Raw genomic sequence first — 72,089 nt, 5'->3', positions numbered from 1 at the left:
CTCTCTCTCTCTCTCTCTCTCTCTCTCTCTCTCTCTCTACAGCTGACCAATGAGAACTCATGCTGCACATTGACTTTCTTCCGCTATCCACGTCGCAAGGGAAAGGCAACACACACAAAAGTAAACCAGCGGCATCCCCTATCCTCAATCGTCATTCCATAGCAACTTCAAGGTTCTCCACTAAAATTCAAGGGAAAGACTAAAATTCAAGGTTCTCCAATAATTCTCCCTTGGAAGTTGCAAAGGAAAAGCAGATTTTTATGGACCATTGTAGTGTGAAAACCTCGTTTGAAACATTTGGCCATGCTTGTCCTTTCCTCTTTTATTGGTTCAATTTAGGGAATTGAGGATAAAACTGCCATGCCAACACTTTAATCAAAAGGGCACCATCAATCCCGACCCTTTTGCAATTAATATAAAAAGTTTGACTTCCACACAGTTCAAATGCAAGAGCCTCGATCGGTGGGGATTTAAGATTTGAAGGCTCTAGCTTGAAATTTTCAAGATCTAGAAGAAAGCCATTCTCTTCCATGCATGACCTCGCCACACAGTCACATCGCAATACCATTCACAGCTCCAAACTTATACAACTTGCTACCAACTTTTTGTACACACTTTGTGAAAGTAACAACAAGCCTTTTAGGTCTTGCCCATAATGCACTTTGGGTAGCTTTTTACTCGGCCTTGTGCTCACAATGAAGTCAGATCATCGTAAGTTGAGAACATATTGCTATATACTTAAATGTGAAAATGAAACTATACAATGACATTTTATGACAAATGTTAAACACAAAAGCATTACCGAGATGAATTCTAAGCTATTTATCAAACTGTTCATAAACGATGCCTACAACTCCTTTTAACACTAGTCTTGTATATGCACCCCAAAAGTAGCTTGTACCACTAAAAGCGGCTCATGCTAGGTTTTGCTGATTTCGACTATAACGTGCATCTCCTTAAATAAATTTGGAGTGTTGAACTTGCCTCCTTTTACCACAATCATTGACTTCTTGGCTCCAAAATCATATCTAGTTTACTGCCTTTTATGAATGCATGAAACTCACTTTATCAGTTCTGTAGTGCCTGGCTTAGCTTTATGTGGAATCGTACGATTGCTCCATTCTACGACGATGAAATATAGACATGGGCATACGGCGAGTACAAGCTCTTGCAGCTTGGAGAACAAGGTTCAATTGTTTTTAATACATTAAGATGATCAGCCTTGTAGTTAACAAATATATTATTAATCAATCTTGGAAGCATTGGAAATGCATGAAATAAGTATTCCAATCAGAACAACCATGTGTGTCTATGAGCTCTCCCTCGGTCTCTCTCTCTCTCTCTCTCTCTCTCTCTCTCTCTCTCTCTCTCTCTCTCTCTCTCTCTGGGATGTATTGTATCCAAAGATGGCGTTCCTACTGATCCAAGTAACATTGAAGTTGTTGTACCTTGGCCTACACCTAGATTTGTCAAAGAAGTACATGGATTTCTTGGGTTAATGGGATGGTACCGTACCTTTATTTAAGACTATGCTTAGAAAGCTTCTACATTGACTAACACCCTAAAGAAGACTAAAGTATATGCTTGGAATGAACGTGCTCATGCTAGCTTTGAAAAACTCAAGGTAGCTTTGGTGAATGCTCCAATACTGTTACAGCTCCCAAACTTCTCAAAAAAATTTACTGTACTCAGTGATGTAAATGGACAAGCAATCAGTGGCGTTCTCTCTCAAGAAGGAAGACCGGTAGCTTATGAATCTCGTAAGTTATACACTCATGAGTTAAATTATCCTACGCATGATTTGGAATTGTTGGTCGTTGTACATGCTCTTAAAGTATGGCAACATTATTGGAACTCATTGACCAATTATTGGGTAATTCTCACAATTTTCAACACTATAATCTTTCTCTGAAAATTATCTCATCCTTTAATAAACTAAATTTATAATTTTCCCATTAAGATTATGCAAAAAAATATTAAATTTTTATCTAATTAAATAGTAAAATTAATTAGAATTTTTTGACATAATTTCCACAGATTCCTAACATTATTTACAAGCTCTAAAGATTGTTTTGTAATTAATTAAGCTTAATTGATATATTTCCCCTTAATTAAGACTAAAATTAATCACTTTCAGTCCTAATATAGATCAATAGTTAGTTAGATTACTAAATCATAATCAAGATTAAGTAATTAAAAATATAATAACATATAAGGGAGTGCTCAATAGTAGAGCAATGTTTAATCTTCCATAATTAATAAGATAATAAGGAATATTAGACATAGATTAATATGTCTATTACTAATTAACTAGGATTAGTATTAATGATCTTGCTTAACCACTAGACTTTTGCTCTCTTAGTGATTTTTGAGAAGGATCTCTCTATACGAATGAGATATGTTTGGCCGAGGTCTTCGAGTACGAGTCGAAATGCGAGCCATCTTGGTCTTTTTATAGCTTCTGACAACCAAGCATCTGCGCAAACAGCTTCCCCCATCAGCCCCACTCTTCAAGCAGGCACCCCTAGCTGCTATTTCAACCTCCTGGATGGTCAAGATACCTTCCCAAGCACTTGTCTAGGCTAATTTTCAAGTCTGCTAATTTTATTTGTCTTTGCTACTTAATGGAAAAAATCTGGCTCCAATATCTACGAGGCCATGTGATATCTTAGCCTATCTCCTCTCAATATCTACCAAAATTCCATTTAATTTTTTGTAAAAAGTAATCGTGAAACTTCCAGTTAAGATTCGAGGGTCGACTTTTGTCCGAGTCTGGCTCATACTTTTTTTGGCTGAAGTAATAAGGTGCTTAAGATTCAAAAAGTACCAACCTTTGCTACATTTGGACAATTTCTCATTGATTTTTCAAAATCAAGCCTCTTTAAATGGGCTTTGTACATTATTTCTTAATTGCAAAAAAATGGAAATCTTACAACGCGGCTCATGCTAGGTTTTTGGTGATTTTGACTATAACGTGCATCTCCTTAAATAAACTTGGAGTGCTGAACTTGCCTCCTTTCACCACAATCATTGACTTCTTGGCTCCAAAATCGAGTCTAGTTTACTAATTTTTATGGCTTCCCGAAACTCACATTATTGGTTCTCTAGTGTCTAGCTTAGCTTTATGTGGAATCGTAGGATTGTTCCAACCTATGACGATGAAATATAGACATGGGCATACAACTAGCACAAGCTCTTGCATTGTTCCAATCTATAACAATGAAATATAGACATGGGAATACGGCCAGTACAAGCTCTTACAAGGTCAATTGTTTTTTAATACATTAAGATGAACAGCCTTGTAATTAACAAATATATTATTAATCAATCCTGGATGCATTGGAAATGCACAAAATAATAAGTATTCCAATAAGAACTACTATGTGTGTCTATGAGTTCTCCCTCTCTCTCTCTCTCTCTCTCTCTCTCTCTCTCTCTCTCTCTTTGGGATTCATTGTATCCAAGGATGGCATTTCTACTAATCCAAGTAACATTGAAGCTAACTTGGACTAAACCTAAATCTATCAAAGAAGTACGTGAATTTCTTTGGTGAACGGGATGGTACCGTCCCTTTATTGAAGGCTATGCTAAGAAAGCTTCTCCATTGACTAACACCTTAAAGAAGACTAAAGTATTTGCTTGGAATGAATGTTCTCAAGATAGCTTTGAGAAACTCAAGGAAGCTTTGGTGAATACTCTAATACTACACTTCACAGATTTATTTTGTCATGGTTGTAGGTATTGTTAGTTGCTTTAGCTTACAATATTTGGTGTTGATTGCATGATACAGTTAGTGATTTTTGAACGCTAAGTTGCTTTTTCTTCAATATTTTTGTTCTTTGCTTACTTTTGTTGATTAGCGTTGTGTCGAGATTCATGTTAAACACATAAATAAGCCAACATTTTTATTTATTTATTTTTGAACTAGTTAGAGTACATATGTTGTTAGCAATACATAAAAATTATTGCTATAATATTGATCGATTATAACAAGCTAGTCTTATATATTTATCTATTTATTTGTTCAAGGTATCATTGCATTTATCAGCATGACCCCTTTGATCACGAGTCTCGGGCAAATGTTTCTAGAGAGAAATCGAAAAGCTTTGACAGAATAGAACACACAACAGATTGGGTCAAAGTACGAGGAAGAGCGAATTACCATTGTAGCGCCTAAGAACAAGGGAGAAGGGTGACTTTGAGATGACTAAATAAATAAATAGATGACGATTTAAATAAAATCCATGGGAAAACTAGGTTCTACATATTTCATTCTACTGCATGAGCAGACAATTAGATGTAAGTGGACAAGCAATTAGTGGTGTTCTCTCTCAAGAAGGGAGACCGTTAGCTTATGAGTCTCGTAAGTTATGCACTCATGAGTCAAATTATCCTACATATGATTTGGAATTGCTGGTCGTTGTATACACTCTTAAAGTATGGCGACATTATCTTCTTGGAAGGCGATTTGAACTAGATACAGATCATAAGAGCCTCAAGTGGATCTTCACTCAACCTGATCTTAATATGTGGCAACAAAGATGGATGGAGTTATAATGCAAATATTAATTTGGGATTGAATATAAAGCAAAATAAGAAAAGCTAGTTGATGATGCTTTAAAAGAAGAGTTGCAAAACCGTGGGTTCTCCAAGGGCTTTGTGGTTCTAGAAGCAAAGGCAAGCCCCCATGGCCTAGGTGTCCCTAACATCCTGGACTAGCAACAACTATAGAAAGCCTAATTTAGGGAGTCATCACAGGAGGCTCAATTATAAGTAAGTTGGGTGGATAACTGAGCCTTCTAAGTGAAGCAACTCAATTCTACTATGCCAAGGCTCTTTTAAGTATGCCAAAATTGGCATAGTTGCAAAGGCCTATCACCTGTACCTTTTTTTGTGCTTTTTTAAAGCTTGCGCATGTTGACAATGTCGTTTGCACCTCTTTGAGAGTGAGAGAGAGCCAATTACATGGCCATGGAAGCTATAGCACATGCAGAGCATACGTTTTGTTGTGAGGTGCATCCAAGGCCAACTAACGGCTCGTGGTTGGAGCTCAACCACCAGGTGACAGCAACACAAGTTCAATTTGGGCTCAATCTTTTTGTGTGACCATGGAGTAGGCTCAATAATCATTGAATTTCTCAAAATAAAGCATAGTAGGAATAATTATCAATTATTGATAACTGTGCCTCCCATGACCACCACCTTAAAGGTGTGTCTTGCTCTATGTAATGTTGCTTATGTAGTGTGTACAATGAGGTTGGGCCAGCCAAGGAGTGTTTTGTATGTTGACCACATTTTGTGTGTGTGTGTGTGTGTGTGTGTGTGTGTGTGTGAGAGAGAGAGAGAGAGAGAGAGAGAGAGAGAGAGAGAGAGAGAGAGAGAGAGAGAGAGAGAGAGAGAGAGAGAGAGAGAGAGAGAGAGAGAGAGAGAGAACTTTTTGATGCGTGGAAGGCTTCAGTGATCGAGGATTTCTCAAGCTCAAAAAAGAAGTAGTACAGATATCAAAGTAATAAATTTGAGGGCTGGAGTTTCTTTATGGCCTTCAAAAGAAAAAGTAGAGTAGCCCTTTAAGTGACACATGGATGCCTCTAGGGCTCTCTCTCTCTCTCTCTCTCTCTCTCTCTCTCTCTCTCTCTCTCTCTCTCTCTCTCTCTCTCTCTCTCTCTCTCTCTCTCTCTCTCTTTCGAAAGAACCCTAGCTCAGCATTTCTTTGTGTAGCACCACCATCCTCTCCAATTGTTCCTACCCTTTTTCCTTCCCCTTTAATGGACCCTCAGTCCCTAATTAATATGTATCTCAGGCCTCCACCCCACAATAATGGATGTAATGTTTTGTTTTGGTCCCATAGGTCATATTTGACCTTCGTGGACGATAATTAAATCTCTCTCTCTCTCTCTCTCTCTCTCTCTCTCTCTCTCTAACACACACACACTAGTGCCCCATGCAAGGGTGTAGCAGATTTTCAATAGGTGTGCTCGGGGTGGAGAGAGCGATCGTGGATATATTGGGTATTAAACTTTTCTATGTCTATCATGCTTTTCTATTTTGAGGCTATTTGAAATTCTCAATGGTTGCAATAAGCCAAAATTAGTGTATTCTGGCCACTAGAATTGCAAATTTTTGCCTAGATTTCAAGCTTGCCAATGAAGAAAATTGACAAAATTTTGCAAGCTTTAGTGTCAATACTATAAATTCTTTAAATTTCAACCTAAAATTCAAAAGCCTGGTTTATTGTGCTCGACGTTCTTTACGGCGTTCAAAATGCAAAGTAGAACCATCCTTTACAAAAACAAAAGTAATCACCCTTCAAAATTGAAGGTTAGAGTGAAACTACATGGCCTTGCTAAAGAGTCTAAATAATATAAATATAGATATAGTAGTAAGTATTGTGACTTTTTGACAGAACTAAGAAGTCAAAACTAAGTCTTTTCATTTTCTACCATCACAATGCTTGCTACTTACTGTGGGACGCATGTCTAACCTCACCATCCTATCTTATTGCAGTATTAGCAAGAACCACGATTAAATTGTCAATCCATGGGATGAAGCTGACTCGACTAGTACATAGAGGCTAGAAGAGGTTGTCAATCTCTTGGAAAACAACTAACAACTCGCATCTAGCTCAAGCTACACTCAAGTGATTGAAATCACCAAAAGCCAATTGCTCATCGGGAAACATAACTCAAGCTACACTCAAGTGACTGAAATCACCAAAAGCCAATCGCTCATCGGCAAACAAATCACATCCGTTATAGCATCAGATGACATCCAAACATAACGAAACTTCTAGGACATGTTTATAAGACCTAAGCACACATGCTTATGGTCTCAAACCCCACTTTAGATCAAATTCCAAAATCACGATTATTAACAGCAATGGATTTTTGACCTAGTCGTTTTCGACCTAGAATGCATCTAAATGCTTAGCAACGATGCCCCCATACCCCGCCTATGCTTAGTTTTTGATTTGAAAGTGTAAATTCCTAGTTATGACGAAATTTGGCCATGGGTCAGCGACGTCAAAAGCTACAAAATATGTTTACGTCAATGCGTAGAGCTCTTACCTGCGGTTGCAATGAAACACACGCGACTGCAATGTGACAACCGGGAAGGGAGTAGAAGCGCAAGAAAGAGAGGAGTGAGCGCCGCTAGCCCACGCTGTGTATTTCATTATCCAAAACTTTATAATAACTTACAAAAATTGGCTTTTATACCTTAGCCAAGGTTTTTGGTTGTCAAAACTAATAATCGGGGAGTTCTACCAAAGAAGGGTAATGACAGGTTGATACAATCTGGAAGCTTGTAGCCCCGGCTCATTAATTCCAGAGTTTATCCGAGAAAATAGCACTTACAATATTCCTGACTTATCAAAAAAGTGTTTTACAATGAGAACTCTGAAAAATGGTATCCGTGTTAGCTTGCTGCTAACATTTTCCCCCTCCTCGCCTGTGTCGTCCCTTGACATAGTTTTATGGAATGAAGTAGTCTTAGGCTGGCAACTGGCGAGGCCATCTTTAAGCGCACTTAGTGACTTTTTGTATCTGATCTTCCTTTCTTTATCTGGAACTTGCAAAGGCAGCATAGTTACTCTGTTTTTCAGCTCCACCATTGAGTAGCCTACAAACCTTGATGTGAGGTTGCTGATCAGTGGTGCAAATATCTTCGTTTGCCAAGTGAAGTATCCCGTGTGGAACGCTTCCTCAAACGCCAATATATTGTGTGAAGATAGAAACATGCATCTGGCGTAGAAGCCATCGAGGACTTCTTGGAAGGTTGGCCACTGAGATCATAGCACAAACCTTTGTTACCCTCGAGGAATGACATCCCAGGGGTGCCTGCTTGATCTGGCTCATTGAACACTTTGATGTATGTGAGCAGCATTCGGCAGATCTTATATACCATAGCACATGACAAATCTGGTAGACTTTTAAAGAATGACATGGTGCCCTTTAGGGTTTTCACCATGTATTCTTCAATTGTTGGCCCCTTTTCTGGAGTAGGCAATCTAGGGTAGTTTAGCAAAGTTGGCCGCTTCTTGAGTAGTGCCTCATGTGCTATCCAGTTCCTTAATGTTGGTACAAGACAGAAAGTCGGATCTTTTTGCAAGGCCGCAGGTGCTCTCGTGAACAAAATCAGGTATCTTGGGTTTTTATTCAGCCAACTCAACCTCCACTTTGGGTGGTCTTTATCTGCGCCCTCAACTTGCATGTCTATTTAAAGTCTTTCTTTTACCTGTAGTAACTCAACTTTTATCAGAGGGTAGGGCAGGGGTTGTTGGTGCCATTGTGCATTTATTTGATTGGGAGTGAGTTGTGTGACATTGATAGAATGAAGTACTCTCAGCCCCCAATCCATTGCTGCCTTCCACTGCGCATCTACCTCTTGTGTAACTTTTTCTTTTAGTGCATCTTCTTCAGTCTTTGAGAGCTGGACCGTGGGGACTATGTCTTCTTTTGTAATGGGTACCTGAAAATCTTCCTCGCCACTCAGCTCTACTGTGGACTGTGTCTCCATTTCAGCAAATAATACTGAGGGTATTTCTATCTAAGGTTGCTCCGAAGTGCTTGCCTCTTCTTGCGTTTCTGGCCTTCCCTCTCTTAGTAGCTGGTTCACTCTTTTGAGTTCAACTATCTCCTTCAGTAGTTCGTCTTCTCTTTGGACCCGCATCAAGGCCAGGACTCTGCGTTGAGATTGCTCTAACTTCAGCTCCAGCTCGAGGTCTTTATTTTTATTTACTAATTCCTTGTAGACCTCGTCTATACCTTTGATCGAGGTGACAATTGGATTTTCTCGTATTTGCCACAAGAATCTCGCATGATCATTGATTCTTTGTTCTGAGTACTGTAGAGAAGCATTGGCTACATCTAACTGTACCTGGATTTTTTGACCTAATAGGGTGGTAGTGAGAAGTTCATTTGTAACTTCCATCAGCTGATCATCCTTGGCTTTGCACGCATTTGACGGTTTGGTAAGCAGCTCACCCAACTCTTCTATTTCTTTTTGTTGCTTATCTCTAGCGAGCTGATGTTGTTCAGCTTCTGCTCTCAGCTCCTGCATTTGCCTTTGTAGATCGGTGATGACATTAAGTATGTCGTCCAACTCCCCTTGGAGTGCGTCGATCACCATCTCTAACTCTTTGGCCCGTGTGCTACGGCCAAGTGCTGCTGAGTGAAGCCTTTTTGTCATCTCCTGCATTTGCTTAGCATATTTGTTAAACTAGAGGATGACTTCGTCATTGGATTTCTAGTCTTCATTGCGTGCCAACTAAGTTGATGTTTTTGCAGCCTCTTCTGTGTCTTTTAGCTGTGTTAGGATGGTTGGTTTCTGTTGTTCTTGTAGCCGGGGCTGTTCTTTTTCTGTGGAGGTAGAGGGTGATTCCTCTACCTCTTGTTCCTTTGACTGCTCAAGCTTTGTGGTGTCCTCTTCTCTTGCAGGACTTGCTGCCTTTTCTGTCTCTAGCTCTTTCCCTATTGGCTGCTCTTGAGTAGATCCAACTGCTTGTTGTGTAGATTCATCTGCCTTTTGCTGTTTAGGTTCTTGTGCATGTTCAAATGATTTCTCTTGTTCATGCTTTGCTTCTTTTGTTGGCTCATTTGTTGTGTCTTTAACTTCCGGTGATGGTGGTGGGCTCGGCATTGGTTGATCTTGGTGTTCAGAGACAGGAGAAGAGATGAGGGGAGACACATCACCTGTGGCATGTCGTGCTTCTCCTCGTTGAGCTTATATGTGAAGCTACGCAATATATGGCTTCTCTATATATGGCACCCAGGTCCCCTCTATATATACATCATCTCATGTGTGTATTCTACACACTTTGGGGTTCTATTTCTGTGCTCTCTTCTTCTCTCTCAACATGGTATCAGAGCAGTACGTTTTTGTTTTCGATTTTTCTCATGGTCAAACAATTTTGCAGAAACTACCCGTGCAAAGCACCGCAATTGATGTGGTCTACAACTCTGCAAAAGGAATTTTTTTCAAATTCTGCACCGATTTTGAGTTATCGTTCGCGGACTGCGTACATACGTGAAAAGCAACTTCCGCTTTTTGTTTTTGATTTTTCTTGTAATCAGAAACGATTTTGGAGAAACTACCTGCGTGAGGCATCGGAATTGATGTGGTCTACAACTTTGCAGAAGGAAGTTTTTTCAAATTCTGCACTGATTTTGAGTTATCATTCGCGGACTGCGTACATACCTGAAAAGTAACTTCCGCTTTTTGTTTTTGATTTTTCTGCTAATTAAAAACTATTTTGCAGAAACTACCCGCTAAAAGCACCGAAATAGATGTGGTCTAAAACTTTGCAGAAGGAAGTTTTTTCAAATTCTGCATCGATTTTGAGTTATCGTTCGCGGACTGCGTACATACCTCAAAAGAAACTTTCGTTTTATGTTTTTGATTTTTCTCTTAATTGAAAACGATTTTGCAGAAACTACCCCTCAAAGACACTGGAATCGATGTGATCTACAACTTTGCAGAAGGAAGTTTTTCCAAATTCTTCACTGATTTTGAGTTAGCATTGGCGGACTGCGTAGATGCCTGAAAAGCAACTTTTGTTTTTGTTTTTTGATTTTTCTCCTAGTTGAGAATGATTTTGCAGTAACAGCTGGAGGAGGCATTGGAATCGATATGGTCTACAACTTTGCATAAGGAAGTTTTTTCAAATTCTGCATTGATTTTTAATTATCGTTTACGGACTGCGTACATGCATAAAAAGCAACTTTTGTTTTTAGGTTTTTTTAATAATTTTTTTGCTAATTGCAAATGATTTTGCAAAAACTATGCAGAAAAATGATGTGGTGTATAACTTTGCAGAAGAAAGTTTCTCTAAATTTTGCACCGATTTTGGGTTATCGTTCTCGTACTGCGAATATGTTGGAAAAGCAAATTTTACTTTTTGCTTTTGATTTTTCTCATAATTGAAAACTTCTCAATTATATTTTTTCTTCATCAATCATATATTTGTTACTGACGTAACTTTGCTTTAGAAGCCAGTTACATATCGTTCCGATTTAGTCGAGCCGTTGATGATCGTCCAAATTCTATCGAGCTATTGTTGGTACATGATCTTTTGTTATATGATATACTCATTCATTGATTCTCGTATAATTATTCTTCTACAGATATAGTTTACGTCGTTTTATTGATAATTTCTCGTTGATACCATAGTGATTTTGATGGTACCATGATGATGTTTTGTTAGTACATAGGTCATGGTGATTTTCGTTGATACCATGATGATATTTCATTGATACCATGGCTATTCTCGGTGATGCCATGATGATATTTTGTTGATACTATGGTTATTCTCAGTGATGCCATGATGATATTTTGTTGATTTCATGGTGATTTTCGTTGATACCATGATGATGTTTCGTTGATACCATGGTTATTCTCGGTGATACTATGATGTTGTTTCGTTGATACCATGGTTATTCTCGGTGATGCCATGATGTTGTTTCGTTGATACAATGATTATTCTTGGTGATGTCATGATGTTGTTTCATTGATACCATGGTTATTCTCGGTGATACCATGATATTGTTTCGTTGATACAAGGATTATTCTATGATGCCATGATGATTTATTCATTTTTATTGATACAATGATGATACAATGATGATTTATTCATTCATATCACTACCTTGATAAATGTAGTTTTATGTAGTATACACACATGTCATTTGCATCACGTATCATGCATCTTGTACTTTTTATGTTCATACTTTATGTCCACATATATTGTGGTGCGTTTATATGTCGTCAAAAGAGTGGCATCGCGAACCATCTCTTATGGCATTGTGAACGTAATTATTTCACTAACGATGCTAATAATTTTCATGACTATGTTTTTGAGTCTATGATCTATGTAGGATTGATCAAAGAAGACATGTTTGGTGATGTCATATTGATGACAACATGAAGATATGTTTGGTGATACGATAGTGATGACAAGCTACATAGCAGATTCATGGAGACACTTCTGATTACGAGCTAATCATTAGCCTTTACACCTCTTTATTGAGCCTTTGTATTCATTACTGTATTTGATAGGATAGGAGTAATGTAACTCCTCATAAAACATTCATTGTAAAAGGAGTGATGTAGCTCCTCATAAAATATTCATTGTAAAAGGAGTGATGTAGCTCCTCATGAACATTTGTATATTCAATGATTTTTATAATATAACGGTGGGTGTATATAGAGCTGTGGGTTTTTCCCTTGATCCCTCAAGGGTTTTTTTCATCCACAGTTAGGGACCCTTATTTGAGCGGGGGTGTTGAGCTTATATGTGAAGCTACTCAATATATGGCTTCTCTATATATGGCACCCAGGTCCCCTCTATATATACATCATCTCATGTGTGTATTCGACACACTTTGGGGTTCTATTTCTGTGCTCTCTTCTTCTCTCTCAACACTCCAATTGTGTAGTGGTTTTCTCTGCTCTCTTTTGTTCTTCTTCCACCTTCTTCTCTTTTCTCGCCGCTTCTTCGGCTTCTTTCAGTTGTAAAGCTTTCGCTTCTTGGTACATCTTTTCCAAGGATTCCGTTGGATCTTCAAATTGCTTCCTGGTATGATACTTTGTTCTAGGCCCTTTAAGCTCAATAGACACCCACTTTTTCGGGTCCTTTCCTTGTGCTTATTGGCTGCATTGGTATGCGTGTTTCTCTCTTTCAAACTGGGCTTGCTTTTGTATAGGCTCTTCTTGGTGTGCTGCCACGGCTTTTCTCTTCGTTTCCTCCCTTCATGCGCTCTTTTCTTCATTATCAAAGCTTTCACTACTGTCCCTTTTCGGTGAGATTTCAGCCAATTCTTCATCAATTTGTAGGATGTCTTGGCCAATCTTGTAGCTCGAGGAGATGGTTGAGCTGACAATATCCAAGTGTTTTGGTCTGGGGAAGGTGGTAGGTTATCGGCCAAGCTGATGGTATGGTATGCAATTCTTGTCAATACCTTTGGTGCACCCAAGTAAGTAATCTTTCCTTCTTTCTTTATGCCTTTCAAAGTGGTCAAGACATATTGTGCGTGGTCCACCGGTTGCCTAGTTGTTGACTTGAGGACTTGCGTGAAGGTGGTGGCGATCGCATGATTTGGCATGGTATACCTTGGTGGCCTCTTAGTTAGGAAGTGGAAGTGTTGGTGGTATAACCTGGCTGGCTCGTCCACCTGCTTGTGAATAAGGTCCTCAAAGGTGGCTGTGGTGGCGGTTTCTTTGGGGAAAGTACCTGCTGTTTTTCTATCCCTTGACCTCATTGTCATTCCTTCTATGGGCAGTCTGTGTGCTTCTGCCACTATTTCTTTGGTTATCACAACTTCAGCTTTATTCCCCTGAGTGTCAGAAATCTGGGCAGTTCCATCTTCTTTGATCGTGGATAAAAGCTCGTAAGCTTTTTGGAAATCCACACCGCATGGATCCTGTTCATAGAAATCTCTGAGTCCTAGCCTGCGGTTGGCTTCTTTGGTCTCAGGCTTTGTGCTGACGTCATACACTTGTTTTGGTGGAAGTTGAAACTCTACTTGATGTCCCTTCTTACTCTTGGCTGAATCTGGATCCAGTTGGTATTCGAGTAGCTCCTGCAACTTTTCTTTCTAGTTTGAGCTTCTTCTTGGCCCTCTTTGCTGCTTGCATGGCTCCTGTGTAGTGAATGGAGTGTCAAAGTTAGCAGATTTGATGGATTTTTCTCTGAAATGTCCTTTAGTCTGAAATGCTGATAATTTTGGTCCAATTTGCTTCAAATCAATTTTTGAACAAGCATAGACACATAAAAACATGCAAGGAAAAAAATTGTAAAGTCCAAACAAAATTTTGCAACCAAAGTAAATATTTGCGATTATTTATAGCTGAGTATTTTTTTCAACATTTTGCAAACTTGGCATCACAGGCTTGAAGTATATACCAAATACATACTCTAAGTGAAATATGGGCTCATTTGGATGCATTGCGTGAAAATGGTACCAGATTTTGGCTTTACGTCTCTGAAACATTAGATATAATGGAAATTAGAGATTTTGAGCTCCAAATTGGTTCAAACTTGGCTAGTGGGCTTAACACATCATGTACTTTGGATGTATGATGGCAAAATATCAAAATTCCCCCATTTTGGATAGAAAGTAAATAATCGCGATTATTAACATTTCTACCAAAATCAACATTTTTTGGTGGCTTGCAAAGACTTCTTTGCATTTTCTGGTAATTTTCCAAGTTATAGGTGCTCATTTTGGATCATACTTGATTTTTGGTATGTAATAGGTGTGTACACATGATAGGTGAGGTGATGATACAATTTCCAAGCAAAAATAGTACAAAAGTAAATAATCGCGATTATTTATTGTAGTCACAATTTTCTTGCTAAGCTTAAAAATTTTGACCTAAACATATTCTATACACCTAAAACAAGTCCTAAATTGAATTTAGTCAAGTTTGGTCTTGCCGGCATCACTTTGTGCTTTGTCGACTCTGAAATCTCTGATTTCTATGACTATACTGCCTGTTGAGTTGGTCAGTCAATTTTGAGGCTTTCGACTTGTCCGCAACATAGTCGTGAAGCAACTCATTCAATTCTGGGTCTTTTGGAGTCAGTTTGTCCCTGTATGTCGAATTTGACACTTTGTAGTCTTCGATCCGTTTTTTGCTTTTCGAGGGCTTTTCTTGATTAATTTCACAAAACCAATCATATACATTGTATATGAACCGTAGGCAAGCTGTCTGTGGAGTTAGATTGGAATTCTAGCATCTGTCAAAAACCTAGCTTTTCTATTGGGGATCCCCTCGACCCCTATCGAATGGTCTACAGATGATATATAAAGGTCCTATTATGTTAGGGAATGCTAGAGTTCAAATCTCATCCAATTTGGTCAAACTGACAGACCGCTAGGTCAGTTTTTGATCGTAGGTCTTCATGCATTGCTCGGTTTCTAGGGTTTTTTCTAGGGGTTTAGACTAGCTACCGGCCTTAAAAAATGGATCATTGATGATTAAAAAACTTACCCCTCATGTCTCGTGTGAGACGGCGCTGAAAACGAGCAACTGTAGACTCCGAAAAAGACGTTCGAAAGAGGTCGAAAAGCTTTCTCTGCAAAGGCCACAAGTGGAAATGAGGTAGTTTTAACCTACCTTGGATATCTATACCCAGAATTCCTGAAAAATTTTCCCCAGATTCCCTCGTTAGTACTATTAGGCCATAAAATCTATGTTAGACTCAAAAATTTCCTTGATCGGATTCCTGTAAAGAATTTTGCAAAAGTAGGTCTGGCCGCCTAATTTAGGCTTCCCGCTTCCATCTTCTGATTTGATTGAAATTTTTTGTGCTTGTCCTCCTTGTCTTTCTGATCACCATCATGTCTTTCATTTTTCCATCTGAGCTTCTTTGCTATTTATTATTAATTTTTGACCTGTTTATTGACAAAATAAAAGAAAATAACAAAATGCTCTAAAAAAGTAAAGTGAAAATCCAATAATTAAAAAAATCCATTGAAAAACATAGCTTTAATGTTTTTGTTTGGATTTTTCTATTTTTAAGTCTCATTATCAATAAAAACGATAAAAAATAACAAAAAATGACTATTTTTTGATGATTTTCTGATAATATATACACTATTTACACTCATTGGAAAGATATTATCAGCGAATTTTCCCTTGATGATGAATTATAAGGGCATTATTAGGTAATTTTGCAAAAAATCACACGTTAACATCGAACTTTTTCCTCCCTCTTCAAACAGTGTCCTTAATTATTTACTGCCCTTCCACACCTCCTAGATGGCGTATTCCGGGACGACGGTGTGCATGGGTTAAACAATCGTGTCTATGCATAGCCACGGTTGGCTCTACCATGCTTTGAAGATCAATGCAATTCAAAAAACTATGCTGTGCAAGAGCTGGGTCTTGAGTAATTGACTCAAGGGTTTCTAATGTCGAGGCTTTCTGATACTGTCTTCCAAAGAGCAAATCTTGTAGCTTGTGTGCTCTCTGTTTGATTGTACCATCAGGATGCTTCATCATGTTGATTTCTTTGAGATGTTGGTAGCACTTTTGACTGTTGTCTAGTTTTTTCTCGCCATTGGTAGCTTGGTTTGCTTGGTGCTGTATGGTGTGGTGGATTCTTTTGAGGCTTAACTCGCCATTGCTTGATTGATTTTACTGTTTATCGAGAAGATAAGTGCTCATTTTTCTTCCAAATCCATTTCAAGTTAGGTTCCTTGCTTGGAGATGCTTGTCTCTGTGTTTTGACCCTTGGAACCTTCTTTTGTTTTGTCGGTGATGTTTTGGACACCCAGATTGGAATCGGCTTATCCTTAAACTATGCTTTTGGTACCCAAATTTTCCTGACTCCTTGCATGCTACTTGTAGCATTTGCTTGTCGAGGGGATGAAGAAGATTGATTACTTCATGGTTTGGTCTTCTCATTGTTTCCTTTCCATTCCTCCTTGCTTGGTGCAATTGGAACAATGAGTTGCCCGCCTTTAGGTGACAGCTTGAGCTGATTTGTATCCCAATCTGGTACTTCTTTATATGTCCGCATCCAGGGAATTCCAAGAATCATCGTCTCAATCATGTGTTCATCTGGTAAGCACACAAACTAATGAGGACATGAACATCCATGTACTATCACATTCAAGTTGACTACTCCCAATGTTGGGGTTGGGTTCTTCTTACATCCTTTGATTGCCGCTATTCTTTCTCTTAATGCTTGACTTGTTGCCTTCTTGTACGTGGAATAACTGACTGCATTTAATCTAGCTCTTGTGTCGACCAAAGCATTGGTGCTATGATTGTTGAGCTGTACTTTGATGCGCAGGTCCATTCCGTCTAACCAGTCATCATCTATTGAAACTGCATCTTTAGGTGATTTCCATTGTCGGCCATCTATGTACAAAGTGTTGATGGGAATCAGTATCTGCTGATTTTTGAGAGCAGATTTCCTTTTGCGAGCTTCCTCTTGGGCTTCATTAATAACCTGCTGTCGTTTAATCCTCCTTTACGTGGCTGCATGCATTCTTCTAGCAATTCATTGGTTAGTGGCAAATTGTATTTCTTTAAACGACATCCACTAATCCAATTAGCTATTGTTTCACCATCTAGGGTGGACAATTTTACTGCTCCACTTGGAGATACATCTTCAATGATAAACGGTCCGTTTCCCTTTTCCTTAAACTTTGGAATGTGTTGCTTAAGGGAATAGACTAAAACTAAGTCCCCTTTCTTGAAGATTTTTGTGATTAAGTGGGAATCAAAAAATTGTTTTGGTTTCTGTTTTTGTGCATAGATGTGAGCTACAACAGTAAGCCTTTGCTCATCTAGGTTTTCCAAATCTTCAAGTCTTTCTGACAATTCATGTCCAGCCCACTCAAGATTCCTTGCTACCCTTAACGTTGGCAATAGAAATTCTATTGGTAGTATGGCATCACGACCATAAACAAGGTTAAAGGGTGTAGCATTTAAAGCTATTTTGAACGAAATTCGATAAGCCCATAGAGCAGCATGGAGATTCATTTCCCAGACTGTACTTCGTGAACTAACCACTTTAGTCAGCACCGAGCTAATAATTTTGTTTGTATGCTCAGCTTGTCCATTTGCTTATGGGTGATAGGGGCTGATTTGTTATGGATGACCATAAACTCATTAAGCAAATACTCCATTACCTCATTGAGGAAATGAGTTCCCTGATCACTGAAAATTTCTATTGGTAGTCTATATCTCGTGAATACATACTCATATAAGAATGCGACACTGGTTTTGGCATCATTCTTTTGAGTTGCTTTATCCTCGGCCCCCTTGGTCAAATAGTCCGTAGCTACAATGATATATTGAGCTTGGGTTTTATAAGCAGGTAGCTGTATTGGCCCAACAAAATCTATACCCCATTTTGCGAAAGCTCTAGCCCCCATCATTGGTCTTAAGGGCATGCTATCTACGCGTGTGTTGGCATTTTTGCTCGTTGATAAACATCACACCTCCGAACATATTCTTTGGCAACTGCAAAAAGTGTTGGCGACCATATGCCTGCCATCAAGATTGCTCTTGCTGTGGTTCACTAGAAAAATGCCCTCCAGCTAATCCAGCATGTGCTTGTTCTATAATCGGAATATACTCGTCTTCATTTACACAAAGACGCAAATGTTGATCTTTACCTCTCCGATACAATTGGTTCCCAATAAGAGCATAGTCTCTTGCTTCAGTTTCAATTGCTCTTTGACAGCGTTTACTCATATCCTCAGGAAATGTTCGGCTTGATAATTAAATAACTAGATAGCTACTCCACTTAGGAGCATGTGACATTTGAAACAATGTTACATGAGGTATGGGTGTTTTTTTTTGACATTAAGGACAATCCTTTACAAACGATCGAACATCACTCTTCACAGTTGGCCAAAATACTCCAAGCCTCAAGATTCGTTGCATAGTTTGGTCTTCCACAAAGTGAAGTCCTACTATGGTAACATGTGCTTGACTTAGGTACTGTTTTTTTCCTTCAAGATTAACACTAGAATGGTAACCTAACAGGACATAAAAGTGTCCTTTTAGGGTTTTGGGAAAAATTTCCAAAACCATAGTAGATCCACTCATTTTGAAAAATCCTTTCATGAGCTTATAGTTCAATAACTACTACATATGGAAAAAATGAGAAACTTGTAATTTTTCTCATCCCTTGGTCACTACAAGCCTCCAAAGTTGATGGACCATTGCATTTTGCCCAAAACAACAGTTTCTTACGGTTGATTGCATATAAATAAGAGTGGAGATTTTTGTAGGACATGAGATAAAATTCCTCGTTAACTTCAATGGGTTGGTGACCAAAACATATGGTTGATTTTACCTCACTAATTTTTTTTTGGGAAAAAAAAATAGGTACAAAAAAGTTTCATTTTTGCCATTCTGCGGACCTATCATCAAAGTTTCTATAGTCACGCTCAATACAGATACTATATACATGTTTTCTTAGTTCCCTTTGGGCCTCTGGATTCAAAAGGAGCCATCGAGCATGTCAAAATGATAATGGACCTCTTACAATTGGAACCTTAGGGGCAATGATAAAGTGCTAAATACAACAAACATGAAAAAACTGGGTTTAGCATTATGACCTCTAGAAACCCATAGAAACTACTCAATATCTAGCCAAGTTTGTAGTCTATGATTAGATATGGTTACTACCTACAAAATACACACAATTGGCCTAAGAAACTAGCAATATTGAGAAAGTTATACTTGCTACTCTAAAATGTATCGTATTCTTCAGCAATCAAAAAACTCAACCATCATCATATACTATGCGATATAGCATATTAGGTCCCCCAAAACTCAAGGAAGATTAGCTTTATGTTATACATTACACTTACACAATCAAAATTGAATTTGGATATCAAGAAAGCCACCAAAAAAATCATAAAATTGCTAATTTTGGCCAAAAAACAGGATTATGCAATTCTTGTAAATTGGTCATAACTTTCAATTTTAACACTTAGCTCTCCCTACAAGCATCAAAACATGTTGAGAACTATAAAGGCCTAACCTCTAGCCATCTAAACCTCACAAACATGAAGTTTAGAGTGATATAGTTGTCAAAAATTGAAAAAAAGCCAAAAACAGGACCCGTTTTTCACACAGTTTAATTTCAAAAATGTTGTGCAAGAGTAAGTTTAATGGTGATATCGATACTAAAAAAAAAATGCTAAGTTTTTTTCAGCTCATAAGGCAACTTTGTGGATATATAGCACCTAGAAATTCATTTTCATACTCTTCAAATAATTCAAGCAAAATGGTCACTTAACAGGACACAAAAGTGTCCAAGGACATAAAAGTGTCATGTTACCATTCTAGTGTTAATGCATAAGAGCAGTATTCCATCTTGATTTATTTTTTATAACCTACCAGCTAGTAATTGATACATAGCCGATTGCTCGATTAATCCAATCGTAATAGGAAGTGGTATTTGTGAATCCACTTGAGCTAATGTCATCAGTGACACCATGTTTTCGAGGTATCATTTTCACGGAGAACAAATAGGTATCTGGTAGATCATCGTCTACCCCTTTAGGTGATTCTCCTTAAACAATCCTTGACAAATCATCTGCTCGTTGATCTGTAGTGACCTTTTTTACAACTACAGTGAAATAAAATTCCAGAAGAATGATGAACCATCTCACTATTCTTCCTGTGTTGCATGGCTTGTTGACCAAGTACAACAAATCTTGGTGGTCCACAAAGAACACAAACTTGTTGGCTAATAGGTAATGTCTATAATTTTCAAAGGAATAGATCATTCCTAATCCTTCCCTTTCGGTGGTGGTGTAAATCTTTTTTGCCATGTTCAACTGTCGACTAGCATAAGAAATAGGAAAGTCATTTTTCCCGTCTCCTGGTTGAGATAGTATACAACTGATAGCAAAATTGGAAGCATCTACATGTATGTGGAATATCTTATTCCAATCTAGTGCTTTCAATATTGGAGCTGAGGTGAGAGCTTGCTTAAGCTTCATGAAGGATTCTTCACATGCCTTGGTCCACTCAAAGTGTGTAATCAAGCTATACATGGGTTTTACAATTATAGCATACATGTATAATGAACAGTCTGTAATATCCACAATTCCCCATGAAGGCTTGTACTCCCTTGACTGTTTTTGGTCTAAGCAAATCAACAATGACATGAATTTTTTCAATATCAGTAGCTATGCCTTTTTCAGAGACTATATGTCCAAGAATTTTTCCTTGTCTATCCATGAATGTGCACTTTTCAGGATTTAAGAAAATCCTATAAAATTTACATTTTTTGAATACCTTTTTGAGGTCTTCAAAATGATCAGCCCAGATTGATGAATGTACACATAGATCATCCATAAATACTTCTAAGAATATCCTAAGATATTCTTTAAAAGTATAGCTCATCAACCTTTGAAATTTGGCTGGAGAATTAGTTAACCCAAACGGCATACCCGGATAGGCAAAAATATCCCATGCTGTTGCAAAAGCAGTTTTATGCTGATCTTTTGGGTCAACCAAAAGTTAATTGTATCCCGAAAAGCCATCTAAGAAGCTGTAAGCTTCTCTTCCTGCAACTCGTTCCTGTTAGGAAATAAGACGTAGCTAAATAGATAATTGAGTAGATTACTTAATGGAGAGAGACAGATTTACATACACGAGATTATAGAGTAGAGAGAGAGAGAGAGAGAGAGAGAGAGTACACACGATATACGTGGTTCACCCAATGTGGGCTACGTCCACAGGAAAGCAGCCACTCAATGGCTTTAGTACTTCAAAACAATAAGTAATTTACAAAGGCATTATACCCTTAATGGAGCTCCCGCCTTGCTTCACTCTCACCACCTCACACTCACCTTGTTGCATCAACTTCACACTATGAAATTTGTGTAGAAATGTCCTCCTTTTATAGGCCAAAAGGGTTGCCCTCTCTTATGAGAGACAGCCATGTATAGCCGCCCTTGTGCGAATAAGTCCAAATCGGACCCTCCAAACCGCCCATGTGTGGCCGCCCTTGAGAAGACAAGTCCGCTTTTGAATTCGGCCACCGGCCATTGAATTCGGCCACCGGCCACCGGCCATTGACTTCCGACCACCGGCCACCGACCATTGACTTCCGACCACCGGCCATTGACTACCGGCCACCGGCCAACCGACCGGTTGTTTTCCGACCACTTTCCGGCCGCCGTCCGGCCATAATATTCCGGCGAAAAAAAAAGTCTCGGGGGCCTCCTCCCCCGAGGCCTTTAAAGTTGCCCCTGATTCTTGTCCGTGAAAATTTTGGTTTCCGGTGAGTGATTTTCCTTCACGCACGATGGCTTCTCCTCATAATGGGGGCCTTACAAATGTGCGCTTTTACCACATAAAATTACAAGGGTAAATCAGGCTCCATACTTAACAATCTCCCACTTGGAGACTGATCTCCAAACCAAACCTGTGACTGCTTTCCATTCTGGCTTCTTATCCTTGAATGCCGATTGAAGATGAGCAAAAGCTCAACTTCTCCTTGTTGACCACCTTTGTAAACATGTCTGCAGGATTTTCACTTGTATGCACCTTTCCTAGCTTTAGTTGTCCCTCTTCCAAAAGAGTGCGTATGAAGTGATATCTCACGTCAATGTGCTTTGTCCTTGAATGAAAGGCTGAGTTCTTTGCAAGATGGATAGCGCTTTGGCTATCACTGTACAAGACACAATTGTCTTGTTTGAATCCAAGCTCTTCTAAGAATCTGTGAATCCACAGAATTTCTTTGCTTGCCTCCGTCATTGCTACATACTCTGCTTCCGTGGTAGAAAGTGAAACCACTTTCTGAAGCTTTGAAGCCCAGCTTACTGTTGTGCCTCCAACCGTGAACACATAGCCAGTAGTGCTCCTTCGAGTATCTTTGTCACCTGCCATATCTGCATCAGCATACCCTTCTAGAAAAATATCAGTTCCTCCAAAATACAAAGCATTTGTTGTTGTCTCTTTTAGATACCTAAGTATCCACTTCACAGCTTGCCAATGCTCTTTACCTGGGTTGTCCATGAACCTACTCACAACTCCCACTGCATGTGCAATGTCTGTCCTTGTCCAGACCATAGCATACATTAGAGAACCTACCGCTGCAGCATATGGAACTTTAGACATATAGGCTATCTCCTCTTGTGTCTTTGGACACATATCCTTCGTTAGTTTAAAATGACCAGCCAAAGGTGTAGAAACTGGTTTTGCATTTTGCATTGCAAACCTTTCTAGTACCTTCTTGATGTAATCTTCTTGAGATAGCTTTATTGTTTTCTTCGTCCTGTCCCTTGATATTTTCATACCAAGTATCCTCTTTGCAGCACCTAAATCTTTCATTGAAAAAGATTTGGACAAATCCTCTTTTAGGTCTTTGATGTCCTGCATGTTAGCACTTGCAATCAACATGTCATCAACATACAACATTAGGATGATGAATTTCCCATCTCCCAAATTCTTCATGTAGACGCAGTGATCCGAGTTGCATCTTGTGAATCCATGATCCAACATCCATCGATCAAACTTCAAGTACCATTGTCTTGATGCTTGCTTTAAACCATACAAGCTCTTCTTTAATCTGCAAACCATTTTCTCCTTACCTTTTACTTCATACCCCTTTGGTTGAAGCATGTAGATTTCCTCCTCTAAGTCACCGTGAGGGAATGCCGTATTTACATCCATTTGCTCGAGATTTAGATCATGAGTAGCCACAAGGCTTAAGACAAGCCTAATTGAGTTCATTTTTACAACAGGAGAAAATATTTCATTGAAGTCAATACCTTTCTTTTGAGAAAAACCTTTTACCACAAGCCTAGACTTGTACCTTTTCTTCCCACCTTCTTCTTCCTTTATCTTGTACACCCATTTGTTTTGAAGTGCCCGCTTACCTTTAGGCAACTCAACTACCTCCCATGTTTGGTTGTGATATAGTGAGTCCATCTCCACTTGCATGCTCTTCGTCCATTCTTCTTTGGATTCATGTTGCATAGCTTCTTCATATGATCCCGGCTATCCAGAATCTGAGATCAAGAGATGGTTGAAGGAAGGAACAAACCTTTCTGGAGGTATACTTGCTCTTGTAGATCTTCGGGGAATAGGTTGAGGCTCCTCATTTGGTTGACGTTGTTGCACATTGTCACCGTTTGCAGTCCTTGAGTCTTCACCGTCCTCAAGCTCCATGTACTCATCACCTATTTCTTTTGTTTGTTTTCTTTCCAAGTAATCTTTCTACATATTTTGTTCGTTAAAAATTACATCCCTACTCCTTAAGATTTTACCATCTTCAGGATTCCATAGGCGATACCCAAATTCTCCTTCTCCATAGCCAATGAAGAAACACTTTTTGGACTTTTCATCTAGCTTTGATCTTAGGCTTCTATCTATGTGCATGAAAGCCTCACACCCAAACACTTTGAGAAATGCATAATTCACCGGTTTACCTGTCCATGCCTCTTCTGGAACTCCCCCGTCCAATGCCGTTGAGGGTGACCGATTTATTAAGTTTACAGACGTACTTAAAGCTTCCGCCCAAAGCTCAAGCGGTAGGCCTGCATGTAGCCGCATGCTTCGTGCTCGTTCCATGATTGTCATGTTCATCCTTTCCGAAATCCCATTTTGTTGAGGTGTCCTTGGGGTTGTCCTTTGCCTCCGAATGCCATTGCTAGCACAAAATCTTTCAAAAGCTTGGCTGCAATACTTGCCTCCATTGTCGGATCTGAGGCATTTAACCTTGGTACCTGTTTCATTCTCCACAAAGGCTTTCCACCTTTGAAATATGGAAAATACATCGGATTTATTCTTCATGACATAAACCTATGTTTTTCTAGTCGCATCGTCTATGAATGTTACATAGTACAATGAGCCACCAAGTGATGGTGTACTTGCAGGACCCCAAACATCAGAATGAACCAACTCAAGTTTTTTATTTTTTCTTTCATTTCCTGATTTTTGAAATTTTACCCTCTTTTGTTTACCATAAACACAATCTTCACAGAACTCTAAGTCCACTTCTTTCAAACCTGGTAGAAGCTTCTTTGTTTAAAGGATTTGCATTCCTTTGGCACTCATATGCCCAAGTCGGTAGTGCCACACCGCACTGTCAACTTCTGTAGTTGCTGCACAAGCTAAAGGTTGCGTGCTAACAACACACAAGTAAAGTGTACCGACTTTTTCACCCTTGGCAACCACCAAAGATCCCTTTGACATCTTCCATCGTTTGTTTCCGAATGCAATGTTGTGACCTTCATCGTCCAATTGTCCTGTAGAGATCAAATTTTTGCGAAGAGAAGGAACATGCCTAACATCTTTAAGGTTCCATTCATTTCCGTTAGCAGTTTTGACAGAAACTGTACCTTTGCCGACAATCTCACAAGCTTCATCATCTCCCAAGTATACATACCCAAAATTACCTTTAGTGTAGTCTTGGAAATGTTGCTTGTGTGGTGTCGCATGGAATGAAGCCCCGGAATCTACTATCCAGGAATTAGACACATTGTCTAATGAGAGAATTAGAGCATCTTGCTCTACTTTACCTGCCATATTGGCCTCCGATGTTGGCTTGTTGTCTTGAGACTCTGTCTCCTTCTTCTTCTTGGACCAGCAATCCTTCTTGACGTGGCCTTTCTTGCCGCAGTTCCAACATTCAAGAACTGACTTTGTGCGTGACTTGCTCCGCCTTGAGCGATCACGACCCTTTTGGTTTTTGAACCTCTCCTTAGGCCTTCCTCTTGTTTTCACTGATAGTGCAGCACTTGATGATTCTCCTGTGCTTCTCCTTCGCATTTCCTCGCTTAGGAGAACACCCACAACATCATCAAACTTAAGAGTATTTGTGCCAGAGATAGAATTACTTACAGCCATCACAAGGCTGTCCCAACTATCCGGTAGAGATGATAGTATAAGGAGAGCTCGTACTTCGTCATCGAAATTGATTTTCACTGATCGAAGTTGACTTATGTTTGTGTTAAAGTCATTTAGGTGTTCTGCAACTGAACCATTGTCTGCCATCTTTAGATTGAACAAGCGCTTCATAAGAAATACCTTATTGGATGCCGATGGTTTCTCGTAGAAGTCGTCAAGTGACTTCATCAAGTCCTCCGTGGTCTTCATCTCCGAAACATTGAAGGCCACCGTTGATGCCAAGCTTAACCGGATTGTTCCCAGTGCCTTTCGATTAAGGACAATCCATGCTTCATCTGCCATTGTTGCGGGCTTCTTCGCAAGACCGCCTAGTGGCAAATAGAGGTCCTTCTGGTAGAGATAGTCTTCAATCTGCATCTTCCAATGTTGGTAGTTTTTTCCGTTGAACTTCTCAATCTTGAGCTTCCCTTCCTCCGCCATAACTCCCACTCAATTCAAGGAACCCTTTCCTTGAGATAATTTAGCTACGAGCAAACCTTGCTCTGATACCAGTTGTTAGGAAATAAGACGTAGCTAAATAGATAATTGAGTAGATTACTTAATGGAGAGAGACAGATTTACATACACGAGATTATAGAGTAGAGAGAGAGAGAGAGAGAGTACACACGATATACGTGGTTCACCCAATGTGGGCTACGTCCACGGGAAAGCAGCCACTCAATGGCTTTAGTACTTCAAAACAAGAAGTAATTTACAAAGGGATTATACCCTTAATGGAGCTCCCGCCTTGCTTCACTCTCACCACCTCACACTCACCTTGTTGCATCAACTTCACACTATGAAATGTGTGTAGAAATGTCCTCCTTTTATAGGCCAAAAGGGTTGCCCTCTCTTATGAGAGACAGCCATGTGTAGCCGCCCTTGTGCGAATAAGTCCAAATCGGACCCTCCAAACCGCCCATGTGTGGCCGCCCTTGAGAAGACAAGTCCGCTTTTGAATTCGGCCACCGGCCATTGAATTCGGCCATCGGCCACCGGCCATTGACTTCCGACCACCGGCCACCGACCATTGACTTCCGACCACCGGCCATTGACTACCGGCCACCGGCCAACCGACCGGTTGTTTTCCGACCACTTTCCGGCCGCCGTCCGGCCATAATATTCCGGCGAAAAAGAATATTCCGGCGAAAAAAAAAGTCTCGGGGGCCTCCGCCCCCGAGGCCTTTAAAGTTGCCCCTGATTCTTGTCCGTGAAAATTTTGGTTTCTGGTGAGTGATTTTCCTTCACGCACGATGGCTTCTCCTCATAATGGGGGCCTTACAAATGTGCGCTTTTACCACATAAAATTACAAGGGTAAATCAGGCTCCATACTTATTAGTTCCAAAACATGCTCAGTGATTGGAAGAGGAAAGTTGTCTCTAATGTAGTTGCATGCACTTTTTTGAGATTGACACACACTCGTAATTTCCCATTCTTTTTGGATACTACCACAATTGGAGACATCCAATCTGTGTGTTCAATTTCGTAAATGAATGCGACTTCCTTTAGTTTTTCAATCTCTTCTTTTATCTTCCTGGAAAATGTTTCATTATACGTGTATGGCCTCTGTCTACTTGGTTTTGCATCATCTCTCATGGGTATGGTATGCTGACAGATTTTTGGATCAACACCCTTGAGATCCTTGTAAGACTAAGCAAAGATATCTCGGTATTCTTTTAGCAAGCTCAACAAGAGCTCTTCTTCTTTCTCTGTTAGGTCGTTTGCAATGTAAGAAGGTCTAGGATCTTCTCTTGGTTCAGCCAGGTCTATCATTTTAGCATTTTCAAGCCCTTCGTAGGACTCACCCTGTTTTCGTAGTTCCCTAACAGGTTGTTTGACTATGATTTTTTGATCTTGGAGAGTATACTTTTTGTAATGGGATCGAGCACTCATTACATCCTTACCGATTGTATTTATCTCCTTTAGAGCTTTTTTCAACTCTTGATATTTCTTTTTCCGCTCAACTCGTGTCATGATTGGCTTCTTATCCTGTTTGTTTGCTCGAGTATCCCTCCTTGTTTTCCTCGATGTTTTAGACATTTTTGGATTTTGTTTGAAGAATATCTACCAGTGATTTTTTCCTTGACTGATGGCATCAAGAATTGTGTTCTTCTGGAGACTGATGGCATAGGTCATGTTTTCACGTTTCTGGTGTCTCTTTTTCGCCTACACCATTTTTGTCTTCTTGATTTCTGGTTGGGAAAGTCAAAAAACTTTTCCTCCCCTCCTTTCAAGAGTAGCTTAGCTCTCACATGTTCTTTTTCTGACCCCGAACCTTCTGAGGTAGTTGAGTGTTCATCTAACTCATCTGTTGCATTGTAGTAGAGGTTTTGTGATTGAGCAGCCAAGTGTGTCACTGTGGCATCGTAGGCTGGGATATATGTCAAAAAGAGGAATGGAAATACTTTCTCGTTATGGTTATTTGCCTGGATTTTCATTTCAAGATTTTGAGTTTTGTGAGCATTGTGTTTATGGTAAGCAAACACAAGAACCGCACAGATCAAAGAGGAATCGTAGGGACGAACGGTTAGCTCCTGTGCACAGTGATCTATGCGGACCAATGCCTAGTTTGTCACTAGGGGAACAACGTACATTTGTACATTTATAGACGACTATTCTCGAAGAGTATGGGTTTACTTCTTGAAGCACAAGGATGAGGTGCTCAAGGTCTTTAAGACATTCTTGCAACTTGTGGAGAATCAGAGTGGTCAAAAGCTGAGATGCTTAAGGACAGACAATGGTGGAGAGTACGTTTCCAAGGCTTTCCAAGACTTTTGTGAAGCAAAAGGGATAAAGAGAGAACTTACTGCACCATACAATCCTTCACAAAATGGAGTTGCAAAACGTATGAATAGAACCATACAAGAGAAGTTCAGAAGCATGTTGTCAAATGCTGAGTTGCCTGATGGATTTTGGGCGGAAGTAGTGGCTACAACAGTCCATTTGATCAACAGGTCTCATAGTAGGGTTCTAGATAAGATTCAAGTGGCCAAGTTGCTATGGACAGGCAAGGCACCTTCGTATAAGCATCTTAGAGTCTTTGGTTGTGAAGCTTATAGCCATATTCCTAAGGAGTTCAGGAATAAGTTAGAACCAAAGAGCAAGAAGTGTATAGTTCTTGGCTACAGAGAATCGGGCGAGATGGGTTACCGGCTTTGGGATCCTGAGTCGAGAAAAGATATTCGTAGCAATGTTGTGCATTTCAATGAAGACAAGTTTCATGCTAAGCGAGAGAAGACATAGGAGATCAGAAGAGTTGTCTTCAGGGAAGATGGTCCTAGTGCTAGTACATCAAGACAGCATGGTCAGGCTTAGGAACAGCCTATAGTGGCTAGAGAGGCAGAATCAGTTGTGGTGAGACCTTTTGAGCGTGTCTCCAAACCACCTGATCGTTATGTGCCACCTCTAAATTATCTCATGCTCATGGTGTTGTGCAGCTCCGCTCCCATGCAAAGAAAGATGCCAGGAAAATGCACATTAAGTTTGTTTGAAGCTTAGAGTTCAATGGCGAATGTATGTCAAATGCGGCTAAAAGGGCCAAAACATGCCTTAATTATGTTAAAAAGTGTTATGATTGAAGTGAACAGAGATGGGGTATTGTGCCCTAAAAATGCGGTGCTCAATGTGCTCGACCGGCCTATCTTTACGGCTCATCAATTGGAGCTACGATGAAGAAGTTATGGCAGTTTAAAGTTCAAGTCGATAGCAAATCCGTGCTAGATTGGGCAACATCAACAACTGAGGGGATCAAAATGAAACGAATGCATCAGGCTGAAGTGCTCACTTTGTGGAGCATGTCGGTCTTTTCATATCGGAGATTGGGTTTACAGTTGCCAAATTATTGACTGTTTAAGATTTACCGGGGGCCGATTCCGTACCAGTCTGGTCGGCTTGGTCGGAGTGCTATTTGGGAATTTTCGAGCTTTATCCACGTTTTGGAGTGCATGAAAAGAAATGTAGTGTTTGAAATGTCGTCTTTTGGAATGCAATGATTGCGGGGAAAGGCCAGCACTGCCTTGGCCGGAATGTATATGAAATGTTGTGCTTGACAATACCTTAGCCGATATATATGCCAAATGTGGCGCCGTTATGAAAGCACAAAAAGCTCTTGATGAGCTTATCATCCGAGATGATATATTGTGGAGTGTAATGAATTGAGAATTTTGACTTGAAGGTGCCTTGGTTAAGTTGTTTGCTTAATGTGGTGCCCTTATGAAGGTCGGCTGCCCAAGGGGCCCGCCCAAAGGCCGCCTCAATGGCCGCCCAAGGGCACATAAAAAGGCCGCCCGCCCATTGGCTAAAGGGGGCACTCAATTAAAAGATTTGGGGCTTAAGTGGGAAGCCAAGGAAATGGAGGGCATGCCGTAGCAAAGGCGGAAGTGAGCAGCGCTGAGCGAAGGAAAGCTTATTGCGCGCGCTACGGCGCTAGGACGAAGTCGCCGCAGAGACGGGAAAGGACGACAGGGCTGTCACGCACAGGTTCGGCACCATTCGCGTCGAATTTCGCACAGGTCGCCCCGTCAGCTGCTGCTGCCACGTCATCAAGAGGCCGGACCCATTAACGACATCGCTAATGGGTGCCTCGCTTTTTTTAGCAAAAGAGGATACCCATGCATAAAAAGGAAGAGAACGTGTGATTAGAAAAATCTCCTCCTCATAATCCTATTGGGCTCTTAAGCTCCATCTTCTAAGCTCCATAACTTTGAGCTTTTCCCTCCGCCTAAGAATGTCCTTAAGCTCTTGATAATCGAAATCACCTTAAGTTCTTCTCTTAAGCTCTCCATCATTCTTGAAGAAGCTTTTTGAGGCCAAGTTCCTAAGCTCCATATCCCTAAACTCTTGATAATCCCAAGCTCTTAATGCGGATTCGGAAGCTCTTGATATCTTCAAGCTCGGGAATTCCTATAAACTTCTATAAGCTCTTAAGCTCCATCTTCTAAGCTCCATAACTTTTAGCTCTTCTCTCCGCCTAATAATGTCCTTAAGCTCTTGATAATCGAAATCACCTTAAGTTCTTCTCTTAAGCTCTCCATCGTTCTTGAAGAAGCTTTTGGAGGCCAAGTTCCTAAGCTCCATATCCCTAAGCTCTTGATAATCCAAAGCTCTTAATGCGGATTCGGAAGCTCTTGATATCTTCAAGCTCGGGAATTCCTATTAACTTCTACAAGCTCTTAAGCTCGCTTAATCTTCAAGATTAAGCCCTCAAGCCTTCCAAAAGCCATCTCTAATCTCCGAAGCTTAATCTATTTCACTCTTAAGCCAAATTTCCTAGACCTACTCGGATGCCAAGCCGTAAGCCAAACTAAGCCTAATCGAATTCCTAAACTTCTGTATCTCAAAAGCCTGATCCAAGCTCTACACATCAAGCCTAATCTCAAACCGTTAGCAGTGCCTATCTAACCCAAGCTTCTAGGCCGTCCACTTGAATCGGAAAGCAGAAGGTAGAGTAAGCAGAATTTTATTAATTTTCCTGTTTAGCACCTGGATTAAGCCAGGTTTCTTCTTGTAAAGAGTATTTAAGCCTCATTAGTGATTGAATAAACATGGATTCTATCGATGAACTGGAATTAGGCGAACTATTTGCTTTGAATACTGTTGTGTCGGTAATCGCGTCTGCTACACCTTTTTTCCCGCACCTCTCATAGCCAGGGGGCCGATGCCTTTCTGGCTCACCTTTCGCACAATTATCCCCCGACATTCTTGGTGAACTCGATGCGAAACGAGCCAGGGTGAGCAGTGTGGTGAAGAAGGATGCAGACACCGCAAGAGGCTTCCATGCATCAAATGATGTAGCAATTTGTTGCTTACATGCAACACCAGCAGGCTGCTCAACATCAGTACAGTTTGCAGGAGAGGATCCGTAAAGCTCGGCACAGAGTTACCGAGAAATTGCGTCGATTTGAAGGCCGGGATATTAGCAAATTCTGTAATATCTATGAACAGGCAATGGAAGAGAATGGAATTGATGATCAAAACGCAGTAGAAGGGTTCCATTTGATTGTTGAGCCAGAACTTAGGAATCAAATTAAAGAAATTCAGGTGCTTCAAGGCCCGAATTGGCAAGATTTCAAGATGGCGCTTCAAGAGGAATACTTCCTAGAGGATTCTCAAAGAGTAACCAGGCAATGTTTCATGAAGTGGGTGCAGAAGAAGAACAAAAATTTGTTTGCACGAGAGTTATTGCGGGAATTCGAGAAGAAATTTGAGCAACTGTCCTCGATAGAGCAACATTCCATGAGGGATCAGAAGGTTGAGTAGTTCATTCAGGCTACTGATCCTCGACTTCAAAAGAGTTTACTGCATTTGTTACTGGAGGATCCAAGTGGAGAATTGGGCTTAACATCCGAATGGAAGGTAGTCACTGAAGCAGTCAACATAATCGTGAAACGACAGATGAGAGTCGACAAGATGATCGTGGCTGACATCATGGATGTTGCAGAGGAGGAACCTAAAGAGAAAACAATCTCGGCAATACCCAAAATGGAGGAGCCAGTTCTTGACAAATTGGTAAAAGGTATTCAAGAATTGAATTTGAAATTTAAAGCTGTTAAATTTGATGGTCTAGTTGCAAAGGGGTCTACATCGGAGCCTAAGCAATAGCCACCATGCAAAGACTGGGACCGATGCATGTGGTGTGACAATGAATACCACAAGTATGTTAAGGAATGCGATGATTTTGACGACGCATATAAAAAGAATGTGGTGTTCTGGAAGGACAAGAAGATACACCTTAGGGCAACAGGTGAGATGCTCCGCCTAAAATTCAGTAGGGACGGCATGAAGAAGATAGTTGATGAGATTCAGCATAATGTTGCTCTTGTGGAGGCAACTACATATGGGCTGCAAGTCTGCGGGAAGGGTGATGAAGATGGTGCAGGTACCAAGGGTCAATTATGGTCTTATGCTTTGAAGAGAATAGAAACTGGAGAGGTAACTTATGGGAAGCTGCAAGAAGTGGGGAATTCAATTCGAGAAACCACAGGGTGAACTGATCCAGTGGATTCCCTCTCGGTGTATGCGTTCATTTTTGAAGTCTCAAGCTAATGAGGCTATGGTGGAGGAAAAGCGGAAAAAAGATGAAGAAGGGCCTTGGACATCGAAGAGGACAACGAGGTTCAACAACAAGAAAGAAGAAAGTCCTGCTCCTAAGCCTGCTCCTGAAGTGGTGATGGAGGAGGCACCTAAGGACAAAAAGCAAGGTAAACCCAGGGGACCCTCTTATAAGCTCAAGTCTGACATTGAATTAGCTACAAATTTAAAGAAAGTCTTTGAAGAGCGAATTCTGAATAGCAAGGTGGAGCTCACATTGGGTGATATATTGGGGATTGCCAAACGTGAGTTTCATGAGGAGATAATAGATATTATAAAAAGGAAGCGGCAAATACCAAGTGAATAGGAGCCGGAGTCAGTGAAGAGCCAGGTGGTACACCACATTGAAGCAATTCTAGATGACTATTGAGAGTATTTGGAAAATCTTGAAGAAGAAGAAGAGTCGATGTCTGTGGTGGTGTCAAATCCAACCGTACTTGAGGTAGGCATGTTCATTTCAATGAAGATGAAGATAGTGAAAGCATACCAAGGAGTCACTTTTCAAGGACTCATTGGGCAAGAGCAACAACCGAAACTGTTGTAAAGCTTGGCGACATCAAAGAACCGGTCTTAGCACTCACAGATCATGGATCGAAGATCAATTTGATGGCTAAAAGCTTGCACAAAAAGGGGAAATGGCCTATTGATGTGGACCATGGTTGGCGGATTTGAGCTGCCAATATGCTTCCAGGCGACCTCTATGGTGCATGTGCCAATGTTAAGGTAGCTGTAGGGGATGTCTGTGATGAGTAAAACTTCTTTATATAGGAGCATTCCTCTTATCCTTTAATTTTGGGGCAGCCATACATTACGGCTGTGTGAATGGAAACCAAAGTGCTGGATGATGGCTCGGCCTATGCTAGGGTTCGGAGCCGTGATGGTAAGAAAGCAGTGCAATTCTTGACTGTATGTGTTGACTATGCTAGGAATAAGGACAATCAAAGAGATCATCCAATGCCAAAGATACGCAAGGAGTTTAGAGAACACAGGATTTTCTCGGAGTGCCATTATAAAGCGGGACTATGGTGGTACAAGTGAGGAGAAGTTCTCGCAAAGAGAATCTTTCTCTTTGGGATTTTTGGGGTTAACATCTGAAGCTTCAGTCTCTTTCAAAAAATTTAAAGATTTGCCGAAGTGGGAAAAATAGTATGTCTCAGGTATTCAAAGTGAATTGCAGGGTTGTGATGTGCTTGAATCTGATGATGTGATTTCAGGAGTCTTTGAAGAGGTATCTTATGAAGATACTATGTCAGTGCTTGAAGAGATCAGGAAAAACAGGTTACAAAGCGGAGCTAAAGTGGTCAAGGTCCATTCAATGGACATGTATGATGAGTTAAGTTCATATGAAGTCCTTATGAATATTGAAGATGATTCAGGTGAGACTGTTGAAGCCCAGGTAGAGACCAAATACAAGACTGTTGCAAAGAAAGTGAGGCCAATGGCTACACCGCTATCAGAAGGAAGTGATGGGATGATCAAGGAGGCTTCTCGACAGCCTATAGTAAGAGATCTGAAGAACATAGGGCATAAGTTTACTAAGGAGACACTGCAGCCAGCTGAAGGTTGGAGAAGACAGTTTCCTCAATGAAGAGGAGATCAAATGTTTTCAAGGTATGCTCGAAAAACATGGTAAAGCTTTCACTTTTGAGCCAAGTGAGATAGGGTGTGTGGATCCGAGTGTTGTTTCACCAATGGTTATTTTCACTGTTCCACACATGCCATGGAGCCTGCGTCCTATTCCAATTTCTAAAGCTCACTTGCCAAAGCTCATTAATTTGCTTAATGAAAAGATTCAAACATTAGGAGAAATATGGACCCTCTAGGGGCCCTTTGGGATTAAGGTTAATTAGAGGCCAGCCAATAGGAAGAGGGCGGTGGACACACTCTACAACTAGGAGGAGCTAGGTGTGTCATAATTTGTCCCCTCCTTCCCTTGGTTTGCCTAGGTCAAAACAACCTTTTAGAGGAGAATACCATGCTCTTACAAGCCTTTAAAACCTGGAAAAGGGGGTGTGACAGTGAGGTGACAGTTGGAAAAGTGAAGATGTCATGATGGTACAATGTAATTTGAATTTGGGGAGGGGGAAAGGGGGGGTGGGCTTCAATCTCAACCATTAGATCCTTTTTTCATCCAATGGATATCATCAAAAGGCTCTTTTCAACCTCCACCCTTCATCTTGAGTGAGATCTAGTGGCTAGGATGGGCTCCCCTCTCTTCAAAATGCGCCTTTTCACCTCCTCCCTTGATCTTGATCGAGATCCAAAGGCCGAGATTGACCCCCCACTTCAAATGGCGCCTTTCAACCTCTACCCTTGATCTTGTGTAAGATCCAATGGTCAAGATTGCACCCCCACATCATATGGAGCCTTTCTCTTTTACCCATTAAAAAATTTGCACCTTCCCCTCCAATTAACCAATGGTCCATCTTCCAAGGCCTATTAAATATGGGCCAAAGACCCCACTAGTCGGTTTCTTTTGAAAACTGACATATTCTAGCTCAAAACCACTAAGAGGTTTTTTGTGTCCCCTTAACCCCCTACCAATTAGAAATTTAATCCCAAACCTTACAAGGCCCCAAAGAAGTCCAATAGTTTCCTAATCGATGGTTTACTATTCCGAAGAAAAATGGTACATTAAGATTCATTCAGGATATGCAACCGGTTAATAAGGTAACAATCCACAATGTGGGTACTAGCCCAATTGTGGATGAATTTGCTGAGGCCTTTGCAGGTAGATCTTTTTACTCCATGGGAGATCTTTATTCAGGATATGATCAATTCTAGTTAGCTTTGGAGAGCAGGGATCTTACTACAATGCGTACTCCTCTTGGTTTGGTAAGGATGTGCACTCTGCCACAGGGTGCTACTAATTCAGTAGCTCATATGATGAACGGCATGAATAAAGTATTAAGGGACTTTATCCCACATGTTACTATGCCTTTCATTGATGATCTACCAATTAAGGGTTGTGAAGAAGGCTCCAAAGATGAAGCAAAAGACCATAGGGGGTGCAAAAAGTTTGTTGCTCAACATATTGACAACTGTGATGCTATATTATCAAGGCTTGAAGAAGTTAACTTAACACTTTCAGGTCAAAAATTGACTTTTGTAGCTAAGGAGTTCTTAATTGTGGGACACATGTGCAGTTCTGAAGGAAGAAGGCCAAGTCCCACAAAAGTTGAAGCAATCCAAAAGATGAAGGACACATGTTCTTCAGTTAATGAGGTTCGTCAATTCTTAGGCGCGCGTGTGTTCTACCGTATTTGGCTGCCACACTTTGCCCATGTTACAGAGGTGCTGTATTAATTGCTACAAAAAGGTAAGAGGTTTGTGTGGGAAGAAGTTCACACACAAGCTATTAAGAAATTAAAGAAGATGCTTCTTGAGGCTCCGACCTTGAGGAAAGTTGATTATAAATGAGACAGACCACTTATTTTAACAGTTGACACTAGCCCGATAGGTATTGATGGGCTACAGGTCAAGATGATGCTGAAGGACACAAGTATGCAATGAGATTTGGAGCCAAGGTGCTCAATGCTCGTCAACGAGGATATCCACAGGTTAAGAGGGAACTTTGGGGTGTTGCTACTACTCTAAGGACCGATAAAGAATACTTTATTGGAGCTTCCGTTGTGGTAGAGACAGATTTCTTTCCACTGATAGGGATGATTGCAAATTGCTCTACTCCGGACATTGCCATGCTACGATGGATAGCGTATATCAAGTCTCTTAACCCTGAATTTTGTCATATTGCAGGTAGAGATAACCCTGTTGCAGATATGTTATCAAGAGCCAGGTTTGAAGAGGAAGAAGAGATGTTGACCACGAGTGATGATGTTGGCTTGACGTTCTACACGTCTTCTTATCTACATGCCAACTGCGGTAGTATTGCTCATGTTTTTGAAGTCTTTTCTGAAGAGTTTTATGATGGAGAGTGGCTTATGATTGGCCGCTACCTAAGTACTCTCATTAAACAAGAAGGATGGAGTGATCAAGAATTAAAGAAGATCAGGAAAAAGGCCTATGGCCATTTCCTGAAAGAGGGACATGGAATCAACCGAAGCGCCCAGGAGGGGTACCACAACAAATTATTTGCGACAAAGCGACCCAACAGCAGGTGATTAAAGAGTTTCATGAAAGTCTATGGGCTGGACACAGAGGAGCCTCGGCAACCTTTGTCAAAATTAAAGACCGATATTGGTGGAGGGGTATGTATAAAGACGTGGTTCAATTTGTGGAATCATGCTTGTTATGTCAACAGTACTCTAATGTGCGACATAGAGATGGGTTGCATCCCAGCATCCCACCTATCCACTGGCTATGCACTACAAGTGGATGGTGGACCTTATTACAATGCCATTAGGAGTGTGGTAGATGAGATATATTGTTCTTGCCAGGGAAGATCTTACTAATCATATGGATGACAGAGCTTTGCGTACCAAAGCTACCAGTTCAGTATGCAAGTTCTTGCTTGAAGATGTTATCTCTAGGTATGGATGTGTTGGCAGAATTACTGCAGATACAAGAGAGCTGGATGCAGATGAAGCACGAGAGTTTTTTGCTCGTATGGGCATTAAACTATCCCTCACCACAACATATAATCCAAAAGGTAACGGGAAGAGTGAAAGAGGACATCCGCCTATTATTAACGCTTTAGCAAAGGCATGTGAAGGACATATTGGTGATTGGCCTAAACTCTTTCCATTTGCTTTGTGGGCTGATCGCACTACTCACAGTTCAACAGGATTTATGCCATTCGAATTGATGCATGGGCAGAAACCCATTATGCCTACGTAGGAAGCAGTTACAACTTGGACCATAATGCCATGGGAAGAAGGTATGTCTACTGAAGACTTGTTTGCTCTATGTATTTGGCAGCTTGAGAAGCGTCAAGAGGATATAGAGCAGGCTAAAGAGAAGCTTAAGGAGGCAAGATTGAAGAACAAAGCAGCATTTGATGGAAAGCATAGACTACGACCACATGCTATCAAAGATGGTGACTGGATACTTGTCTATGACAGTAGCTTGGAGAACCAATACTCTGCTATGCGGAAAATGGTGAAATGGTGGTTTGGACCATATGTGGTGCAACATGTTTTTGATAATACGACATACCAATTATGTGAACTAGATGGCACTATGCTTAAGGTGCCTATTGCAGGGAAAAGGATCAAGCTGTTCAAGAAGCGAGAAGGCAAGATTGTTCTTGAAGATTCTCATTTAGATCCACCTCCAGAGGATCATGTTATGCATACATCAGACGATATGTCTGATGATGATTTTAATGAAGCTGATTAAGTGTAATTGGCATAGACCGGAGGCTATGCAAGTTCACAGGGGGTGAATGTCGTGCACCTCCGCTCCCATGCAAAGAAAGATGCCATAAAAATGCACATTAAGTTTGTTTGACGCTTATATGTTTAATGAAAAGTGATTAAGGGATGGTTGCAGGCCGAGTTCAATGCTGAATGTATGTCAAATGTGGTTGAAAGGGCCAAAACATGCCTTAATGATGCTAAAAAGTGTTATGCTTGAAGTGAACACAGATGGGGTATTGTGCCCTAAAAATGCAGTGCTCAATGTGCTCTACCGGCCTGTCTTTACGGCTCGTCGATTGGAGCTACGATGAAGAAGTTATGGCAGTTTAAAGTTCAAGTCGATAGCAGATCCGCCGTGCCGGATTGGGCAACAACAGCTGAGGGGATAAAAATGAAATGAATGCATCAGGCTCAAGTGCTCACTTTGTGGAGCATGTCGATCTTTTTAGATCGGAGATCGGGTTTACAGTTGCCAAATTATTGACTGTTCCATACCAATCTGGTCGGCTCGGTCGGAGTGCTATTTGGGAATTTTTGAGCTTTACCCAGGTTTTGGAGTGCGTGAACAAAAATGTCGTGTTTGAAATGTCGTCTTTTGGAATGCAATGATTGCGGGGAAAGGCCAACATTGCCTCGGCCGCAATGTATATGAAATGGTGTGCTTGACAATGCCTTAGCCAATATATATGCCTAATGTGGTGCCCTTATGAAGGTCGGCCGCCCAAGGGGCCCGCCCAAAGGCCTCCTCAATGGCCGCCCAAGGGCACATAAAAAGTCCGCCCGCCCATTGGCTAAGGGGGGCACCCAATTAAAAGATTTGGGGCTTAAGTGGGAAGCCAAGGAAATGGAGGGCATGGCGTAGCAAAGGCGGTAGCGAGCAGCGCTGAGGGAAGGAAGGATTATTGCGCATGCTACGACGTTGGGATGAAGTCGCCGCAGAAACGGGAAAGGACGACAGGGCCGTCGCGCACAGGTTCGGCACCATTCGCGTCGAATTCTGCACAGGTCGCCCCGTTAGCTGCCACGTCAGCAAGAGGCCGGACCCATTAGAGACATCGCTAATGGGTGCCTCACTTTTTTTAGCAAAAGAGGATACCCATGCATAAAAAGGAAGAGAATGTGTGATTAGAAAAATCTCCTCCTCATAATCCTATTGGGCTCTTAAGCTCCATCTTTTAAGCTCCATAACTTTGAGCTCTTCTCTCCGCCTAAGAATGTCCTTAAGCTCTTGATAATCAAAATCACCTTAAGTTCTTCTCTTAAGCTCTCCATCATTCTTGAAGAAGCTTTTCGAGGCCAAGTTCCTAAGCTCCATATAATCCCAAGCTCTTAATGCGGATTCGGAAGCTCTTGATATCTTCAATCTCGGGAATGCCTATTAACTTCTACAAGCTCTTAAGCTCCATCTTCTAAGCTACATAACTCTGAGTTCTTCTCTCCGCCTAAGAATGTCCTTAAGCTCTTGATAATCGAAATCACCTTAAGTTCTTCTCTTAAGCTCTCCATCATTCTTGAAGAAGCTTTTCGAGGCCAAGTTTCTAAGCTCCATATCCCTAAGCTTGACAATCCGAAGCTCTTAATGCGGATCCGGAAGCTCTTGATATCTTCAAGCTCGGGAATTCCTATTAACTTCTACAAGCTCTTAAGATCGCTTAATCTTCAAGCTTAAGCCCTCAAGCCTTCCAAAAGCCATCTCTAATCTCCGAAGCTTAATCTATTTCACTCTTAAGCCAAATTTCCTAAACCTACTCGGATGCCAAGCCGTAAGCCAAACTAATCCTAATCGAATTCCTAAACTTGTGAATCTCAAAAGCCTGATCCAAGCTCTACACATCAAGCCTAATCTCAAACCGTTAGCAGTGCCTATCTAACCCCAGCTTCTAGGCCGTCACTAACCACTCGAATCGGGGAGCAGAAGGCAAAGTAAGCATAATTTTATTAATTTTCCTGTTTAGCACCTGGATTAAGCTAGGTTTCTTCTTGTAAAGAGCATTTAAGATTCATTGGTTATCAAGGCTACTATCATACACTAAAACCCAGTCACCTTTGTCAATTGCTTTGTTCCTGAGTCGATATTGTCGCTTATCAAAGTAATCCTTGTTTTTCAACCTGGAATTTTTTAATCCCTGTTATGCAGCATAAATGTCTCCAGGTCTTCTCTTTAGTTGCCTTATACGCAATGCAAGGAGACACTCCCTACTAAGCCCCTCTTTCCAAGGTAGTACATTCCATGTGGGAATTGTATCTTCAATTGACATTACACGTTTTTTACCATACATCAACTCTGCAGGGATGTAGCCAGTTATTGATCTATGTGTTGTAGGATTAGCGCACAAAGCATATGGCAAAAATTTTGGCCACTCACCAACTCTTCCTTAGAAAGCCTTGGCCAAAGATTTGGTGATAGGAGGATGCCCTCTTTCACTCTTTCATTTGCCTTCAGGGTTGTAAGATGTAGTAAGAGAAATGTTGATTCCTAATCTGGAAAAGAACTCCCTTTGCTTCCCCAGAATCTAGTTCACCTTTGTTTGCAGTGATCTTTCCCACACAACCATACTGGAAAATCGCCTTAAGAAGGAATTTGCATGCAGCTTCTTTGGTTTTATATCTTAATGCTTGTCCTTCAACCCTTTCAGCTAGGTCCTCTCGTGCCAGAACTAAGTATCTCATATGTCAAAGTCCTAAAGGCATTGTAATTAGATCCACAATCCATTTATAGTGCATGACAACCATGAGGACACCTTTGGGTTTGGTAAGGATGTGTACCTTGTCGTAGGGAGCAACCAACTCGATTGCACAAATGATGAATGGCAATTGAGAAGTTGGTGGTCTTGTAGGAAAGCTGTGAGATTTTATTGGCTATGAGAGTTTGTGAGAGAACTCCAAAAACTATATGAAGGAGTTATACCATAGATGCCATGAAGTCTAGGGTTTGAAAGGAAGTGTAATCAAATAAGACTTACTCTTTATTTCTTGCACTCACACACACAAAGAAAGACCACAAAAGAGCATATCAAAATAGCACAAAGATGAAAACATCAAGGCTATGGTCGTATCATATCATGGGTAATATGAAAGGGTTCATAGATGAGTTAATGGCGTTCAATCTTTGCCAACCAAACAGGCTACAAATTATTCCTTGAAATTGTAATTTTGTGCTTACCATAATATATATGTTTTGTCTAGTGATAGGGATTAATTGTGTCGTGTACAAATCCTCTTGGTTCATAGCAAGATAACTACACTTTTTTCAAAAGAAAAGTTATATCTATAAGGGGTAGTATGATGGGATACGACAAAAGAAGTATTTCATTGAGCCTTCATGTGCCAAAGAGAAACACTATACGTTGTTGAAAGTGTATTTTGTGGCGATTCCATACGTTAACTGCATTAGATCACAAAGAGTGGAAGCAATAGCAGTAAACATCTTGTGGATTATTCATCTACAATATTTCTAGTATGTGCAGGATGTAGATGTGAGAGAAGCGAAGAAAAAAGAATTTTTCCTCCCAAGATCTATTCTTGCTCGTAGGCAATAAGGATACTGCAGGGAGAGATATACCCGTAGCAAGAAAACCCAAAATTTATAGAGAAAATGACTTTGTAAGAGTGAGAGGAATAGAAATGTCTAGGGAGATGAAATTAGAGATATATGTTAGATTAGAGATGAAAAAGAAAACAACAAGAAACCAACAAAATATAAAACTAAAACAAATCTTACTTAACAAATTCTTTGGGAGTTATTCACCATTTTGATGGAGAGAGAAGAAGAGGGAAGACTTCAAGCCTTGATTGATACACCAAGTTCAAGATCTTATTCGATTAGAGTTGATCTTCCAAGGATAGCTTACAAGATTGGCTAGTCTCCCTCTAGGAGCAGGTGTAGGCTTATGCTTATGTTTGTGGCTACGTACAATTAGGAATCAATTCTCTCATGAATGGTTTTCAAGGAAGAAGAGATACCTTTTTATAGGTGAAGGGAACCCCGAAGGGTTACACAAGAAAGAGAAGATCTAGTGTGAACATGAACTTGAAAACTTTGAAATGGGTTGTCCCTGCATGATCTGGGTATACTAGGGTCCACCATTTTCATAATATCTCCTCAATCGTGGATCCAAATGAAAATGTGAAAATAGGGGTAAAACATTTAGCTCATAATCTATGACCCCTATTTTATATTTTTTTTCCAATAGAACCTTGTGCAAAAAATTAATCAAAATAGGGCACATTTGTGGCAGCAAAAGTCTTGTTGTGGTCCCCTTCTGCTAAACTTTCATTTGATTCCAATGGACACCTTGTGCAATATGCAATCATGAAATTGCTCCTTGACAAATTTTTGTAAGCATCCTTGCAATAATGCATTAAAATAGGTGCATCTTTTAAAATCATGCAAGATAGTGTCCCACTAGGATTTTATTCATTTCTAGTAGCTATTAAAAAGAAATACAAGAAATGTATGAAAAATACATAGACTATATATATATATATATATTGGAAGTTACACTAGATATAGAATTTAGCTAAGGTCTGAGATGATAATGAAATAGTAGAAAGAAAGAACCAATTTTTTAAAAAAAATTTACAAGTCTTCTTGCTGGAATAAGTTGCTCGCTACTACTGCCGCTCGCTCCCCCCCTCCCCCTTCCTCGCCATTGCCATACCTCTTGCCCGTCCCCCGCGCGGCCCGCCCTGCCTGCGTTCCTGTGCAGCCTTCCCCCCTGTTTGCCCTGTGTGCTGCCCACCCCTCCGCCTACTGCCGCGCCCAATCCCAGCCCGCAGCCCCTCCTTGCCCCGCCCGCCGCCATATCCGAGCCCAATCCGCATTGCGCCCCCCCTGGCCTCCTTCGTTTTTTTCCCTTTCTTCCCGAAGGTATCCTTCAGCTGGCATTGGCATTACTCCTCCTTGGACAGTGCTCGTCAAGGTCGTGTGCAGCGTTATCTCTATATCCACTTCTCTGACACAGCAGTAGACACAGAGGGAGGCTCCAGCTCCGTCAGAGGGACTCGCTCGAAGACCCCTCACCCAACCCCGCTGAGCCCACCATTCAACTTGGTCTTTCACCGACAGAGCAAGTGATCCTAGCTGTAGAGGTAGAGCGCTTGCAGGCGACTTCAGTCATTTGCAAGATTCTCGGCACCCAACCTAGCAGAGGAGAGCTGCGAGACCTTCTCCAGGCCCGCCTTCTCACAGAGGTGGGAAAGATCTTGGATGTCCAGATTCTGGGACGGGGTTACTATCAGATCAAGTTTGAGACCTCCAAGATGGCGTCCAAGGTCATAGCTATGAGTCCATTGGCCATCCGAGCATCACGCGTCCACTTTCGACAGTGGGGACATGGTTTTGACCCGGCTTCGGATGTTCTAGTAGAGGAGGCAGACATACCCATCTCAACCTGCTTTCCGGGTTTGCGGAGGGAGTACCTACCACTTCTTTCTAGGATCGGCTCTGTCATTGGGACTGTTTTGGAGACACCTCATACAGCAGCAGGCATCCCCTCAGTTTGAGTTTTGGTCAGAGATACCCACACGCTCCCGAAGGTTATCCTTCAACCTCCGGTGAGTGGGGGTTGGTTTAGACAGAGTGTGGAGTACTCGGGCCTCCCGAACCAGTGCTTCATTTTTCGATAGATGGGCCATCTAGCAAAGGCCTGTCCACAGAGGAGGCCACGACCTGCACCACAGCCTCAGCCCAAGCCTGATAGGGCTGGCCCGTAGCCACAGTCAGCAGCACAACGCACACATACAGAGCCACCCTCCGAGCCTGGGGATCTAGCGAAGAAGGGGTGGCAGCAGGCCTGTGGCCGATGACACCAGGGGCCATAGTGTCAGCCTGGAACTCAGAACTGCCCTCAGGTGGCTACTCAGCGCAGTGGGTTTTCACGGGGAACCGCTTTGGTCCTCTTGATCAGGAGGAGATCCCTACGCCAGCCCCCACCTCCGCTTCACCCTCTACAGCCGCTCCCCACCCAGAGTTCCCCACCTCTTCCTCATCCTCCCCCCCGCCTTCTACTCCCGTCGCCTCTCCACCACACCCCTCTACCTTTGTCGCCCCATCCCGCCCCTCTTCTCCTCCGCTCCCCCCAGCTCCTTCTCCCCCCCCCTCCTGCTCTAGTTTCACAGTCAACTTAGGAGACAAGTCCCTCTCCGACGGCTAGGAGATCTCTTGGCAGCGCCTTTGCCAGGAGTCGCCTAGCGAGAGAGGGTCAGCCCTTTTTGCGGCCCCCTTTGCAGATTCAGACATCTTCCCTTGCAGCTATCCCTCGTGGTATGACGAGCATTGACATCCGACGCCGTTGGGACTTCTTCGACTACGAGTTCACTCATTTTCTTGGAGATTCCACAGCAGACCATGAGGTAGCCTGCTTCAGGGTCCATGTTTTGTTCCTCGCCGCTAGGGGGACAGAGGCCTTGGACTCAGTAGTTGTTTTCTCCTTCCCCCTCTGTGGTAGGGCCGAGACCGAGTGGTCCCTCGACTCAGTGGTGGGATGGTTGCATACACAGGTCCTAGAGTTCTCTCACCACATGGGAGAACTTGGAGTTACAGATATGCTGCAGACTTTGTGGCCATTGGCCAAGTTCGCGGTGACACCCCCAGACTCAGCAGGATGTAGGCAGATTGTGGTGTACTTCTTTGCTGATACGCAGTGTTCTCCTTGCTATATATACATTCATGAGGACTCCTAGACAGAGGAGGTTGCTTTACGCACGGCTCACTCTGCTTGGGCTTGGGCTAGGCACTCACTGCAGTCACGCCTATCTAGAGGACACTCGGATGCAGATTACTCCCCATCCAAGCCAGCCTCGAAGATAACCCATCTTGCTGTTGCGGCAGCATCTGTTCTCTCTCACTCCCCATGAGGATCGTCTCATGGAACGTGCAGGGACTAGGTGGGCCCCAGTTTTAGCGACAGCGGGGCCGATTCCGTCAGGAGCTTCAGCGTTGCCTTGTGGGAGGAGAGATTGATCTCCTTATGCTTCAGGAGCACCATCTGTGTGAGAGCCGCATTCGGCGATGTGGTCAGATTTTGCGTGGACGATATGATACCTTTTGGTCATCTGCTTTTGGACCTTGAGGCATCTAGGGTGGGGTATGCATGACTATTGCGGACTCATTGCCGCAGGCCATTGTGGGCAAAGGGATTATTGTGCTAGGCAAGGCTCAGTGGATTACTATGCAAGTTCACGGTGGCCTTGTGGGCTTCCTAAACATCTATGTGCCCAATGTGGCGAGTGCTCGTGTAGAGTTTTGGTCACAAACTGTTGAGTCTTTGCCGCAGGCTGATCATTGGTGTATAGGAGGGGACTTCAACATGTTGGAGGACCCTTTTGCCAGGATTGGTGGCAGCCATGCTACTGTGCATGGAGTCGAGTTGGCAGCTTGGGAGAGGTTGTGTATGACTTTGAGGGTCTCGGATACATGGCAGCACTGTGAGTTTGTGAGCCCCGTAGACAGTCTTGCCTTCTCTAGATCGGACTGTAGAGTGGGAGGAGTGAATCTATCGCGGATAGATCGCTTCTACACTAGTGACCACTTCAGTGACTTGGGGGGATCAGTGGGGCATCCTGGTAGGGACATCCTTCTCGGACCATGCACTAGTGATCCTCACAGTGGTGGCAGATAGGCATGGGAGTGGGAGCACGATGCTTCGCATCCTAGAGAGGGTCTTGTTGGACTGAGCACTCAGAGAGAGGGTAGAGGCTCTTTGAGCAGAGGGCATGGACAACTAGGTTTCACCCGCAGAGAGAGTGGCCTCGGGCCTAGCTCAGCTTAGCCAATTTTTTCTTCAGGAGTCTCTGGCTCGTCGGGCTGTAGCGAGAGAGGTGGTGCAGCGTCTTAGACGAGGCATTGCTTCACTACAGAGGATGGAGGAGCAGCATCCAGATAGTCCATGGTTGGAGGAGCAGCTACAACAGGCTCGATAGGAGCTTGATAACACAGAGGAGAGGCATCATGATTTTTCCTTTCACCGTTGATAGGCATCTCAGTGGACTCAGGTGGGTGACAGAGTGACTGGTGCTTTTTTTGAGACGATGGGACCTCGGCACTCACATGCCAAGGTCATTCAGTTGAGAAGGCCCGATGGGTCAGTTGTTTGTGAGCCCGAGGATATGCGTGCAATTGCTATTGACTTTTACCGTGAGTTACTATCGGCAGCTGAGCCTCAGTCAGAGTGGCAGGATGCATGCAAGGAGCAGGTTTGGGCCCAGATGCCATGTCTTGTGACAGAGGAGATGCGCCAGAGTCTTGAGATGCCACTTCAGCTTGAGGAGCTGCACACGGCTCTTAGGGCCCTCCCTAGTGGTAGTTGTCCAGGTGAGGATGGGTTCACTCCCAGCTTTTTCTTGGAGTACTGGGACCTGCTTAGCCCAGATCTTTGTAGTGCTTTTCAGTACATTCTGCACACATGAGTGATACCTGACAGCATGAGTGAGGGCCTGGTCTACCTCATTCCCAAGGAGGGTGGCTCCTTGGATGAGATTTGACAGTGGCGCCCCATCACCATCCTCAACTCAGCCTACAAAATTCTTGCCAAGGCTCTGAGTTTGAGGATTCAGCCACATTCAGAGAGCCTTATACATGGGACTCAGACAGGTTTTATCAAGGAACGCAGTATCCTTGACAACATCTTTACTTTCAGGGAGGCTTTTGCCCTCACACGGCTCCGTGGTGAGGACCTTGTGATTCTTCTTCTCAATTTTGAGAAGGCATACGACAGAGTTGACTGGGACTTTCTAGAGGGCACTCTACGCAGGATGGGCTTCTCAGATGCTTGGATCAGAGGGGTGTGAGCTTCCTACAGACAGGCCCACAGTCAGGTGCTTTTGGCACGAGGGAGAGGTGAGCGCTTTCATGCTCACACGCTCGGTTAGACAGGGTTGTCCTCTTGCCCCCTTTCTCTTTTTGTTCTATGCGGAGGCGATGAGCAGATTTTTGGTGTCTCAACAGGTTGGCTTATGGGGCTTAGCACTCCCTATTCAGGGAGATGAGCTACTGGACACTGAGTTTGCCGATGACTCAGCCTTGTACTTAGATGTCCAGGAGTCCAATCTTCACAGATGTGAGTAGGCTTTGGAGACCTTCTGTTGTGCATCGAGCGCACTGATCAACTGGAGAAAGACAGTGGCTTTCTCCGTTGGTAGTGCTCCTGTGCTAGATTGGATGCCAGGAGAGGGTTTCAGGTGGATTCCCCGAGGGTCTGCAGTTCGGTACTTGGGTTGTCAGGTTGGTTTGGACTTGTCTCCCAAGAAACAGATTGCTCCTCTTCTCCTATCCATCAGGAGAAAGATGTTACATTGGAGCTCATCACGACTTTCTATGGCTGGTAGAGTAGTAGTTGCCAACCAGGTGTTGTTGGCAAGTATGTGGTACATCACTTCCTGCTGGATCTTCTCGAGTTCTTGTATCAGCCAGGTAGAGAGGCTGATCAGGAACTTCCTTTGGTCAAGACGTGACACTCAGATATCCCAAGCTTGGTCGGTCATCATGCTTCCTTGTTCTGAGGGAGGGGTTGGGATCACTGATCCAGCACAGCAGAGCAGAGCCCTTCTTGGGAAGTTCATAGTCGGAGGACTTCTTCCAGGTGAGGAGCCCTGGAAGGAGTTCTTGCTGCAGAGGCTTCATGCCAGGGTGCCTTAGTCAGAAGGCCCTTGGCAACCTTCGACCATATGGATCTTTACAGAGATGTGCCGAGTTGGTTTGAGAAAGAGACTGGAGGACCGCTTCGCTGTGAGTTTGCTTCGATCTTGGGAGCTCTTACGACGTGGACTTCAGCAGAGACAGCCGACATGCACGAAGGAGCACCTCAGGCAGCCCCTCGTCTTGAACCCCATGGTTAGCACTCAGAGAGCGTCTGGAACCCCATGGTTAGCACTCAGAGAGGCCACTTGGTTGGTAGTTGGCTTCATGTTTCCTGGGGTCCCATGGCACCGGGTCCAGCGCTCTCTCTAGGGGACTTTCTAGAGTTCACAGGTTTGTCAGAGGAGGTGCAGGGTTTCCAGCTATACAGGGCCCGAGAGGGGTGTAGAGCATGTGTCAGGACATCTCACAGTCAGTTCCAGCTGAGTGGCTCACGCCTCTCGAGCCAGTAGCACCCTGGTGGATGGGAGCCTTCACACGACTCGAGGTTCTCATTTCAGTCAGGGACTGCTTAGAGACTGTCCCAACCCTGTTCTTCGAGCTTCAGGGTGGGGGACGATTACAGCGAGTTGCAGTAGAGTGCTGTTTCCAGAGGATCCGAGTTGTGGGCATCTGTGGGAGGACTTGCATCATAGACCCTGATGCAATAGCTCTTGAGACTGGACACTGGAGGCTATGGGCTTGGGAGTGTTTTCCACTGACACAAGTAGAGTGGGATCCTGGTGAGTGGCTATGGAGGGACCCCTTCTCTTTTGCAGACCACCCAGGAGTCCCCTTCTTTGAGTACACTGTTCGGCTTGGACGTCATATACTTGTCGCACAGAGAGGCCCGCCCAATTGCAGCACGTCATTGGCAGGAGGAGGGCCTCACAGCCGAGTTCTTGGCAGCCTTTTGGTAGAGGCTGTGGGACTCCAGATAGCCGAGGCGCGTCACTTTGTTTCAGTGGTGGCTGGTTGCACAGAGAGCTATAGCAATAGGGAGCTGGCTTGTGCATAGTGGTCTCTCGGCTGCATGTGCAGCCTGTGACCAGTTGGTGGAGAGTCAACATCATTGTCTTTGGGACTGTCCCTCGTCCCAACACGTGTGGCTTCGACTGATGCCTACTCTTTCCACGGCTAGACATTACACTTGGGGGGCAACGGCTTGGTCCACTCTCACAGGCCTGGCACTTCAGTTTGAGCTATCTTCCACCAACTGGATGATAGTGATACAGGGGGGGCAACCTACACTCCATCCTGCCTACAGAGCTTACTCCACAAGAGAGGTGCAGTGAGAGAGAGGAGTGTTGGGAGCTCATCAGTGGCCTGACACTTTGGTTCATCTGGCGGGCCCGCTGTTTCCGCATTTTTGAGGCTCATTCTGTGCCTCCAGCAGAGACTGTTTGTGACTTTTGGCTAGAGCTGATCCATACTCTCAGAGGACAGTTAAAGGGACTACAGGGCAGCTCCGATCGTATGCAGGAGCGCCACGAGGCTTTCCTTCGACTCTGGAGCCCTGGGCCTTTCTTCACCAGTGTCTAGGGTGTGCTCAGATGGCACTACCGACCACCTGTGTGGCTCTTCCCTCCTCCTATCTCTTGATTTAGCCTCATTGTATATATGTTGTTCTTTCATTGGGAGAGTCTTCCCATCACGTTTGTTGTAGCCCTCACTTGCAGAGGTGGTTGTAGACCTACGGGCAGTTTTCATTAACTAATAGAAGGATCTTTTTCTCGGAAAAAAAAAGAACCAATTTTTTTTGCCCCAACTTAAAGAGACGGAACTATTGACGCTTTTTCCCATAGTACTTTCTAATGGTAAAGTAAGAATATGTTACCTTTGAGATAAATATTTGGACGAGAATAAAATATGATTATTATTCTTAGATATGCATATGTACATTATGGGAGATATACTTATGTATCTAAAAAGTGGCAAGATAGATCTTATAGCATTCGTTCCCACTATGTACGTGTCACAACACGACATCGACCCCCTCTAAACCTGCACATCCTCTCGTATGTACCACATTTGATTTGCTGTAGCTTGAATTTTCTTGTAGATCTTCCATGATGTCATCTTCATTGATAGCTTACAACACTTCATCTTCACTTTGATCTTCCCCTGTGTTTTCCTCTTCCTCCTCCTCAACATCTTCTGGATCATCGTCTCCTCTTCTCTTAAACACTTTGATCCTTTTCCCTGCAATGGAAACTTTTACTTATGTACTGTATAGTTCCAACAAGCTATAAATTGCATTCTCATGTACATGCTTTATAACACACGGTCCAAACCAACTTTTTAAGAACTTACGCATGACTGTGTGTTGGTTATCAAGGCTACTATCATACACTAAAACCCAGTCACCTTTGCCAATTGGTTTGTCCCTGAGCCGATATTGTCTCTTATCAAAGTAGTCCTTTTTTTTCAACCTAACATTTTTTAATCCCTATTATGCAGCCTCAATGTCTCTAGGTCTTCTCTTTAGTTGCCTTATATGCAATGCAAGGAGACCTTCCCTGCTAAGCCCCTCTTGCCAAGGTAGTACATTCCTTGTGGGAATTGTATCTTCAAGTAACATTACACGTTTTTTACCATACATCAACTCCGCACGCATGTAGCCAGTTACTATGCTATGTGTTGTAAGATCAGTCCACAAAGCATATGGAAACAATTTTGGCCACTCACCAAATCTTGTTTCGAAAACCTTGGCCAAAGATTTGATGATAGGAGGATGCCCTCTTTCACTCTTTACATTGCCTTCAGGGTTGTAAAGTTGTAGTAAGAGAAATCTTGATTCCTACTCTGTAAGAAAAATCCCTTTGCTTCCTCAGCATCCAGTTCACCTCTGTCTGTAGTAATTTTTCCCACATAACCATAAGGGAAAATCGCCTCAAGAAGGAATTTGCATGCATCTTCTTTGGTTTTATCTCTTAATGCGTATCCTTCAACCCTGTCAGTTAGGTCCTCTTGTGCCAGAACTAAGTATCTCATATGTCCGAGTCCTAAAAGCATTGTGACTAGATCCACAACCCATTTATAGTGCATGACAACCATGAAGACACCTTTGGGTTTGGTAAGGATGTGCACCTTACCGTAGGGAGCAAACAACTCGGTTGCACATATGATGAATGGAAATTGAGAAATTTGTGGTCTTGCTAGGAAAGCCTTGAGCTTTTATTGGATGTGAGAGTTTGGGAGAGAACTCCAAAAACTATATGAAGGAGTTATACCATAGATGCCATGAAGTCTAGGGTTTGGAAGGAGGTGCAATCAAAGAATCCCCACTCTTTATTTCTTGCACTCACAGACACAAAGATGTAAACATCAAGGCTATGGTCATATCATTGTGGGACGTGTGTCTAACCTTACTATCCTATCGTATTGCAATTTTAGCGAGAACCACGATTAAATTGTCAATCCGTGGAATGAAGATGACTCATCTAGTGCATAGAGGCTACAAGAGGTTGTCAATCTATCGAAAAACAACTAACAACTCGCATCGAACTCAAGCTACACTCAAGTGACTAACATCACCAAAAGCCATTCGCTCATCGACAAACAAATCACATCCGTTATAGCATCTAATGACATCCAAACGTAACAAAACTTCTAGGAGAAGTTTATAAGACCTATGCACACATGCTTATGGTCTCAAACCCTACTTTAGGTCAAGTGCAAGAATCACGATGTCGTGCAGCTCCGCTCTCATGCTAAGAAAGATGCCAGAAAAATGCACATCAAGTTTGTTTGAAGCTTTCAGGATTAATGAACAATGATTAGGGTCTGGTAACAGGCCAAGTTCAATACTGAATGTACATGTCAAATGCGGCTGAAAGAGCCAAAACATGCCTTAATCATGACAAAAATGAGTATTCTTGAGTATAAGTGGGAGATTATGATCTAGAACTGCAGTGCTTGAAGTTCTCTACCGGCCTGTCTTTACGGCTCGTCGTTTGGAGCTACGGTGAGAAAGTTATGGCAGTTTGAAGTTTGAGTCGATTGCAGATCCGCAGTGGATTGGGCAACCACAGCTGAGGTGAAAGAAATGAAATGAATGCACGAGCCTGAAGTGCTCACTTTGTGGAGGGCGTCAGTCTTTTCAGATCAGCGCAATTGGAGTTACGGTTGCAAAGATATGGACAGTTAAAGATTCACCGGGGGCCGATTCCGTGCCAGTCTGGTCCGCTCGGTCGGAGTGCCATTTGAGAATTTTGGCTACCTCAGTAGGGTTCGTATGAGTTCTATGCAGTTTGAGAAGTCTAAAGGGATTTACGGCTTGGCAGGCAGAGTCTGGTGTCAGTTGTCGGCACAGAGGCTGGGTAATTTTTGGCATTATTCGAGATGCTGATATGGGCAGTAAAATTCACGATGATATTTTCAGTTTAGAGCTTTCATCCTCGTCCGCCGTGTATGCCTAATGTGGTGCTGTTACGAAAGCACAAAATGTTCTTGATGAACTCTTTATCCGGAATGTCTGCCCATGGGACATATTGATTGTGAGATATGCTTAGCGGCCAGTGGGAGTGCTTGGCATTGTTTAGTCGATATGTATGCCAAATTTAATGCTTTGCAATGCCTTGGTCGGCATGTATGCGAAATGTGGTGCCCAACAAGGGCCAAGGGCTGCCCAAGGGATCAAGTTTAAGGGCCTTCCACCCGAAAGAAACAAAGGGCCAATGTGGACGCCCAATGGAGAAATAGATACTGCTTGGCAATACCTCCGTTGGCATGTATGCCAAATGTGATGCCCTTACAAAGGCCGCCCGCCCATGAGTTTAAGGTTTAAAAATGCCGCCAAGGGAAACCAAGAGAGAGGCCGCCCAACACGTTAAAAAGAGCCGTCCATAGGTTAAGTGAATGAGTGTGAAGTGAAGAGAAAAAGAAAAAAGAAATGAGGAGGACTTGAGGCAGCGCGCAGGCAACGTGAAGGAGAGGAGAGAACTCGCCTCGCGCGCGGTGATGCTCGGTCGGCGACGCGCAGTAAACGGAAGTTGATGAGCTTGCGATGGCGCATTGTTTCGACACGAGCAGGGTCAAATTCTGCGTTGGTCGGGATTCGAAGCTGCCACGTCACCTAGAGAACGTTTTTGCACTCCCTAGCAACGACGACGCCGTCGTTGCTAAGGGAGGCAACAAGGCTATTAATAGGGTTTTTTTATTTTCTGGAAAAAAAAGTGGGGGTCATTGCATGCGAGAGTATTCGAGGCAATTGAGGAGGAAGTTGAACGAGGCCAAGAAGGTAACGAAGGAGGCATAACGGGAAGAGCTCCATCTCTCTCGCTCTCGTCCTTGAGGCAAGCAAGCTACTCTCTCTCCCTCTCGAGCTTGAACATAGAAAGCAAGGCGATCTATCTCTCTCTCTCTCGCTCTCATCCTTGGCTACTAGCAAACAAGAAAAGCCGCTCTCTCTCTCTCGGCCATGATCAAGAGAGGGCATGCAAGATCTTGAGAAGCAAATTAAGGGAGAAGAGGATAGGAGAATGAAGTTGAACGAGGGCAAGAAGGATTCGAAGCAAGAAACGAAGGGAAAAGGGACTCGAAGCAAAACACGAAGAGAGAGCTAAGGGTTGTTGAAGACGGAAACAAGAGGAGAAGGATCGTGTCTTGATGCCGTAAGAGAAGGGTAGAAGCTCGCAAGAAGGGTGAGCTCAAAGCTTGAAGTCGTAGACGCCCGTAAGAGAAGAAAGGCAAGCTCAAAACCAAGCTTTGTCATAGCAAGCAAGGCAAGCTTTGAAAGCTCAGAGAAAGCCGAGCATGAAGGAAAATCGGGAAGTCTAGAGCACGAGGAGGCAAGCAAGGCTCTCTCTCTCGATCTCCAATCAAGCTAAGCAAGAGAGATAAAGAGGGTAAGGAAAGCAAGAGGAATAAGGAGCTTGAAGCTTTTTCCAAAGCAACCAAGACAAGAAACGTGTTAAAGTAAGCAAGCAGGCTTGAGAAGGCGAGAATCGAAGCAGATAAAGCGATATAAGAAAATTTTCGGCACCATCATTAGTCCGAAGTTGATTAAATATTTTGTTAGGTTCGGTGTTGTTAACGGCCCAGTTAATTTGTAAAGGGAGCTTAAACTCCTATTTATCAGTTCATCCAAGTGTTGGTGCTGCTAACAGCCCGCCTTGGCTACAGATTACATTATACTCAGAATTTTAATTGATTAATTGAAGACTACAGTGATTGCCAAAGCCATATGCATCTGTTTTTCTTGTTCTCTCTCACACCTCCCACAGCAAGAGGCCCGGCGCCTGCCTGGCTCACGTAGCGAACACATATCCCCCGACATGTTTGGTGAACCCGACGCGAAACGAGACGGGGTGGGAGGTAAAGATGGAGAGTTTAGAGCAGATGATGAAGATGATTGTAGAATTAAGTGCAAACGGTTTTGATGATAAGTCAACAGTGCCAGATTTTTCAAAGATGCTTCAATTGGTTCAAGGATCTCTGCTTGAAATAAAGACCGTAAAGAAGAGAAATCAAATTGATGAAGCTTTGGATGCAGCTTTAGATGCAGTATACGATGAAAGACGACTCTTTGATGGATACAATCCAGGGGGCTACCTAGAGTGCTATGAGCTCGAGACCAAGGTAAGAGGGATACCAGAAGAGTTGATGATCAAATCTTTGAGCAGTTAGTGAGTTCAAATGTGAAGGAGCAGATTCAAGAGGTTACCAGAGCTTGCAACGATGACTGGGAGTATTTCAAAGAAGCTATTGTGCAAGCACGTTATGAGGAGTATGAAATCTATCAAGAACAAAGTTCAAGTCTTCCGGACTACACATATATCCGAGGACAAGTACGATCAAAGTTAGAAGCTGTGATTGATGATTTTATTGTACATGATGCTACCTTCTTACAGGATAATAATGAAGACATAGAAAAAGCTGTGTATGAGAAGTTGGGGTTTGCAGATGCCTTGCATGAAGTAGAAGTCCTTGAGGGTGAGTCTTTACAGCCTGAAACTACGTAGGGTAAATTTTGCAAAGAACATACACCTGTAGTACAAAATGAAAAGAGGTCAGGGGATCAAAACAACGAATTGGCTAAAGCTAAGGAAGAAATTGTGCAGGTGAATGCGTGCAGTCATATTCAAGTAGACATGCAAGAAGATTCAGTTATAGCTGATACTTTTGCTACTGACTCAGAATTAGAGAAATTTTTTTTTGGTACAGATTCTACCATAGAGGTGATTAAAGATATTGGTACAGGTTTTGCCAAGGATTTGATTAATGATACAGATGTTATGGTTCAAAGCAGTGCTGTTTTTGAGTGCATCAAGACCATGGATTTTGGTATACCAGATTTACCGAATTTGGATGTACCAGATTTTTAGTACTTGGCTAAGCAAGAGTATGTGCTTGAAGATCTGCAAAATGTTGATTCAGAGGGGGTGCAGACTCCTTCATTGACAAGTTTTTGGGAAGCACAACTACAAAAGTGGAAAATTGATCTTGAATGTCATGATAATGAATCAGAGGGGCTGCAGACTCCTTCTTTGAAAAGTTTCTGTGACCTAGAGCTATCGATATGGCAGACTGATCCTGATTTTGATGATGGTGATTTAGAGAGGTAGCAAACTTCTTCTCTATCAAGAATTTGTGACACAGGACTTACACTATGGCAGAATGATCATTAACTTGATGATGCTGATTCAGCAGAGGTGCATAGTGAAGTGGAGTCTCTTGTTGATGAATATGATTGGTTTCATTGTGCCGATGATACAGACAGTGCAGTAGATGAAATTTTCAATGTGCATGCTAAACTTTGTGAAATAGAAGTGCAAATATATCTGGATGAGGGTGAAAGACTTAAAGAGAAGTTCACTGCAGATACAGTTAGTATGCATGTCATATGTGGAAATCTTGGTTTACTGCAGTAACCTGAGATGTGTAGGATTGAGGAACTTTCTCAAGCGGTGGACCTAGACCTTATGTTCTTACTGGACGAGGCTTTAGAAGGGTTCTCAAATACAGATGCTAAGGATACCAATCAATCCAGAATCATGCATGAGCCAGTTTGTTCAGATTCAGCAGATGATGAACTTATGCAGCTGTTAGATGATGCACTACTTGATTTTGAGCCTCTACAAGATAGAGAATTGTTTTCAGATGTATCTTTTGAGCCTAATGAAGAGAGTTTTACTAGAAACTTGATAGATTCAGATATGCATGATTGGGATTCCAATACTAGTGAGAGTGAAGGTACACTGCCAATGCTTTTACCTGTGATTGATGAACAACAATTGGATGAGCCAGTTGCACAAGGTATATGGCAATATCTGATGCTACCTGATGCTATATGGAATCTGATGTTACCTTATGATGTAGGGATTTTGAGCTAGCTTTTGACCCAGGAGGTGACAGGTATATGCATGATCCTGGGAAACTGACTTATATACCATATGATCCAGGCGGTTTGTATGAAAATTTGTGGGATAATGTATGTTTATGCTGTGATGATTGGAGATTCTTGTATTTTCCCTATGATCCTGGATCAAGGTGCAATTTTTTTAATGGAATGCTCACAATGGGACAAATGATTCAGTTCCCGTTTGATCCTAGGAGCTACTAAATTGCTAGTTGCTGATTTGAAGAGTACCAGTTATCTGTTGCAGCAGAGCAGGTTGCATGGTACAAGGTTTTATTTCTTAGATTACGCTAAGTCATAAGAGTTTTCGGTTATGCAGTCAATAAGATTACATGGCTGGCTTCCAGTTGACTTCTTTGGACAATTGATGAAGTGTCTTCACATCTTTTGAGTTGGTTTTGCTGCCAGAACTTGAGGTAAAGGACTTGACGGCCATTCCGTGTGCAGATAGAGTAAGGCATACTTGAGCTTGAGAGGGTTCCTTAAAGAGAGCTTAATGGTCAAGCCGTGTGAATAAGTAACTGGAGCACTTGAGTCTGGCGGGGTTCACTAAACAAGTTATCCATGATTGAATGCTTTGAAGATACGACATATGAGGTTCAGAGATTTTTGATGGATAGCTACCTAATGATCAAGCTAGAACATTGATGATAGGGTATAAGCCTTATTTCATTTTTCGTACAGTTACATGAGTCTGATGATGCTCTTGATGATGCTTTATAAGTGCGGTTGGCACAGACCGAAGGCTGTGCAGGTTCAGAGGGGGTGGATGTCATGCAGCTCCACTCTCATGCTAAGAAAGATGCCAGAAAAATGCACATCAAGTTTGTTTGAAGCTTACAGGATTAATGTACAGTGATTAGGGCTTGGTAACAGGCCAAGTTCAATACTGAATGTATGTCAAATGCGACTGAAAGAGCCAAAACATGCCTTAATGATGCCAAAAATGAGTATTCTTGAAGTGAGCATAAGTGGGAGATTATGATCTAGAACTGCAGTGCTTGAAGTGCTCTACTGGCTTGTCTTTACGGCTCGTCGATTGGAGCTACAGTGAGGAAGTTATGGCAGTTTGAAGTTTGAGTCAATTGCAGATCCGCACCAGATTGGGCAACTGCAGCTGAGGTGACAGAAATGAAATGAGTGCACGAGCCTGAAGTGCTCACTTTTTGGAGCGCTTCAGGCTTTTCAGATGAGCAAATCAGAGTTGTAGTTGCCAAGATATGGGCAGTTAAAGATTCACCGGGGGCCGGTTCTGTGCCAGTCCGGTCCGCTCGATCGGAGTGCCATCTGAGAATTTTGGCTACCTCAGTAGGGTTCGTATGCATTCTATGCAGTTTGAGAAGTCTTAAGGGATTTACGGCTTGGCAGACAGAGTCTGGTGTCAGTTGTTGGTGCTGCTGAGCTGGGTAATTTTTGGCATTATTCGAGATGCTGATATGGGCAGTAAAATTCATGATGATAATGTCAATTTAGAGCTCTCATCCTCGTCTGGCGTGTATGCCTAATGTGGTGCCGCTACGAAAGCACAAAAAGTTCTTGATGAACTCTTCATCCGGAATGTCATCCCTTGGGACATATTGATTGTGAGATATACTTAGCGGCCAGTGGGAGTGCTTGGCATTGTTTAGTCGATATGTACGCCAAATTTAATTCTTGGCAATGCCTTGGTCGGCATGTATGCTAAATGTGGTGCCCAACAAGGGCCAAGGGCCAAGGGCCGCCCAAGGGACCAAGTTTAAGGGACGCCCACCCGAAAGAAACAAAGGGCCAATGTGGCCACCCAATGGAGAAAGAGATACTGCTTGGCAATACCTCCGTCGGCATGTATGCCAACTGTGATGCCCTTACAAAGGCCGCCCGCCCATGAGTTTAAGGTTTAAAAATGGCCGCCAAGGGCGACCAAGAGAGAGGCCGCCCAACACATTAAAAAGGGTCCTCCATAGGTTAAGTGAATGAGTGTGAAGTGAAGAGAAAAAGAAAAAAAGAAATGGGGAGGACTTGAGGCAGCGCGCAGGCAGCATGAAGGAGAGGAGAGAACTCGCCTCGCGTGCGGTGATGCTCGGACGGCAACGCGCAGTAAACGGAAGTTGATGAGCTTGCCATGGCACATTGTTTCGACACCAGCAGGGTCAAATTCTACACTAGTCGGGATTCGAAGTTTCCACATCACCTAGAGAACGTTTTTGCGCTCCCTAGCAACGACGGCGCTGTCATTGCTAAGGGAGGCAACAAGGCTATTAATAGGGTTTTTTTCTGTTTTTTGGGAAAAAAAGGGGGGTCATTGCATGCGAGAGTATTCGAGGCAATTGAGGAGGAAGTTGAACAAGGGCAAGAAGGTAACAAAGGAGGCATAACGGGAAGAGCTCCATCTCTCTCGCTCTCGTCCTCGAGGCAAGCAAGCTACTCTCTCTCCCTCTCAAGCTTGAACATACAAAGCAAGGAGATCTATCTCTCTCTCGCTCTCATCCTTGGCCACTAGCAAACAAGAAAAGCCGCTCTCTCTCTCGGCCATGATCAAGAGAGGGCATGCAAGATCTTGAGAAGCAAAGGAAGGGAGAAGAGGACAGGAGAATGAAGTTGAACGAGGGCAAGAAGGATTTGAACCAAGAAATGAAGGGAAAAGGGACTCAAAGCAAAACGCGAAGAGAGAGCTAAGGGTTGTGGAAGACGGAAACAAGAGGAGAAGGATCGTGTCTTCATGCCATAAGAGAAGGGTAGAAGCTCGCAAGAAGGGTGAGCTCGAAGCTTGAAGCTCGTAGAAGCTCATAAGAGAAGAAAGGAAAGCTCAAAACCAAGCTTCGGCATAGCAAGCAAGGCAAGCTTTGAAATCTCAAAGCAAGCCGAGCATGAAGGAAAATCGAGAAGTCTAGATCACGATGAGGCAAGCAAGGCTCTCTCTCTCGATCTCCAATCAAGCTAAGCAAGAGAGATAATGAGGGTAAGGAAAGCATGAGGAATAAGGAGCTTGAAGCTTTTTCTTAAGCAACCAAGACGAGAAACCTGTTAAAGTAAGCAAGGAAGCTTGAGAAGGTGAGAATCGAAGCAGATAAAGCAATATAAGAAACTTTTCGGCACCATCATCAGTCCAAAGTTGATTAGGTCCGGTGTTGTTAACGGACCGGTTAATTTGTAAAGGGAGCTTAAACTCCTATTTATCAGTTCATCCAAGTGTTGGTGCTGCTAACAACCGACCTTGGCTACATATTACATTATACTCAGAATTTGAATTGATTAAGTGAAGACTACGGTGATTGCCAAATCCATATGCATCTGTTTTTCTTGTTCTCTCTCACACCTCCCACAGCCAGAGGCCCGGCGCCTGCCTGGCTCACATAGCGAACACATATCCCCGACAGCAATTATGAATAGCAATGGATTTTTGACCTAGTCGTTATTGACCCAGAATGCACCTAAATGCTTAGCAATGATGCCCCAATACCCCGTCTATGCTTGATTTTTAATTGTGAAGTGTAAATTCCTACCTATGATGAAATTAGGCCGCGGGTTGGTGACGCCAAAATCTACGAATTACTGTGATGTGTTTACATCAATGCGTAGAGCTCTTACCTACGATTGCAATGCAACAAACACGACTGCAATGTGACAACCGGGGAGGGAGTAGGAAGCGCGAGAAGGAGAGAGGTGAGCTCCATTAGCTCACACTGTATTTCATTATCCAATAACTTGCAAATAGCTTACAAAAATTGGCTTTTATACATTAGCCAAGGTTTCTGGTGGTGAAAACTAATAATCTGGGAGCTCTACTAAAGATAGGCAATGACAGGTTGATACAATCTGGAAGCTTGTAGCCCCGGCTCATCAATTACAGGTTTATTCAAAAAATAGGAGTTACAATATTCCCGATTTATCAAAAATAATAAATGTTTTACAATGAGAGCTCCAAAAAATGATATTCGTGGTATCCGTGTTAGCTTGCTGATAACATCCCCCCCTCATCGTCTATGTCGTCCCTTGACACAGCTTTATGGCCTGAAGTAATCTTCAGGTTGACGACGACTGGTGAGGCGATCTTTAAGCGCATTGAGTGCCTTTTGGTATCTGATCTTTCTATCTTTATCTGGCACTTGCAGAAACTACATGGTAGCTTTGTTCTTCAAGTCTACGGATGAGTAGCCTACAAACCTTGATGTCAGGTTGCTAATCATTGGCCCAAATATTTTTATTCGCCAAGTGAAGAACCTTGTGTAGAATGTTTCCTCAAATGCCAACATATTGTGAGAAGGTAAAAACATGCATCTGGCGTAGAAGCCATAAAGGACCTCTTCGGAAGGTTGTCCACTAAGATCATAGCACAACCCTTTGTTGCCCTCGAGGAATAACATCCACGGGGTGCCTGCTTGCTCTAGCTCATTGAACACTTTGATGTAGGTGAACAATATTCGGAAAATTTTATACATCATAGCACATGAAAAATCTAGTAAACTTTTAAAGAATGGCATGGCGCCCTTTAGGGTTTTCACCATGTACTTTTCCGCCAGTGGTTCCCTTTCTGGAGCCGGCAATCTGGGGTAATTTAGCCAAGTTGGGCGCTTCTTTAGTAATGTCTCATGTGCTATCCAGGTCCTTACTCTTGGTATAGGACAGAAGGTTGGATCCTTTTGTATGGCTGCAGGTGCTCTTCTGAACAGAATCAAGTACCTTGGATTCTTGTTCAACCGGCTCAGCCTCCACTTCGGGTGGTCTTGATCTGCACCCTCAACTTTCATGTCGGTGTAAAGACTTTCTTTTACCTACATCAACTCCACTTTAATCAGACGGTAGGGCAGGGATTGCTGGTGCCATTGTGCATTGATTTGATTGGGAGTGAGTTGTGTGAAATTAACGGAATGAAGTACTCTCAGCTCCCGCTCCCAATCCATTGCTGCCTTCCACTGCTCATCTACCTCTTGTGTAATATTCTCCTTCAATGCATCTTCCTCAGCCTTTGAGAGCTGGACCATTGGCACTGCGTCTCTTTTGGTAATGTGTATCTGAAACTCCTCCTCGACACTTAGCTCTTCAGTTGGCTGTGTCTCCATTTCAGTGTGAATGATACTGAGGGGATATCTATTTGAGGTTGCTCTGAAGTGCTTGCCTCCTCTTGGGTGTCCGGACTTCCATCTTTGAATAGCTTGTTGACTCTTTTGAGTTCATTTATTTCCTTCACTAGCTCGTCTTCTCTTTGGACCCGCATAAAGGTTAGGTCTTGGCATTGAGACTGCTCTAATTTCAGCTCTAGCTCTAGGTCTCTATTTTTCTTCTCTAATGCTTTGTAGACCTCGTCTATTCCTTTGATCGAGGCCACGGCTAGATTCTCTCATATTTGCCGCAAGAATATGGCCTAATCATTAATTCTTTGTTCTAAGTACTCTAGGGAAGCATTTGCCACATCTAACTATACGTGGATCTTTTGAGCTGATAGTGTTGTAGTTAGAAGTTCATTTGTAACTTGCGTCAGCTAATCATCCTTTGCTTTGCATGCATCTGACAATTTTGTAAGTAATTCACCCAGTTCCTCCATTTATTTCTATTGCTTATCCCTTGCGAGCTTATGTTGTTTAGCTTTCACTTTCAACTCTTGCACTTGCCCTTGTAGATCAGTGGATGACGTTGAGTTGGTCGTCTAACTCCCCTTGGAGTGCGTCAATCACCATCTCTAACTCTTTGGCCCTTGTGCTACGGCCTAGTGCTATTGAGTGAAGTCTTTCAGTAATATCCTACATTTGCTTACCATGTTCAGTAACTTGCAGGATGACTTCGTCATTTTATTGCCAATCTTTGTTTTATGCTAGCTATCTTTATGTCTCGAGCACTTGCTCTTTTTCCTGTTCTTGTGTAGACTCAACTGCTTCTTGCTATTTAGGCTCTTGTGTAGATTCAGCTACCTTTTCTGTCTCTAGCTCGTTCTCTTTTAGTGGCTCAGATGATGTGGTTCTAAGTGCTGGTGATGGTGGAGGGCTCGGAATTGGGTGATCTTGGTGTTCGGAAACAGGAGAAGAGTTGTCGGGAGACACATCACCTTGAGCATGTTGTGCTTCTCCTTGTGCAATGGCTTCTTCTATTTGCTCTTGATGCTCTACCGCCTCTTTCACTTTTCTCGCCACTTCCTCGGCTTCCTTTACCTTCAAATCTTCTACTTCTTGGTACATCTTTTCCAAGGATTCCGTGGGATCTTCAAACTGCTTCCTAGTGTGATGGTTGGTTCTAGGACCTTTAAGCTCAATAGGCACGCGCTTTTCTGGGTCCTTTCCTTGTGCTTAGTGGTTGAGTTGGTAAGAGTTTTTTCTTGTTCAAACCTGGCTTGCTTTTGCACACGTTCTTGTTGGGTATGAAAGCTCGGATTTAGTTGGTGTCTAAGCCCATGAGAACAAGTCTCAAGACATGCAACTATAGACCATCAGTTAGAGTAAAGTTTGCATGGCAATTTAATGCCTTTATATGTAAGGTCATTTTTTTTTTACAAGCTATCAATCAATCAAAAGCGTGTTCTTCTTACCGTCTCTCTCTCTCTCTCTCTCTCTCTCTCTCTCTCTCTCTCTCTCTCTCTCTCTCTCTCTCTCTCTCTCTCTCTCTCTCTCTCTCTTTATCTCTATCTCTCATTCTGCTGCATCTCGCTCATAGCCATGGCTTGCCTCAGGCGGCACCCCCATAGCCCATATCCTATCATCTGGTATCAGAGCCTTGCTGGCCTCCGTTCGAGTCAGCACGTGGGTACAGCTGCTTACACATGCGAGAGAAGGCTGTCGACCTACATCAAAGCACACAAAGGTTGCATGAACAGCATTTCCCTGGCTTGCTGATGTGATGTCAACTCTTGAGCGACTCCAAATCTGGCCTCTACAGGCTCTTTTTTCATCAATTTGCCATCTGTATTGTTGCCTGCAAGCTTGCCGACTACAGAAGGTTTATTTTGGGTTTTATTTCACACTTTTTTTGATTTGTCCAACCTCAATTAAACCCTTAAGCAAGAGGGATTTACACCCTCAACTATTTGCTGGGGCTTAAGATGCTCGGAGTAAAGCGGGTAGAGAGAGTGTTGACTGTAGGTACTGCTCGGACTATTGTGGGTGAGGCTGCTCAAGATGATTTGGGTACACTGTGGATCCAGAAGCCTCACAAAGGTCCTTTCTATGTCTTCCCCAAAAGCATTGATGAGCTAATCATCAATCTTTGGAAGTGGTCAAGGTGGTACAAGTTCATGTCATTTGAGTTTACAATGTTTGGACTTTACCTCATGACAACACATGCAATCAAATACCCTTTTTGATAGGATAAAAAATAACTCAATGAAGATTGATCCAATACATGTTGATGGAAGGAAGATGCAAAACATCCATAAGCCAAGAGTTTGCTTTGAGAACCAAGAGGTACATCAAAAGATGTTGAACATCCAGATCTGCTTCGAGCCTACAGTACAAGTTTTCCACCAACTATTTTTGCCAGCTTAGTTTCATAGTTTTGTCAGCTTCTGTCTATTGTCAAAACCATCATAAACCTTCAATCAAAGCCTCCTTTTACATTATTTGCTGTCAGATATTGTCATGCTTGTCAATTTTCACCATGCCAAAATTGTACGGGTTATAGACACTGCCACATAAAAAAGTGGTAAGACCACCCTTTGTTGTTTGGTCGAGTTTTGGTCCGTTGCACGCTGATAGTTGTTTGAGGGAAGTATCCACACACACCTATGCTATTCTCAAGGGGGTACTTCTACTCATGGTTTCAGGTGACTGAACTCTACCATGGTCTATCTCAAGTCCATTGTCAGTGGTTTGGGCTTGAGGGGGGTTGTTGGGTATGCAAGCCCGGATTCAATTAGTGTCTAAGCCCATGAGAACAAGTCTCAAGACATGCAGCTATAGACCATCAGTTAGAGTAAAGTTTTCATGGCAATTTTATGCCTTTATATGTAAGGTCATTTATTTTTTTTACAAGATATCAGTCAATCAAAAGTGTGTTCTTCTTGCTCTCTCTCTCTCTCTCTCTCTCTCTCTCTCTCTCTCTCTCTCTCTCTCTCTCTCTCTCTCTCTCTCTCTCCTTTTTGTTCTGCTGCATCTCGCTCATAGCCATGGCTTGCCTCAGGCGGCATCCGCCATAGCCCATATCCTATTAGTTCCTTCCGGTGTGCTGCCATAGCTTTTCTCTTCATCTCCTCTATTCGCACTCTCATTTCCTTGTTATTAGATCTTTCACTATTGTGCCGCTTTGGCAAGCTCTCAACAGGAAGTTTTCACTACTGTACCGCTCTGGCGAGCTCTCAGAAGACTCTTCATCTGATTTGTATGATCTCTTGGTAGATCTTGATTGTGGAGACGGTTGTGCTGACACTATCCAAGTATTTTGATCTGGGCAGGTGGCAAGTTGTTAAGCATGCCGATGTCATGGTAGGAAATTCTTGTTAAGACCTCCGGTGCACCCAGGTATGTGATTTTTCCTTCTTTCTTTGTCCCTTTCAGTGTGGACAAAACATATTGGGCGTGATCAATTGGTTGCCTGGTAGTTGATTTAAGGACTTGGGTAATGGCCTCTTAGCAAGGAAGTGGAAGTGTTGATGGTACAACCTTGCGGGCTCTTCCACCTATTTGTGAATAAGGTCTCCAAATGTAGTCTTGGCGGTTTCTTTAGTGAAAGTTCAACTATCTTCCTATCTCTTCCTCTCATTGTCATTCCTTCTGTTGGCAGTCTGAGTGCTTCTGCCACTATCTCCTTGGTAATCACAACTTCAACCTTATTTCCGTGTGTGTCAGAGATTTGAGCGGTCCAATCTTCTTTGATTCTGGACAAAAGCTCGTAAGCCTTTTCAAAGTCCACCCCACACGGCTCTTGTTCATAGGAATCTCTGAGTCCTAGCATTCAATGGGCTTCTTTGGTCTCAGGCTTTGCAGCGACATCTTACACTTGTTTTGGTAGAAGCTGCAGCTCTACCTGATGTCCCTCTTCGCTCTTGAATCTTCCAATGAAAACTGTGGTGTGATGCTCTTCAAGCTGTTCTTTTGAAAGATAGGTTGCCTTGGCGGTTTTGACTGAATCGGGGTCCAGTTGGTATGCGGGTAGCTCTTGAAAATTTTCTTTCTGGTTGAGCTTCTTATTGGCTCTCTCTGCTGCTTGCATGGCTCCTGTTCAATGAATAGAGTGTCAAAGTTAGCAGATTTGACAGATTTTTCTCTGAAATGTCTTTTAGTCTCAAATGCTGACAATTTTGGTCCAATTTGCTTCAAATTAATTTCTGAACAAGCATAGATGCATAAAAACATGTAAGGAACAAAATTATAAAGTCTAAACAAAAATTAGCAACCAAAGTAAATAATCGCAATTATTACACAGCTGAGTAATTTTTTCAACCTTTTGCAAATTTGACATGACAAACTTGAAGTATATACCCAATAGATACTCTGAGTGAATTATGGGCTTATTTGGACGCATAGGATGAAAATGGTGCCAGATTTTGGCTTTATGTCTCTGAAACAATAGATCTAAAGGAAATTTGAGATTTTGAGCTCCAAATTTGTTCAAATTTGGCTAGTGGGTTTAGCATATCATGTACTCTGGATGTATGATGGCAAAATAGTAAAATTTCCCCATTTTGCCGTGAAAGTAAATAATCATGTTTATATTAACTTTTCTACCAAAATCAACATTTTTTGGCACATTTTGGTTCTAGGCATTGTATAGACCTTGTCTATATGATGTGGGGTGATTTGGATCAAGGAATGTGATCCATAACTCACAAATTGTTTTGCAAAGACTTCTCTGTGTTTTTTGGCAATTTTTTAAGTTATATGTGATCATTTTGGCTCATACCTGATTTTTGGCATATATTAGGTGTGTACAAATGATATGTGAGGTGATGATGCAACTTTCCAGCCAAATTGACGCAAAAGTAAATAATCGTGATTATTTACAGCAGTCACATTTTTCTTGCAAAACTTAAAATTTTTGACCTAAACACATTCTATACACCTAAAACAAGTCCTAAATTGAATTTGGTAATGTTTGGTCTTGCCAGCATCACTTGTGCTTTGTCGACTCTCAAATCACCGATTTCTGTGACTACACTACTTGTTGAGTTGGTCAGTACTTTTGAGGCTTTGGACTTATCCACAACATAGTCGTGAAGCAACTCATCCAATTTTGGGCTCATTTGGAGTCATTTTGACATCATATGTCGAATTTGAATCTTTGTAGCCTTCGAGCCGTTTTTTGCTTTTTGAGGGCTTTACTTGATTGATTTCACTAAACCAATCATATACATTGTGTATAAACCTCGTAGGCAAGATGTCTATGGAGTCGGAACCAAATTCTAGCATTTGCCAAAAACCTAGCTTTTCTAATGGGGACCCCCCCTTGACCTTCTCAAATGGTCAACTGATGATATAGAAAGGTTCTATTATGTTAGGGCATGCTACAATTAAAATCTAATCCGATTTGGTCGAGTTGACAGGCCGCTATGGTCAATTTTTGGCCGTAGGTCTTCGTGCACTGCTCGGATTCTACGGTTCTTTCTAGGGGTTTAGACTAGTTTTGGTCGTTAAAAAATGGATCCTTGATGAGTAAAGAACTTACCCCTCATGTCTCATGTGAGATGGTGCTGAAAACAGCTGGCTGTAGTGTAAGGTTTCCAGTTTCTGAAACCTTAGGATTGTATAAAGCTTAGTTCAACTGATATAATTATTGAAAAAGCAATGTAGAATTGTCCGAACATGGCAAATATTGGTATTTTTGAAATCTTAAGCACAACAAACCTCGGGCTAGAAATTTCCAGAATCAAATTCAGATAAAATCTGGAAGAGTTACAGGCCCTGAAAGGTTACACTAGGAATTCAATTAGTTAAGTAAAATTGGATGGTTTCAGTAATTATTATTGACAAAGACTTTCTTATCCTAAGGTTTTAGAATTTACTGATATTTCCAATTTTCATCATTGAAAGTGAGTGAAAATAGTCAAAATCAATTCTGGAAGCTGAGGGGACGGTGTGGAGCTATGATGAACCTGCCAGGGACTCAAATAGTAGCAAGGGGCGCCATCTTCAGCTTGGGGGACTGCTTGAACTGCAAGCAATTGCCTTTTACAGTCTGTGAGAACTTGTGAGTGCCAGAAAACTATAAATAGGACCCCTTGCTTCACAATTTGAGAGACTCAGAGACCTGACACACTCCCTCTCTCATCTAGAGAGACCGCTATGCATAAATCACTAGAGATTAAGCTCTAGTTGATTAACTTAAACGGTAATTAGCCTAATCCTTCTTAATTAGCAACACTAGATTAATCTATTTTCTTAATAAATTAAAGATTAGTCCTATGCATACTCATAAATTCTCTCTTAATTAAATATTCTCTGCTGATTGTTATAATTAAAGCTTGGGAATATTAAGCTAATTAATTATCTTATCATGTTAGGGCTAAAATTATCCAAATTAACCATAAATTAATGGAAAATATATTAATTAAGTTTAGATTAAATTGAGTAATTATCAAAGCTGCATTAGACATTCGTTAAGCTAGGAAAATCATCTTATAATTTTTTGAGTAATTTTCATAATTAATTAGGTAAAATTACACTTTTTTTGAGAAAATTAAAGAGAAAAATAATCAAATTGATTCGAATTACTTTGATTTATTTATAAGAGATTAATTATATGTTAGGCAACCTGTGATAATTATGTCAATTTCAGATAGTTAATTTACCTAATTACTTTAGCAAAAATACTCTATTTTTAGGACAAATTAAAAGGAAAAAATTAGTAAATTGATTCAAATTGCTTTGAGTTATTTACGAGGTTAATTATATGTTAGGGAAACCGTGATAATTATGTCAATTTTAGATAATTAATTTACCTAATTACTTTAGCAGAATTATTCTGTTTTTAGGACAAAGTAAAAGGGGAAAACTAGTAAATTGACTCAAAATGCTTTGAGTTATTTATCAGAGGTTAATTACACGTTAGAGAAACCGTGATAATTATGTTACCCTTAGTAATTATCACAGGAAAATTACATTATTTTCAGGGGAAAATAGATAATGTGAGATACCATTGTTGTGGTGTCTTGTATCACTTTCTATTAGCACCTTGCAAAGGAGGAATTCAATTCTTTGTGGTTAAGGTTGGGGTATTTATCATGGATTCGTTAAGGTGTGTTCTACCTCTGATATTTATATCAAAGGTTTTTGGATTAATTTACTATATTCCCCCATTTATTTTCTCCTAAAAATAATGTAATTTTTTTGGGATAATTAGGTAAACTAATTATATGAGAGTAACATAATTATCACGATTTTCGTAAGGTGTAATTAACCTCTGATAAATAACTCAAAGCATTTTGAATCAATTTACTAATTTTGCCCTTTTAATTTGTCCTAAAAAAAAGAGTAATTCTATTAAAGTAATTAGGTAAATTAATTATCAAAGCTTGACATAATTATTGAGGGTTCCCTAGCATATAATTAACCTCTGATAAATAACTCAAAGAAATTTGAATCAATTTACTAATTTCCCCCTTTTAATTTATCCTAAAAATAGAGTAATTCTGCTAAAGTAATTAGACAAGTTAATTATCTGAGATTGACATAAGTATCATAGGTTTTCCAACATGTAATTAACCTCTGATAAATAGCTCAAAGCAATTTGAATCAATTTACTAATTTCCCCCTTTTAATTTGTTCAAAAAACAGAGTAATTCTGCTAAAGTAACTAGGTAAATTAATTATCTAAAATTGACATAATTATTATAGGTTTCCTAATATGTAATTAACATTTGATAAATAAATCAAAGAAATTTGAATCAATTTACTAATTTCCCCCTTTAAATTTGTCCTAAAAATAGAGTATTACTTCTAAAGTAATTAGGTAAACCAATAATCTGAGCTTGATATAATTATCACGGGTTCCATAACATATAATTAACCTCTAATAAATATCTCAAAGCAATTTGAATCAATTTACTAGTTTTCCTCTTTTAATTCTTAAAAATAGAGTATTTTTGCTAAAGTAATTATATAAATTAATTATCTGAGCTTTATATAATTATCACAGGTTTTCTAACATGTAATTAACCTCTGATAAATAACTCAAAGTAATTTTAATCCATTTACTAATTTTCCTCTTTTAATTTGTCCTAAAAGCAGAGTAATTCTGCTAAATTAATTAGGTAAATTACTAATCTGAGCTTGACATAATTATCACAGGCTCCCTAGCATTTAATTAACTTTTAATAAATAACTCAAAGAAATTTGAATCAATTTACTAATTTCCCCCTTTTAATATTTCCTAAAAACATAGTATTTTTGCTAAACTAGCTAGGTAAATCAATTATCTGAGCTTGACTTAATTATCACGGGTTTTCTAACATATAATTAACCTCTGATAAATAACTCAATATATTTTGAATCAATTTTATTATTTTTCTCTTTAATTTTCTCTAAAAAATAGTGTAATTTTTCCTAATTAATTATGAAAATTACTCAAAAAATTATAAGATAATTTTCCTAGCTTAATGACTGTCTAATGCAGCTCTAATCATTACCTCAACTTAATCTAAACTTAATTCATATATTTTCCATTAATTTATGGTTAATTTGGATATTTTCAGCCCTAATATAATAGGATAATTAATTAGCTTAATATTCCCAAGATTTAATTACAACAATTAGCAGAGAATATTTAATTAAGAGAGGATTTATGAGTATACATAGTCCTAATCTTTAATTTATTAAGAAAATAGATTAATCTAGCCTTGCTAATTAAGAAGGATTAGGCTAATTACCATTTAAGTTAATCAACTAGAGCTTAATCTCTAGTGATTTCTGCGTAGCGGTCTCTCTAAATGAGAGAGAGAGTGTGTCAAGGCTCCGAGTCTCTCAAATTGTGAAGCAAGGGATCCTATTTATAGTTTTCTGGCACTCACAAGCTCTCACAAGCTGTAAAAGGCAGTTGCTTGCAGTTCAAGCGGTCCCTCAAGCTGAAGATGGCACCCCTTGCTACTATTTGAGTCCGTGGCAAGTTCATCATAGCTCCACACTGTCCCCTCAACTGATTTTGACTATTTTCACTGACTTTCAATGATGAAAATTAGAAATATCAGTAAATTCTAGAACCTTAGGATAAGGAAGTCTTTGTTAATAATAATTACTGAAACCATCCAGTTTTACTTAACTAATTGAATTCCTAGTATAACCTTTCAGGGCCCGTAACTCTTCCTGATTTTATCGGAATCTAATTCTAAAAATTTATAGCCCGGGGTTTGTTGTGCTTCAGATTTCAAAAATACCAATATTTGCCACGGTCGGACAATTCTACATTGCTTTTTCAATAATCATACCAGTTGAACTAAGCTTTATACAATCTTAAGGTTTCAGAAACTGGAAACCTTCCAATCACCCCAACTTGAGAATTTGAGATGCCCTCATCTCAACCGAAATTGGGAAAATCTTTGAGAAGAGAAATTCATCCTCCCAATTGGCATCTTCGAAGGGATAACCTTTCCACTTTACTAAAGGTTACTGATTATTGTAAGAGTTCTTTCTAGTTTTTTGTTGGAGTTGCTTGCTAGTCAATTTTTCCTCAAGAAACTCTTAGTGTTGAGACCATCTTAAAAGCTTTACAAACCATTCGTATCATCTCAAAAACCAGGTTAAATCAATTCCATAAAAGATCCATATATCCACCTTGTCAACATGAACGCACTCGGTCTAACTAACCATTCAAAGCAATCAGCGTTCGACAAGTATCATGTATTTCAGCTTTGCCAATCTGAACACGCTCGGTGTGTTCTTGCCATTCTGAGCAATCTGCATTCGGCACAAGCTTCCACCATTGCACCAGAGGTACCCCTCTGTGCTCTAACCTGGTTGACCAACGATATGTAAAGGGTTTTAAGAAGTATCATACCTTTTCGGCTTCCTATTAGTCTCGTACATTAATACTTTCATATCTAGGTCATTTTTCAAGGAAGGCTATCGTGTGCACAAGGATGTGAATTGGTTTCTTGATAACTATCTTGATTTCAAGATTCAAATTCTTTTCTTACTATCGATAACCTCTGTCTCATTTGCTAGATCAACCCTTAATTTCTTGATTGAATGCCAATTTAACTTTAGATTCCTTAAGTAATTTCAAAAAGAAAATAATGTATATCATTATAACATGTAAGTAACTCAAAGTTTTACATTATCGACTTATAGTGGTTTACAAAGATCTAAGATTGCTAACTATGGCCAAGCGAGTGGCTCTTTTATCTTTCTTATTCATAAGGTTGGTTCTCCTATGATTGCATAAGATCTGGCTCCTCTTACTCTTCCTCTACCTCGTCCTCCATTTCTATCTCCTCTTAGATTATCTCCTTGATTTTGAGGAATGGTTCTAGCAATAGTTCGAGGGTTTTTCTCTTCAGGAAAGTTATTTCTATAGTGCCCCATTTGATTGGATCCATAGCACCTAACGGTTGGGAAGGTCTGCTCCAAGTTCACTTTATTGTGGCTAGTCCACGTTGTTGGTATCCTTGGTTGAAAGTTCCCTTGGCTCTTCCCCTAAGGTTATTAAATCCATTATAGTTCCTTAGGGAGTTGGTTCCTTCGGCTGTAAGAGGCTTTTAGCCCTGACAAGGGCATCCTATATTGATGTAGGCCTCATGGCTTCGAGTTGTGTACTCAGGGGTTTGTTGCTCCATATGGAGGTCATCTGGGGAGCATAGCGTCGTAAAGACACAAACTTAGTGTAGTACTCCTCTAGTGAAAGTCCTAGCTGGTGTAGACCAAAGAACTCATTCATCTTGATAGCCTGATGTGCCGGACGGAGATAACGTTCTTTGATTTCCTGCTTCATTTTCTCCCAAGATGGACTACTCGTGGGATTATCTCTGCAGTGTTGCTTCCACCAAAGTTTGGCATCTCCACTGAGACGGAACATACCTAACATTGTTTGGTTTTCTAGTGCAGTTCCTGCAGCTTTGAAATAGTCATCCATAGCATCTAACTATGCTTCGGCATCTCGCTCTAAATTGGGTCCCTATCCTTTGAAAGTAGGGAGTTGAACTTGCTTTAGTAGCAATTTTTTCGCTTGACTAACAGTGTAAAGGTTATTTACGCGAGTATTTCCCTGAGATTGAATTAGTGGAATTTAGTACCAGATGAAATCTTTCTTACTTACACTTTTAACTTATCTCCTACTCAAGACTTTTGCACATAGGATGAAGACAATTGCCAAACCATAAACAAAACTACTTATAGCATACCCACGAGAACCATAGTATGTACAAAAGTTAATACAGTTCATGAAGATCCTACTATGTACAAAGATGACGATAGTTCTATACTAAAATCTTGAGGACTT

The sequence above is a fragment of the Adiantum capillus-veneris genome, chromosome 21, assembly GCF_014529385.1.
Source record: "Adiantum capillus-veneris isolate H3 chromosome 21, ASM1452938v2, whole genome shotgun sequence".
In the NCBI taxonomy this organism is placed as follows: domain Eukaryota; kingdom Viridiplantae; phylum Streptophyta; class Polypodiopsida; order Polypodiales; family Pteridaceae; genus Adiantum; species Adiantum capillus-veneris.
Note: the sequence above shows the minus strand (reverse complement) of the source record.